This window comes from Dermacentor albipictus, chromosome 6, assembly GCF_038994185.2.
Source record: "Dermacentor albipictus isolate Rhodes 1998 colony chromosome 6, USDA_Dalb.pri_finalv2, whole genome shotgun sequence".
NCBI classification, from domain to species: domain Eukaryota; kingdom Metazoa; phylum Arthropoda; class Arachnida; order Ixodida; family Ixodidae; genus Dermacentor; species Dermacentor albipictus.
In genome coordinates, this window is record NC_091826.1 from 40,706,534 (window position 1) to 40,767,481 (window position 60,948).

At 47.0% G+C, this 60,948-nt stretch overlaps 4 protein-coding genes across 4 annotated transcripts; 3 read left to right on the top strand and 1 right to left on the bottom strand.

Annotated features, from left to right (window-relative positions):
• Nucleotides 1-2,952: 2,952 nt before the first annotated feature.
• LOC139046856 (uncharacterized) lies at nt 2,953-9,685 on the top strand. Its single transcript, XM_070520775.1, has 2 exons — nt 2,953-3,413; nt 7,880-9,685. Exons 1-2 carry the CDS (start codon nt 3,117-3,119, stop codon nt 8,972-8,974), a joined length of 1,392 nt encoding a protein of 463 aa, XP_070376876.1. The 5' UTR covers nt 2,953-3,116; the 3' UTR covers nt 8,975-9,685.
• Nucleotides 9,686-19,729: 10,044 nt separating this feature from the next.
• Nucleotides 19,730-25,837, top strand: LOC139046857 (uncharacterized). Its single transcript, XM_070520776.1, has 2 exons — nt 19,730-20,161; nt 24,077-25,837. The coding sequence occupies exons 1-2, from the start codon at nt 19,817-19,819 to the stop codon at nt 25,160-25,162; spliced, it is 1,431 nt and encodes a 476-aa protein (XP_070376877.1). The 5' UTR covers nt 19,730-19,816; the 3' UTR covers nt 25,163-25,837.
• An 8,700-nt stretch (nt 25,838-34,537) lies between these two features.
• Nucleotides 34,538-50,244, bottom strand: LOC139046858 (uncharacterized). Its single transcript, XM_070520777.1, has 4 exons — nt 49,962-50,244; nt 46,831-47,055; nt 42,644-42,848; nt 34,538-34,968 (listed from the first exon to the last, which is right to left on the bottom strand). The coding sequence occupies exons 1-4, from the start codon at nt 50,105-50,107 to the stop codon at nt 34,750-34,752; spliced, it is 795 nt and encodes a 264-aa protein (XP_070376878.1). The 5' UTR covers nt 50,108-50,244; the 3' UTR covers nt 34,538-34,749.
• A 1,572-nt stretch (nt 50,245-51,816) lies between these two features.
• On the top strand, nt 51,817-60,245 carry LOC139061002 (uncharacterized). The gene is made up of 3 exons (XM_070540384.1): nt 51,817-53,632; nt 57,235-57,507; nt 59,434-60,245. Exons 1-3 carry the CDS (start codon nt 52,068-52,070, stop codon nt 59,897-59,899), a joined length of 2,304 nt encoding a protein of 767 aa, XP_070396485.1. The 5' UTR covers nt 51,817-52,067; the 3' UTR covers nt 59,900-60,245.
• The last annotated feature ends 703 nt before the right edge of the window (nt 60,246-60,948 follow it).

The window sequence follows — 60,948 nt, forward strand, 5'->3', positions numbered from 1 at the left end:
TGTGTTGTCGACACAGAAGGTTGTCACGTTGTAGGAGAGCATCACGACGTTTTCGGCATTTTTGGCCACGTCACTGCTGCATCAGCCACGCTTCCCATGTCCCACTTGTCTAGGCACAACGTTTACTTCTTTGGGCGTAATAGTTGCACCATTGTCTTAAATCTAAAAAGCATGCACACAGCGTCGCGAGAATGTTTCACTACGTTCGACGCTGTCAGGAGACGTGTTTTAGGATCGCGTTGATTTGTTTCTGATTCAGACACTTAACAACTGAGATACGGTTATCTATGGTAACATACATCCTACTTCATGAAGCCGTACCTCACCTTCCCCTGCATCAGTGTTCAGGGATCATTTTTTCTAACTTTATCGATTCTTCCAGCTCGCAAGATATAACGCCTGTGTCTGTTTTTCTTGCACTTTCTCAAGCGACCAAGTTAGGTCTCATTTAGATAGACGCTCACATTCAGGCATCCGTGCAAAATATCTATGTTCGGCGAAAATGCGATGACATAATCGTACACTCACTTGACATCTTCGACTTTGATTCACATACAGGGTGTCCCAGCTAACTTTAGCCAGAGTTAGCTAGACAGCTAGCTAGCTAGATGCCACATAGCTGGACAAAGCCAAGGTAATGTTGCTTGCCGTCGTTTGGAGAAGCACGCATTTTTTTCCATTCCGCCTAATTAGATATGTAGTCCTAATTATTGAACTTCTCATATATTATACTTAGCTAAAAGTGCCAGTGAAAAAATTGTAGAGCGACGTGAAAAACTCCCGATACAGCTTTCTGTTGCTCGATGCGTGCTACATAAGAGTTTTTCCGAGCGTGAAAGAATCCAGCAAATGCAAGCAAAATTGCCGCGCGACTGGCCGCTCGAGGCGCATTGCGTGTATTCGCTGGCTTTTTTCACCCTCGGAAAAACACTTTTATGTACCACGTATTGAGCAGCAGAGAGCTGTATGGGGTGTTTTTAATGTCGCTATACAATTTTACATTGACACTTTTCATCTAACTATGATATTTGAGAATGCGATGGATTATTTAAGGCAAATTAAGTAATTATGTGGAATGAAAAACAAATAATTTAAGTATCTAGCGACGGACTATGGTGGACAACGGTATGTTATCCTGCTACAAAGACTGTTTGCTAAGGGTGACCTGACACAAAGGCCTATGACATCGCTGTGCGAACACAAAAGCGCTGGCCAACAGCAACGAGGCATCCGCAAAAACATCGACTCGGTTCACCAGGTGACTCTCCAAGTTCGTCGCGATCAGGCAAGTGCCGACCGATCTTCGAAGCCGCAACTCTGCTGGCGTTGCGATGAGCAGCACAGCCCCCAGCCATGCAAGCACCGAGCTGCTACGTGCAATTCCAGTCACAAGTGCGGCCGCACTGAGAAGGCCTGCATCACGACGAAAAAAAAAAAAACAGGTGAAAGGGCCGCGTAACAATCGCAAAAGCTCGTGGGCGCGCGATAGACCGTCACCGCAAGTGCGCCGCGCGGCGAGAACGTGAGATCAAAAGAAAAAGGAGGCGGGGACTGTGACGGGCACTTGAGGCGATCCTCCGGCTCAGGTATGGGAGAACGAAGGGAACTTTGCAAGAGAACGAACTTTGTTTGCGCACTTCAACTTTACGAGCGCGTGTTTCTGCACCCTGCAAAAGCTGCGTTTCATTTGAATTGATAGCAATTAAGGTGAGCCTTTTTCATAGCGGGCGCTGCAAAAAGTTGTCTATTTTGTTAATGATAAAGTGATATGGAGTTGTATTTTTTTCCTCATGACATTACATATAAAATTTATCAGGAATTATATTTTCGTTGAATGAAAACAAGTTGTCTCTTGGTTTTAATAATAAAAAAAATTATTCTGCGATGTTTGTTTCCTCCTCACGTAGTCACGCTTCAATCGCTGCTTCGTACCCGCGCTCACTAATTTCGGGCTCTGGAACCGTTTTCGACAGAAACTTCACAACCCATTTGAATCGACCCTGGGTACCATTTCAAGGACGCGGACGGCTTTCGTTCGCCGCTATGGCGTAGCATGTATTTCCGGCCAAGTGCAGCGAAGCGACTCGTTTCGAAGCGCGGGGATAGGAGCTTATGTAAATACAGCTTTAGCTGCCCCAGACCGATGAATAATGACAGTTTCTCATTGCGTATTGGCAGTGTTGCATGCTTCTTCATTACAGAACTCTGTCTTGGCTGACGTAATCCCGTAACAACGGAAATTCAGAACGGGTTCTCCCGTAGTGCGCATTTCCGTCGGCCACGTACGAACGTACTAAAGGGTAACAAGGCTTGCCGCAAGGCTAATTGGTGCGTGTTATAGAGTAAAATTAAGAGAGCGCGAACAAGGACACATACAGGACTGAACTAGGCGTAGTACCTAGGCGTAGTTTCCGTATTTCATTCTCCCAACTCACACAACCGCACAAGCGTCGCGAAACGGAGGCGCAGACAAGCGAGAGCTGCGCCGTTGAAAAGCCGGGAATACGTGGTGCGCTAGCACCATTCCGCGTCCCTTATAGCTCCATGGGGGTTCCATTCTTCAGCTTAGCAAGTGTTTCGTGACCACATCATCTGGCGCCTGTAGGGCAGGCCAGTGCTAAGCATGCCCACCTGTTTGCCACTGACAGACAACAGTCACCGAACTGTTCCTATGTGCGCGAAAGATCTGTATCAGATGCAGTTTTCCGCTCTGATGTCAAATAAATAAGGAGGCAAGGACTACCGCAGGCAATTGAATGAAGTAATTCCGTGACTCCGAGGTGTGCTCATAGGCGAAGTCGCAATGACATCTCGCAAAAACGTCGCTTGAGGACTCATGACCGATGCAACATATAAGCGTAAAGTTTGCTTTCGTGATATGTTGCCGTCAGAGCGCGCGCAACTTGAAACGTGGGTGTGCGAGAGGGAGAGGCCATATATTCTGTGCGCCGGCGTCATTCCCCAAGGTCGCCGCAATCGGCGGCGCCTCTCTTGTGGCTGCGTAACCCGAGTAAGTTATCGCGAGTCACGTGACAGTGCGGAAACGGAAGAATGCAGTAACGGAAGAAGCGCCCACCTCCTGTCTGGGGCCCCCGCATTCTTTATCCGCTTTTGACATGTCTGATCACGGACGGCGAGCTCTGCACCGAGTGCGCGACTCGGTAAGCGGCGTCAACTGGCGCCCGACGCGGTTCGTCGACGAGTCGGTGATGGCTCGTTACGCCTGCAGCGTGTGCCACGTGATTCCGAGCACGACGGTTGTACTGCCCTGTGGTCACGCCCTGTGCGAGCAGTGCCAGCGAGGCTCCGTCGTTCAAGATGGCGGATGCGTCTGCCCCCTGGACGGAGAACCCTTCTGCGAGGACGAATGCCAGAAGCAGCAGCTCCCAGAAAGGAAGAAGCAGAACCTGAAGGTATGTACCGAACATGTGCCGCACTCCAACAGCGAGGAAAGTCGTAACGTTAGGTTGAAAATATCCTTGCCTTCTCGTTCTTCATCTCCCTTTGATATGACGCTTTTAGTTGGCGTTGTATTCAAGAGAACTGTCTGTGAGTGCCGCTGCAATCCGACAGAAGTTAAAAAAACATTGTGCAGGAACTCCTCTGGTAGTTGCCTAGATATGCGTGAGCATCGTGCCACCTGCTCATCAGCACGCAGCCTGGTGTTATTCTCTGTGTTATGGAACTTGATCCGACCAGTATAAACCCTTATCAGCCCTCATCGGTCGTTCGCTTATGTTCGATAGCGAACGTCGTAAGGCGGGTTTAATTAAGATAGTTCATTACGGCACTCGAACCCACTACCATTCGTGTTAATTAATGTGGCGTTAGTTAGGCAGGTAATTGAGATCGACGTAAAGCATTCGAAGACTCCAACTTTGGTGGGAATTGAACGCACCACCTTTGGTATTAAAGGGAATTAGGGTTAATTTAGCGAAGATTTTCCGAAACTACTACTACATTTGCTGAGTGGGGTGTGCAATATTCTTTTTTGTGCCGTCGGCGCGTTGTTCTTGTTGACGCTGGTTATTGCGCGCTTCTATTTCCTGCGCTTGTTCTGCGTTGCGGTCTTCCGTGTTTCCTCTTGTTGACTGTGCTCGTGAACGTCTTCCTGTAGTTACCCGATCTGCGCAGAGTTGTTGAGTTGTTGCTGGTGTTTTCTGTATTGACACTGCTATTCTGCATTTCAGCATTTCTGTTCTTCATTGAGCGGCTCGGCCATCTTGGCGCCATTTGGGTAAATGCGAAGGCTTCGTGGGGATATGAAGCATGAAGTGCTGCAGCCCGACACTTGTGCATGTCCATGTAGCCCGGTGCCATTATCAACCTTATTGTGCATGATCCGACTCTTAATACATTATGCAATGCTTCACTTATGGTTCGGATGCTATTTAGAGATTGTATGCTGTTCCGTGCGTTGTACGGTTGATTTAAATGAACATGCCTGCTTACGGGGGTATGAGCCATTGCACTCGTCTTACGTGACGTGCAGGTTCTTCGGTGGGTAAGCATAAAAATGCTTCCACATTGAAAGTTCACGTAGAACCGGAAATAGACCATCTGTCGGCAATACGTGGAGCAAAAATTCGTCTTTGTTTGGCTTACTTTTCGTATTTCACAGTTACGTTTTCACTGTGAAGGTATCAATTTGGCCTCGGCACTGCTGCTGCGGGTCGCATGAAGTCAATTTCGAAACTATGTATAGCAACGCATAATAGCGTTTGACGGTAATCACTTTTGTACACACGCTCCATGCACATGCAGAAACCCGAAAATCGGCTACGCTATGCGTGTGGCTACCCCTCTCTTGGCGGTGCTCGGAACCACTGTTGAGCGCTACGGAGTCTGCCAAGCTGCTATCGTTGTTAGTAATAGAAACGGTTGTAGTTTCGTTTGTTTGCTGAGAAGTGAAGCAATATCTCGCTCAATATTTTGCGCAGTAAGTCCAGCACTCCTTCCTGCTATATGGACAGCATAAAACATTAGCAAATGTGCGGGGCCAATCTATCTCTTGAGAAGAAGCAAGGCTTATTAAAAGACAGATCAATTGCTAGTCGTCTTAGATTGTCTGTTGAAACGGCGCTCGTGGATAGTGAAGTGGAGAGACGACTCTTGCCTCCTTCCTCTACCTTACCCCTCCTTTTGTTATTACCGCCTTGTTTCATTTAATTTAGTTCTCTTTCCGTGCTACATTGTGGATAATTGGCATAGTGGGGTGTTTGCCACTGACTTCCGTCAGCCAATCGTAGCGACTGGGGGTGAAGCCCTGCTCTCCACGCGAAGCTTTCTTACTTGCAATTACTTGCAACCGCGCATAGAAAAGCAGCGTTGCAATTTCCCTAGATATTACGCTATATACAGCCTATTTATGGCTTAGGGCTGCAAGTGGTACTTTTTGCGAATATCTGTCTTTCAAGGAATTTCAGTACATCTAGTGGTTGTAGAAACTCACTCAGCTACCACTGGTGTAGATGTTAAAACTTGGTATGATAAAGCGGTAAGGTACATTTCAGCAAATCTGCAGCTACTAAACACCCCATTTCATTATTGAAATTCAACAGGACTGGGCTGTTAGAATTTCAAAGGAGGAAGTACAGATTCCAGCTCATTTCGCACTTACTTGATAATAAGCTGGCCTCTTATGTCTATATATACGTGTCTCCCGTTATAACCTCACATACTAAGCAGCACAACCCTGATTCGTTTAGGCGATATTTTCCAAGAAGTGATATGTGTAAGTTTTCTTTTTCGCGATACATAGTGGAATGGAATTAACCGATGTGTTGCTTCATCACCGGTGGCAAAGTTGTATTCATTTTTATTTATTGCAGTTATGCAGTTTTTGTAAATACCCATGCTGCCTCCCTTGCGAGCGCGAAAAGACTGGGCGCGCCCTCTCCGCTTTCCTTCCTTGGGAGCGCAAGAAGTCCCGCGCAAGCCTTCGCTCGCTCCAAAGCACGCAGCGCGTGGCCGCGTTGTTATCGCACCAGGACTTCAGAAAGCACGTGACGGTGACGCCGACGGAGGAAATCCGCCTGGAGTGTCCATATAATTAGTCATCATCTTCATCAGGCTGGTTACGCCCACTGCAGGGCAAAGGCCTCTCCCATGCTTCTCCAACTACCCCGGTCATGTACTGATTGTGGCCATGTTGTCCCTACAAACTTCATAATCTCGTCCGCCCGTCTAACTTTCTGCCGCTCCCTGCTACGCTTCCCTTCCCTTGGAATACAGTCCGTAACCCTTAATGACCATCGGTTATGTTCCCTCCTCATTACATGTCCTGCCCACGCCCATTACCACTGAGATGTCATTAACTATTGTATGTTAGCTCACCCAATATGCTCTTTAATTGTCCCTGTTTTATTGTCCCCTATTAGTTACACCCATCGTTCTTCTTTCCATAGCTCGTTGCGTCGTCCTCAATTTCAGAAGCAGGTTTCTGCCCTGTACGTGAGTACTGGTGAGACACAGCTGTTATACACTTTTCTCTTCAGGGATAACGGCAACCTACTGTTCATGATCTGAGAATGCCTACCAAACGCACCCCAACCACTTCTTATTCTTCTGATTATTTCAGTCTCATAACCCGGATCCGCGGCCACTAGTTGTCCTAAGTAGATGTATTGCCTTACCACTTCCACTGCCTCGCTACCTATTGTAAACTGTTGTTCTCTTCCGAGACTCTTAAACATTACTTTAGTTTTCTGCAGCCAGAAGGGTGGGTCTGCAGCCTGCACACCCACCCTTCTGCATTGCCTCTCGAGGTCACTGAGCATGCATTGCAATTGGTCCCCTGAGTTACTAAGCAAGGCAATATCATCAGCGAATCGCCAATTACTAAGGTATACTCCATTACTTCTTATCCCCAATTCTTCCCAATCCAAGTTTCTGAATGGCTCTTGTAAATACGCCGTGAATAGCATTGGAGAGATCGTATGTCCCTGCCTGACGCCTTTCTTTATTGGGATTTCGTTGCTTTGTTTTTGTAAAACTACGGTGGCTGTAGAGCCGCTATAGATATCTTTCAGTTTTTTTTTACATACGGCTCGTCTACACCCTGACTCCGTAATGCCTCCATCACTGCTGCTCCTATATAAATACAACCGCCTATAATTTATATCGCAATAATAATCAAACAAAGGCACATATGTATGTGAAACAAAAGTATTGCCGTATAATTAGATACCGCGGTGGTCCTGCCTATAGTGCAACAAACGGCAGCTAACTGTATCAGGTATTACGGATGAGCTTTAAACAATAAATGGCTAATTTGTCATTAAAATAAAACTGCCCAAAGTTATCTCCTCAACAACTTTTAAAGCCTGTTTGCAAACAAGCTTCTCAAACACGTATGGGTACTCTAGGATTAGCTTCCCAAACACGCCGAATAAATGGTTTCCGAAGAGATTAGAAGTCGTGGGGGAAGAGAAAACTTTTGAAATGGACTTGTGTGGCATGTACACATTTAAATGGGCTCTTTGCCAGAAAAACAACGCTGGCTTTAACGTGAAATATAATACTGCGACGTGACTACACTATTAAAAACACTAAATGAGGCAATGCGAGAAAAATCAGAAATTACCATGCAGGCTTTCGCCGCAACATTACAGTGATTGTAGGGCCGTTACCTTTACATGCACGGCTTATAACTCACTTTTCATCGATCATAGCGCCCGTGTCATGTGGACAAAATCACACGTCTTTCCTGTAATCCGACGATTATCCTGAGATGCTTGCGATACGAAGCTCTTCTTATCCCTAATTTCGCTCACAATGTATGTGAGACAGCTCAGCATAATTACCGTAACAGTATGCCAGAGAATGGAGTTTAACATCAGGTTGCCCTTTCTGTTTTTTATTTTCTTGTTCGTTCAAGGCTTACTGCTGGAACGAAGCCCAAGGCTGCAATTTCGTCGGCCCCCTGGCGGACCTTTTGCGACACTTCGAGGCAGAGTGCACCTTCCACTCGTTCCCGTGTCAAAGGTGCGACGAGAACGTCCCGAATGCTCAGCTGGCAGCCCACTGCATCGGCGGGTGCAGCAACGGTTCCTCGCCTGGTGGCGCCACCGTCGTTACCGATGACGTAGCTGCGGCTCGACGAGACGTCGAGCAGCCACGGAAGAACACCTACGAAGACGACATCTCGACGCTTCAGAGCCAGGTGAACGAGCTCACGCAAGCTGCCAGAATCCAAGGCGCTCCTCCGCTGGAGGAGTTGAACGCCGCACTGGCGGCAAGCCTCCAGTCTCTGAATGCCAGTGTTGCGCTGGCCGCCGAGAAATTGTCCGAGACAATTCGCGACGCCTCGCAGGCACATCAGCGCATGCTATCTCGGAACGCAGAGGATAGCTCATTGGCAAGAGAAAGTGAGGCGATCCGTAGAGCAAGGCGTTCTGATGCAGAGACAGCATGGCGGGAGGAAACGAGAGACATCCTTCGAAATTTGGAAATATGTGCCAGAGAATCAGTGTCCTGTCTTCAACGCATGTATCGTGCGCTAAGAAAAAATGCATGCGACCTTTTTCCAACAGTTCAGGTGTTTCCAGTGCCACCGAGAATCGAAGACTCGACTGCAGGAATGGGGGACTCATCCTCGCCAAGCTGCGCAGAAGTAAAAGAAGCAGCTTATCTCGTGTTCGTATCAAACCCCGAAAAATTGCGTAACCTTCAAGGGCCTTCTTATGCAGAGGCTAGCTTCCACCGACGAGGCGCGTGGTGCAGAGTTCTTTTTGGTGCATCGTTTGATAGTCATTGCAGATGGGGACTCGAATTCTATTGGAGTAGTGAGCAGATAACTATCGGCAATGTACCGCGCGTCGTTAGGGTGTCAATATTACACAAGGGTAGTTCCTTTGATTTACCGGTGGTGGAAGAACTTAACCCCTTACGACAGACTGCGTACCCCGAAAAGGGATGGGATATGTACGAACTTGAACAGCAACTGAGACTTGAAATCGTCGTACGTGACTGACAATAGCGCGCGACTCATTTCGTCACTCATGAAACGTTTTACAGCTTTGTCCATTCCAGGACTCCAAGCCAACAAGCACCAACATCGTGTTGCATGCTGAAGCAGGTGCTTACACTCATTTTCGGGAGTAAAAGCCCTTGGTCATCTCTTTATTCTTGTACGCAAATACGAAGAGCAAACTTCACGAAGGGGGTGGGAGGGTAAGTGTCCACTCTGTGAACTGTTCATTTCGGCGGCTGCTGATTTTGTGGAGCTGTATTAGTGCGGAGGAGAGTGACTGCGGGCGTCTGCGTCGTTCATGCTTCTGCCCCATTTCAGCCAATCACCACTTGAGCAGCAGACGACACTAAGTGGACATTTACTGAATAGCCCCCAGATTATTAGTAAGTATTGGGCTACACATCTACATCTGCTACATGTACTTACACTGGCTAACCTCCCTGTCTTTTCCCTCCTTTGTCTCCTCCTCCTCTCCTGCTACATGTACATGTTTAGCGTTCGAATAACATGAGTTAGACTTGAATTAAGGAAGCTTGTAATACACTACAAGGGTGGCTGTTCCAGATTGCGTTCTTGAATGACATTTGTGGCACTTAATGAACTTGGTATCAACTCATTGTAAAGAATGATGCAAAAATAATGTAACTTCAGGAAACCTACTGCGATGGTGGCAGGGGAACTTGGCCAATAAATTTTTGTGAATAAATTGTACCTGTAGTGTGATTGTATTATGTATTGACGACACACTTCTCTGCTGTTTTTTCAGAAAGTCATTCTATTCTTCTAATCTTGGACTCCATTATATCTAGTGCGCGTAGAACTAGCTGTCGGAATCAAAACGCCTGTGGTCGTTGGCGGAAAGCAAGCGGCAGGCCTTGCTTTTCGATTACATTTGAAAGGATTGGTACAATTGGCAAAGCCAGGTTTCAAAGCGAAGCATCAATGGCGTGAACTATATGAAATCCAAGGTGGATTCACCGGCTTCACAGGTTACAGCGTTTGAGTGAGTGAGTGAGTGAGTGAGTGAGTGAGTGAGTGAGTGAGTGAGTGAGTGAGTGAGTGAGTGAGTGAGTGAGTGAGTGAGTGAGTGAGTGAGTGAGTGAGTGAGTGAGTGAGTGAGTGAGTGAGTGAGTGAGTGAGTGAGTGAGTGAGTGAGTGAGTGAGTGAATAAACTTTTATTTGGTCCAGCAAAGCGCGATAAAACGCGCACCCGGCTAATCCCACGACGATACTGACAGATCAAGTCTGCCGGCCCGATGGCGGGCGCGTTGGACGGCCAGGATTTGGTCCTCAACGACGGGACTTCACAAGGGCGCGTCCCACTCTTTGGTGAACTTCGGGCCCAGTCACCCGCACTCCCAGAGCATATGAGGCAACGTAGCTACTTCACAGGCCACGCAAGAACAATTCGGATAAATCTCGGGATATATGCTGTTAAGGGACGCCGGATTTGGGTACGAGTTTGTTTGCAGAAGTCTTAGTGTGACCGCCTGCGGCCTGCTTAGCTTGGAATGAGGCGGGGGGAAAACCGCTCTCTCTAAGTAAAAGAATTTAGTGATTTCCTTGTGTGTGAGAGGAGCGTCTCTGTGTCCGGGGAGAGAGTCGCCCGATCCGATGGCAGCGCGGTCGGTAAAGCCACGCGCAGCCTCATGGGCAGACTCACTGAGGTTCAGAGAAACCCCCTCAATCGCCCCGACGTGTGCAGGGAACCAAATGATCGAGTGCATGGAGGTGTTGCCGTGTTTGGCGCCTTTCAGAATTTGAACTACCTGCCGGGCATGTCCTTTCTGGAATGCCCTGATGGCGGCTTTCGAATCGCTATACACCCTGTCTCTCCGACCGTCTTGCATGGCGAGTGCAATGGCCACTCGCTCGGCCACCTCTGGGTTCGTCGTCCGGACGGAAGCACAGTTGATGACTTTGCCCAGCGTGTCAAGGACGGAAACCGCAAAAGCCTTGCCGTCTCGGTATGCAGCTGCGTCCACGAAGCTTGCTGCGATTTTGTCCTTGTTTATTTGCTTTAGTATATTCAATGCTCTTGCCTTGCGACGACCTGCGTTGTGAACGGGATGAACGTTGCGGGGCAACGGGGCGACCATGATCTTCTCCCCTATTTCTCTGGGGATTTGGGTGTCTTCAGCCAAGTTCTTGGTTGGTGCGAGGCTGATCTCCTCGAGGATACGCCTGCCGGCCGCCGTGGTGGACAGCCGAGTTAGCTGGGCCCATTCCTGAGCCTCGGCTATCTCCTCCATGGCGTTGTGTATGCCGAGCCGAAGGAGGTCCTCTCTATGCGTTCTGACGGGCAGCCCGAGGGCTCTTTTGAAGAATTTTCTGATGAGGGCATTAAGCTTTTCCCGCTCGGCTCTGAGCCAGTTGTGCATGGCCACCGTGTAGGTGAAGTGACACAGCACAAATGCGTTGATGAGCCGAAGCAGGTTGTCTTCCTTGAGGCCACGATGTCTGTTCGTGACCCTTCGGACGAGGCGAAAAGCATTGTTGGTTTTCGCAATTATCTTTCTAGCTTTCGCTGTGCCGTTGCCGCCGCGTGATTCTATGAACATACCCAAGACTCTGATGGTGTCGACCCTGGGTATCGGGTCACCGCCCCGAATGAACAGGTGAATGTCACTTTCCGAGACCGGTTTCCAGCCCTTGGGTCTGCGGCCTTTTTTCTTTTCTATAAAGCAGAAGCTCAGATTTGGTCGGGGAGCATCTGAGTCCGGTGAGTAGCAGGTACTGCTGCGTGACGTCTACCGCCTCTTGCATGGCGCTTTCCACTTGCCCTTCGCTACCGCCGGTGCACCAGATGGTGATGTAGTCTGCGTAGATGGTGTGTTTGATACCTTCAACTTGGGCCAGATTCCTCGAGACGCCGATCATGCAAATGTTGAAGAGAGCAGGCGAAATGACTGAGCCTTGCGGCGTGCCCCGTGGGCACAGGAGCACCTCGTCGGAGACAAAGTCGCCGATCCGCAGCTTCGCTTTCCTCCCCGTCAGGAACGAACGGACGTAGTTATATAGTCTGGGGCCTAGCTCGAGGTCTGCCACGGAGGCCAGAATGTATTCGTGGAGGACGTTGTCAAACGCTTTCGCTAGGTCCAGTCTGAGCAGGGCGCTGGTGTCTCTGGTGCTGCCGTCGATGATTTGATGTTTGATCATCTTCATGGCGTCCTGCGACGAGAGGCCGGCACGAAAGCCAATCATGTTGTGAATATAGATGTTGTTCTCTTCGAGATATCTGTTTAGTCTGTTCAGGACGACGTGCTCCGCCACATTCCCAACTCAGGAGGTGAGAAAGATCGGTCGGAGGTTGTCCACGTTCGGAGCCTTGCCGGGTTTGGGGATCAGGACGACGTTGGCGGTCTTCCATTGCTCTGGGACGCTGCCGTTTTTCCACGTCTCGTTGATCTTCTCGGTGAGGTATGCGATCGAACCGTCGTCAAAGTACCGCAGCATCGTGTTGGTGATTCTGTCGGCACCTGCCGCACACTTCGCCTTGAGCGCGAAAATGGCTTGCCTAATTTCCCCCACGGTGAAGTCTTCGTCCAATTCCGGACGGGCTGGGCCGAGGGAGTCGGGAAACCGGTCTTCCTCGTCTCCGTGCTGTCACACGGCATTGTGTCAATTGAGTCATGCGGTAGGGAGTACTTTTTCTTAATGTCAACGAAGAGTTCGCGTAAAAAGGGCGCATATGTACCGCACAGTCGTGAGCTCCGAATTCGCACTGTGTACAAAAAAATTTGTGCATAATTCTGACGGAATAGCCATATATTATATATATATAAAGCACTGCGTATGAGCACCTCACCATGTGATATGTTTTCAGTTCAGCGATGGTATCTTTAAAGCACCCAAGGTTTTCAACGACGGCAGCTATCTTCATGGAAAGAAACCATTTGGATACTCCTCTCTGAGCTCCATAATTTCTGCATAAGATTACTCCATTTCTCTGCGAGTTTGTCAGTACAATAAATGGATTTCGCCAACTAACAACTTATGGTAATTCGCTGCAAAAATACTTCAAATTGGTTAAAGAAAATACTCTAGATAACTCTTGCTAGGTTGTTGCAACCCTTGCAGAGAAGTCGGCTTCGTCATTATTGCAGCCGAAGGCACTGCGAGCCTCTAGATAGCTTCTAACTATTCACACGCAGGAAGCGGATGAGTGTCGGAACCACGACAATGGAAAGGCTGCTGATAAGAGCATAGTGTCGTGAGTGACCATTGCAGTAATAAGAGCAAATTACGGCTTATAACGGATTCCAAACAAACGAAACGAGGCCAGGCGGTAGCAACGATATACGCAAGCGTGAAACTGCATAAAAGTGAACATTCTGACGCGAAAACGAAGCCTATGCTTTGACAAACCAACTATCTCAGAGTCGAACACATGCGCGCAAGATCCGCCCGCGCTGTTTTGGATCCATTCAGTAAGACAAGCTAGCCTTCCCTTGCACGAGAAACCCGAATGCCTCGCCGCTAGTGCGCTTCACTAGTTTCTAACTGTAAAGAAATAAAAACAATTCAGTGCCTTTCCACTCTTCCGACCCCTAATGGCGAAGCGCACCTCTGCCGCGGGTCGCCCCGGCATTGCACTGTCCTCGGAATCTGTCCACGTATGTGGAGTGCTTAACGCCTGCTTCACCTCGGCCGCGGGTCGGACCGGTATTGCATTACCTTCGGGATCGGCCCATGTATGCGGAGTGTTAAAGCCTGCTTCATCTTCACCGTGCGTCGGCCCGGGATTGCACTGTCTTCGGGATCGGCCAACGTATGGGGAGTGCTTAAGGCATGTTTCACCTCCGCCGCGGGTCGGCCCAGTATTTTTATGCGAAGCATATTACTAGAGCTCAACCCAGCTCCTCAGGCGCGGCGGTGTCGCATTCAATACCACATGATACCGTGACGTCACGACAGAGGAGAAACGGGGCTCCAACTCGCGCCGTCGCTCGCGGCGTCGCGGCGGTATATATAAGCAGCTGCGCTTGCCTCTGCTAGACACTCACGAGGTAAGATGCCTCCTGGAGACAGAGCTGCTCGTTGGAATGAGAAGCGAAGGATGCGGCGTGCTACAGAGACTGTTTCTAGGTGGCTTTGGCTCAACTCTTGCAAGATGGGCTGGGTGGGAATCGAACCAGGGTCTACGGAGTGTGAGACGGAGACGCTACCACTGAGCCACGAGTACGATGCTTCAAAGCGGTACAAAAGGGCCTCTAGTGAATGCGGTGTTGCCTTAGAAACGAGCTGTTTCTAAGGCTCAGGCGTGCGTCGCTTGCTCAGGCGCACATTTCGTTGCCGCGCCGAACGCTGCGTTGCTCGACGCTCACCGCGTCCAGTGCGGGGCGCGTAGTCGCTGCGCCGTAGCCCATTGTCTTACACCCCTTGGCGGGTCGACGGGAACGCTGTCGTGTTCCACTCTTGAAGGCGAAGCAGAGTAACGCATGAGTTGTTTCTTCGTCTAGCCGAACCAAATATAGCTAAGCAACAGCAGTTCACCAGGCTAAACAGTGGTTCAACAACTAAAACAAAGGCTAGTATGCTTCGCATCCTGGGCTTAACCTTAGCTAAGCCACAGCCATTTTTTTTTCATTTTTCAATTTCATTTTCATTTTATTTCCTTCAAGACACCCTAGTAGGGGTATTACATAAGGGGTGGAAATACAACTTATACAAACAAGTGTTATAATGCATTCAATTCTGTAGAGAAAAAGTTGTTACATCTTGAACAAATTGTGAAGAGCAGGTGATGGCAGCCATTTGATGAGGAAGGCCATTCCAGTCTTTAGATGCTCGGTAGAAAAATGAGGCTGAAAATGTATTTGTGCGTGAATGTGGTTGTGCTACCTGCTGGGGATGGCCAATGCGTCGTGACCGGCGCGTTGGAAGAGCAATGTATGGTGGTCGATTAAGCGTCGAATAGTAGAACCTGTGGAAGAGGGAAAGGGTGGCAATACGGCGACGAAGGGATAGAAGCGATAAGGAAGATTATTTTTTTTAAAGATGACATGCTGACGTTGTAAGAGTATGTGGAATGAATATACCTGGTGGCGCAATTTTGAACTGCCTCTAGGGCATTATCGAGATATGCGTGATGCGGATCCCAGATGGCAGATGCGTATTCGAGTTTCGTTCTTACCAATGATATATATGCCAACAGTTTTGCATGAAATGGAGCGAGGCGAAAGTGACGTCTTAGAAATCCCAATGTTTTGTTAGCCGATAAAATAACATTAGTAACATGCGCATTCCAGGTTAGATCATTAGTCAAGGTTATACCTAGGCACTTGTAGGATTCCACTGATTCCACGGTGACGTCACAAATCCGATAAGAAAACTGAAGAGGATGATGACGACGGGTAAATGAGACAAGTTTACATTTATGAGAGTTGAGTGTCATCAGCTAAACATCACACCATTCTTGTACACGGTTAAGGTCAGATTGAAAAGTGATTTGGTCAGTGATGGTATTGACTGCGCGGTAAATAACGCAGTCATTGGCAAACATACAGATATGGCAGGACACATGCAAGGGTAAGTCGTTAATGTAAATTAAGAAAAGAAAGGGGCCAAGGACTGACCCTTGTGGTACGCCTGATGTGACGAGTGTAATGTTTGAAGCACGGTTATTAAATGAGGCATACGGTGGGCGGTTAGTTAAAAATTGCTCAAGCCATTTTAGGATATCAGAATGCAAATTCAAACGAGAAAGCTTCAGTAATAGGCATTGGTGAGCTATTTTGTCAAACGCTTTTGCGTAATCCAAAAATATGGTGTCTGTTTGTATGTTACGGTCAAGATTAGCATGAACGTCATGAAGAAATAGTGCAAGCTGGGTCTCGCAAGAACGGCCCCTAAGGAAGCCGTGCTGTGAAGGATGAAAGAACTTGTTAGCGTCTAGAAAGTTCATAATATGAGAGTAGATCATATGCTCCATGATCTTGCAGGGAACACTTGTCAATGAGATGGGGAAAATTTAGGGGAGAATTTTTGTTGCCCGATTTCTAGACTTGAGCAACCTTCCCTATCTTCCACTCGTCTGGCATAGTGCCTGTGGGAAGCGACTGTGAAAATACTAAATAGAGAAACTCTGCAGAAATGTACTTCGTGTTTTTTAGTAGTTTAGAGTTCATGTCATCGGTGCCAGATGATGAAGACGACTTGATATTTTCTATCACAAATAAGAGTCCGCGTACTGTGATTGTTGACATGTTGCATTGTATATTTGTGGTTGGGGGGGGGAGGAAGTGTGTCCATTTTATTAGCAAAGACTGAAGAAAGTGCGTTGTTGAACATATTAGCCCATGTTAAAGCTGTCATCGATTCACCGAGCTCGTTAGTAAGATTATTTATACGCGCTTCCTTGGGGTTTATCACCTGTCAGAATTTGCTTGGATTAGTAAGTAAAATGTTTGTCAGGCCATAGTGAAAAAAGGCTTGTTTGGCATCGCGAATTCCGATTAAGTACGCAGCTTCAGCAGCGTAATATTTCTCCCACGCAACTGAGCTTGCCTTATCTTTAGCGTGGCGATAAAGGCGTTTTTTATTTTCTAGTCGTTTTATGGATCTAGTAAACGATGGTTGTTGTCGATTGGATCGAATGGTTATCTTGGTAATGAATTCGTTCTTTAGTTCATATTGTTTGTTCTTAAACAACAGCCAGTTATCATAAATCGAATGGTTGTTAAATGCATCTGCAAAGGCAGAAAAGAATGCGTTTAATTCAGTATTTATAGCCTCATAGTTACCTTTGTCATTTAGACAAATTGTCTTCTCGTGCATGTCGCGGGGTGGGGGAGCGTAAGTGAAGGCAGCATGAGTAACTTTGTGATCACTAATCTCACGAAGATATGTAAGGGATGTTAATCTTTCAGGATGACTGGTTAGTATAATATCTAAAATATTGGCAGATGTCCCCGACTCACGGGTTGGCTACAGTGCTAGCTATGTTTAATTGTAATTTAAACACACTTCTATAATGTCGCTCGCTTCAGTTTGATTTGTTAGTAACGCAGTGCCATTGTGCCAGTTAATGTCGGGAAAATGTATCCAAAATGGAGAATAATAGCATTGGGATGCATTGAAGTAAATTTCATTTAATATGTTATTTAAGAGATTAAAAAGTCCGGTTGATGGTGAGGGGGTATATAACCAACGCCTAGCAGTACCGTTTGTGAGGAACATGGACATTTTAACCACAGTGTTTCCAAGTGGCTGTCAATGTTAATTCGTGTGCACGGCAATTGTTGGTTCACGGCAATCAGAACACCCCCGCCACGTATGTCTCTCCGATCGCATCGATAAACGTCGAAGTTGGGAAGGTCGGCCAGGATTTCTGCGTCACTGATTTCTCTTGTAAGCCACGTTTCTGTTAGTATCAGTAAGTTACTGGTGGATGATGTCATCAGATTTGATACGTGTTCACGCTTTGACAGGAATCTACGAGTGTTCGTGAAAATTACTGAAATAGACAGATTATTAGGTGGGATGGGAGGGCGAGTTTTTATATTCGTGGGAGAATGCGATTGCTATGCTGTTTCTTTGACCGTCTGTGATGTCTCGTTAAATATGTAGCGTTTAGTACCTATGTGCAATGTTTTGTAACACAATGAAAAGCGAGCAGATTTTGCTTTCGCAAAAGCAACAAGGTGCCTGCGGGCGTTCTGTACAGCCTTAGAAAAATCTTCGCCGACACTGTGTTCAGTGCCTTTGAACTTACGGCCATTTGATAGGACAGTCTCTTCTGTCTTAATGTACGCAAATTTAACAATTATAGGGCGACCGCACCCGGCGGTATGCCTCCCGAGACGATGTGCTCGTTCAGTTTCTTTAGTATCTATGTTAATGTGCTGAGAACACAGCTGAGTTATGGCTTTTCAGACTGGGCGAATGGTTCCGAGGGATTAGTATCAGGAACACGATAAAAGATTAGGTTATTTCTACGTGATCGGTTTTCAGCGTAACCCATACGCCGTTCCAAGCAAGTGGCCAGGTCAGTAATTTTAGCAGTTTCTGCTTTTACGGCTTCAATTTCATTTCGCAACGGCATGATTCGATGCGATGATGATGTTAATGAGTATTGCATTAACATGGGATCGGCCCACGCTTGCAGAGTTCTTAACGCCTGCTTCACCTTCGCCGCGGGTCGGCCCAGTATTGCATTAACTTCGGGATCGGCCCACGTTTGCGGAGTGCTTAACGCCTGCTTCATATCGGCAGCGGGTCGGCCCGGAATTCCACTGTCTTTGGGATCGGCCCACGTTTGCGGAGCGCTTAACGCCTGCTTCATCTCGGCTGCGTGTCGGCCTGCGATTGCACTGTCTTCGCCATCGGCCCACATATGGGGAGTGCTTAACGTCTGTGTCACCTTGGCCACGGGTCGGCCCGGAATTGCACTGTCTTCGGGATAGGCCCACACATGGAGAGTGTTTTACGCCTGCTTTCCCTCGGCCGCGGCTCGGCGCGTAATGGCACTGTCTTCGGGATAGGCCTACATATGGGGAGTGCTTAACGCCTGCTTCACCTCGGATGCGGAGTCAGTGCACGTATGGGAAGTGCTTAACGCCTGCTTTACCTCCGCCGCTGGTCCGTCTGGCATTGCACTATCTTCGGGATTGGCCCACGTATGAGTATTACTGGTCTAAGTTCACGGACACGAGATCCGCAAGAACTTCGACATAAACAGCTCCACTGTAAAAAATACTCAATGCGCGAATGATCCCTCTGACTTTCTCCAAGAATAACAAGCGTAGTGGAGTGCTGCGGATTTGATTTTGACCAGTGCAATGGGAGGCCATTTTAGGTGAGTGAAGTTCGACTAGCCGTGCATTTAACCGTAACAGATAAAGAGCACGTGAGCTAGCTCCCATGCTCATTATTTTTGTGGTTAAATAAATGTTTGTATTGCTACGACGACTACCACTACTACTAATACTACTACTAATACTCACTGCGCTGAAGCAAAACAATGTCCTCGCCATATGAAGTCTTTCTCCTAATGTTATAGGGCGGGGAAATGTGACGGCTGGAAGCAATGTTGTAATCGGGAGTGTTCTGTGTACAGGTGTTGGCGTTCATTATCAAAGGGCCCCCAAAAGCTTAAAGGATGCGTTTTTCAAATAAAGTATTCCGCGTGTTACTGTTCACATGAAGCTGTATAGAGTAAAATTAAGAGAGTGCGAACAAGGACATGTACAGGACCGCACTCCTCGGTTTAGTACTTGGGAGCAGTCTTCAGATTTCATTCTCGCAATTAACACAACCGCACTGGCATCGGAAAACGGAGGCGCAGACAAGGGACAGCTGCGCCATTGACAAGACGGGAATACGCGGTCAGATGAGCGCTAGCGACATTCCGCGTCCCTTATAGGTCCATGGGGGTTTCCATTGCTCAGCCAAGTAAGTGTTTCGTGACCACGTGATCCGACGCCTGTAGGGCAGGTGGGTGCAAGACACGTCCACCTGTTTGCGACAGACAGACAATAGGCGTCGAACTGCTTCGTTGCTCGCGAAAGATTTGCATCAGGTGCAGTTTTCCACTCTGACGCCAAATAAGGAGGCGAGGACTACCGCATGCGATAGAATTGTTATTCCCTGACTGTACTGCGTGCTGATAGGCAAAGTCGGAATGACATCTCGCAAAGGACATCGCTTGAGCACCCGTGTCCGATGCAACAAATAAGTGTAAAGTTTGCATTCGTGATATGTTCCAGGCAAAGCCTGCGACACTTGAAACGTGGATGTGCAGGAGGGAGAGGGCGCCTATTCTGTACGGCGGCGTCGTTCGCCACTATCGGCGGCACCATTGTTGCGGCCGAGTCACGTGACAGCAGAGAAACGTAATAAATGCCCACCTCCTGTGTATGGCCCCGCCATTCTCTCTCCGCTGTTGCCATGCCTGATCACGGCCGGCGAGCTCTGCACCGAGTGTGCGACTCGGTCAGCGGCGTCAACTGGCGCCCGACGCGGTTCGTCGACGAGCTAGTGGTGGCTCGTTACGCCTGCTGCGTGTGCCACGTGATTCCGAGCACGACGGTTGTACTGCCCTGTGGTCACGCCCTGTGCGAGCAGTGCCAGCGAGGCTCCGTCATTCAAGATGGCGGAAGCGTCTGCCCCCTGGACCGAGAGCCGTTCGGCGAGGACGGGTGCCAGAAGCAGCATTTCCCAGAAAGGAAGAAGCAGAACCTGAAGGTCTGTACCGAATATGTGTCGCAATCTAACAGCGAGAAAAGTCGTGACGTTAGGTATGCTGGTCTTCTCATGTTTCCTTTCCCTCTGATATGAGGCTTTTCGCTAGCGTTGCATTCAAGAGAGCTGTCTGTGGGTGCCGCTGCAACCCGACCGAGGCTTTAACAAATCCGTGCAGAAACGTCTATCGTAGTTGCCTATATATACATACATATGCGTGAGCATTGTGCAACATGCTCACCAACACGCAGCCCGGTGTTTTTTTGTGTTATGGAACTTGATCCGACCAGAATAAACCCTTATTAGCACTCACCGGGCGTTCGCTAATGTTCGCTAGTGAACGTCGTAAGGTGGGTTTAATTAACATAGTTCATTACGGCACTCGAACCCACTACCATTCGTGTTAATTAATGTGGCGTTAGTTCGGCAGGTAATTAAGATCGACTTAAAGCATTCGAACACTCGAACTTTGGTGGGGATTGAACCCACAACCTTTGGTGTTTAGGGGAATCAGCGTTAATTTAGCGAAGCTGTTGCTAAACCGCTACTGCATTTGCTGAGTTGCATAAGCGATATTCTGATCTGTGCCGTCGGAGCGTTGTTCTCGGTAACGCTGGTTATTGCGCACTTCTGTTTCACGCGCTTGTTGTGCGTTTGCGGCCTTCCATGTTTCCTCTTGTTGGTTATGCTCGTGAACGTCTCGCTGTAGTTACCCGATGTGCGCAGAGTTGTTGAGCTGTTTCTGGCGTTTTCTGTATTGACACTGTTACTCTGCATTTGAGCGTTTCTGTTATTTATTAAGCGGCATTGGTCATCTTGGCGCCATATGGGTAAATGCGACGGCGTCGTGTCGATATAGAGTACGAAGTGCTGCGGCCCGACACTTGCTGATGTCCATGTAGCCCGGTGTCATTATCAACCTTATTGAACATGATCCGACTCTTATTACATTATGCAGTGCTTCACTTATGGTTCGGATGCTTGTTTAGAGCTTGTATGCTGTTCCCTGCGTTGTACGGTTGATTTCAATGAGCATGCCTGCTTAAGGGGGTATGAGCCATTGCGTTCGTCTTGTGTGATGTGCAGGTACCTCGTTGGGTAAGCATAAACATGCTTCCACATTCACAAGTTCACCTAGAACTGAGAATCGACCATCTGTCGGCAATACATGAAGCAAAAATTCGTGCTTGCTTGGCTTACTTTTTGTATTTTTCAGCCTTGTTTTCTCCGCCAAAATATCAATTTCGCCTCGGCACTGTTGTTGCGGGTCGGCGTTGGCCACCCGAATCGCAGACGCCGTGGGGACGCGTTGCCGGCGCTCGCGTTACTTGATAGCAATCTGCGACGTGGCTAAAGTGCGCGCCCGCGCTGGACTAATCTTCAAAGCGATCTGCGATGTTTGCAGAGTGCGCGCAGTGCAGGCAGCTTCCTATGCGCTGTGCTTTTGACACTTCGTTCGCTTCGAAGCGAGATGCGCGGGCGTCAATTGGCTCGCGGTTGCTGCCGCGATTCCTAGCTCCAGCGTCTGTTTCCTAGCTGCAGCGTCTCCACCGACTGTTTCCGCTGTCATCGAGCGAGATGTGTTTGTTTACTTTTGTGCGCGTGACTCCATGCTGGTTAATTTAGTCAAAACACATTGACGGGCTAGTTGGTCGGCATCCATGATAGAATGGGTAAGCGCGATTGGACAAGTACGTAGAAAGAAGCAGAAACGCAAAAACAGCGCTGTCCCTGTGTGTGTTTCTTTTCTTTCAATGTCCTCATTGAGTGACGCTTACCGATGTTATCATTGTTAATGTCGTTAGCCAGGGAATGTAGTACTATCGCAATCGGTGCTTTGCTTTACGGGCGGAACTGCGAACTTTTTACACTTACCGCCATCTGTCCTTTCGCCGATTTCATCCCAATGTGTTGCATTTAAAACCTACGTCACAATATTCTACCGTTACCTACGCACAGTACTCACCGGTTCTATCAATTTCTTCCCTGCTTTTTTTCTTCTCACCAATAGTCTAAACGTCTCACACTTATCTCGACTGCTGAACAGTTAATCCTTCTATATATCTGAATCGCAATGCCTCTGGAATGTGCACACTCCATAGGGGTCTCTCTGTGTGTATAGCGGCGTTCGATTACGATTTATAGAGCCGTTTACATGCTGCCTTTTTTTTAACGCCCACGTGCAGTATCCCACAGTTCTCCAGCTACCCCAGTCATGTACAAATTGTCGCCATGTTGTCCCTACGAACTTAACCTCATCCACCCACCTAACTTTTTGCCGCTTCCTGCTACGCTTCCCTTCCCTTGGAATCCAGTCCGTAACCTTTAATGACCATCGGTCATCTTCCGTTCTCATTAGATGTCCTGCCCATTTCTTTTTCTTGATTACAACTAAGATCTCATTAATTCGCGTTTGTTCCCTCGCCAAATCTGCTCTTTTCTTATCCCTAAACGTTACACCCATCATCTTTCTTTCCATAGCTCATTGCGTCGCTCTCAATTTAAGTAGAACCGTTTTCATAAGCCTCCAGGTTTCTGCCCTAAACGTGAGTAGTGGTGAGACACAGCTGTTATACGCTCTTCCCTTGAGGGATAACGACAACCTACTCATCACGATCTGAGAATGCCTGCCAAACGCACCCCAGCCCATTCTTATTCTTCTGGTTATTTCAGACTCGTGATCCGGATCCGCGGTGAGTAGCTGCCATAAGTAATGTATTCGCTTACCACTTCCAGTGCCTCGCTACCCATCGTAAACTGCTGTTCTCTTTCGAGACTGTTCAACATTACTTTTGTTTTATGCAGGTTAATTTTTAGACCCACCCTCCTTCATTGCCTCTCCAGGTCAGTGAGCATGCATTGCAATTGGTCCCCTGAATTACTGAGATAAGCAATATCATCAGTGAATCGCAAGTTACTAAGGTATTCTTCATTAACGCTTATCCCCAATTCTTCCCAATCCAGGTTTCTGAATACCTCCTGTAAACACGCTGTGAATAGCATTGGACAGATCATATCTCCCTGCCTGACGCCTTTCTTTATTGGGATTTTGTTTTCTTTATGTAGGACTACGGTGGTTGTGGAGCCGCTATAGATATCTTTCAGTATTTTTACATACGGCTCGTCTACACCCTCATTCCGTGATGCCTCCATGCGTGCCGCTCCTATATGAATACAACCGGCTACAATTTATATCACAGTAATAATGAAACAAAGGCGCATATGTATGCAAAACAAGAGTATTGCCGTAAAATTAGGTGCCCCGGTTATCCTGGCTATAGTGCAAAAAAAAGGCAGGTAACTATATCAGGTGTAATGGATCAGCTTTAAACAATAGATGACTAATTTGTCATTAAAAGAACTGCCCAAAGAAGCTCCTCAAAAACGAATGGGTACACTATGATTATCTTCCCAAACAAGCCGAATAAATGGTTTCCGAAAAGATCAGAAGTCGTCGGGGAGAGAAAGCTTTTGAATAGGACTTCAGTGCCATATAAACATATAAATTGGCTTTTTGCAAGGTAACTAACGCTGGCTTTAACGTAAAATATAATACTGCGACGTGACTACACTATTAAAAACACTAAATGAGGCAATACAAGGAAAAATCGCACATGGTCCTGTAGGGTTTCACCGCAACATTACAGTGATTGCAGGGCCGTTACCTTTACATGCACGCCTTATAACTCACTTTTCATCGGTCATAGTGCCCGAGTCGTATGCCCACGGTTAATCACATGTCCTTCCGGTAACACGACGATTATCGTGAACATGCTTGCGATACGAAGAACTTCTTATCCTTAAATTCGCTCACATTGAATGCGAGACACCCGCGCTTCATTGCCAAAACAGTATACCAGAGAAGAGAGTTTAACTTCAGTTTGCCCTTTCTGTTTTCCGTTTTCTTTTTCGTTGAAGGCTTACTGCTGGAATGAGGCCCAAGGCTGCAATTTCGTCGGCCCCCTGGCGGATCTTTTGCGGCACTTTGAGGCAGAATGCGCCTTCCACTCGTTACCGTGTCAAGGGTGCGGCAAGAACATCCCAAACGCTCATCTGGCAGCCCACTACATCGGCGGGTGCAGCAACGGTTCTTTGCCTGGTGGCGCCACCGTCGTTACCGATGACATAGCTGCGGCTCGGCAAGACGTCGAGGAGCCACGAAAGAACACCTACGAAGACGACATCTCGACGCTTCAGAGCCAGGTCAACGAGCTTACGCAAGCTGCAAGAATCCAAGGTGTTCCGCCGCTGGAGGAGTTGAACGCCACACTGGTGGCAAGCTTCATGTCCCTCAATGCCAATGTTGCGCTGGCCGCCGAGAAATTCTCCGACATAATTGGCGACATCTCGCAGGCGCATCTGCGCTTGCTGTCTGGGAACGCAGAGGAAAGCTCATTGGCAAGAGAAAATGAGGCGATCCGTAGAGCAAGTCATTCTGATGCAAAGACGGCATGGCGGGAGGAAACGAGAGACATCCTTCGAAATTTGGAAATATGTGCCAGAGAATCAGTGTCCTCTATTCAATGCGTTTATCGAACGGTAAATACAGCAGACGAGCCTTTTCCAACAGTCGAGGTGTATCCAGTGTCACCGACAACCGAAGAGTCGACTGCAAGAATGGGTGACTCATCCTCGCCAAGCTGCGCAGAAGTGAAAGAAACAGTTTACCTAATGTTCGTATCAAACCCCGAACGAAGTGATCAACTTTGTTTCGTTCCTGCACAGGCTAGCTTCCGTCGACGAGGCGCGTGGTGCAAAGTTATTTTTGGCACAAAGTATGGCAGGCATTCAAGTGCGCTCGAATTCCGTTGGTGTAGTGAGCAGAGGACGATCGGCAATATGCCGCGCGTCGTTAGGGTGTCAATATTGCACAAGGGTAGTTACATTGCTTTACCGCTAGTGGAAGAATGCAATCCCCTACAGCAGGTGACGTACTCCGAGAAGGAATGGTCTGTGTATAAAGATATAAACCAAGTGAGATTTGAAATCGTCGTACGTGACTGACAATAGCGTGCGACTCATTTCGTCACTCGTCAAACGTTTTACAGCTTTGGCCATTCAGGGACTCCAAGCCAGCAAGCACCAACATCGTGGTGTATGCTGAAGCAGCTGCTTACACTCATTTTCGTGTGTAAAAGCCGCGGCTCTTTATTCTTGTACGGAAATACGAAGAGCAAACTTCGCAAAGGGGGTGGGAGGGAGAGGGTAGGTTCTCTAAGTGTCCCCTCTGTGGACTGTTCATTTCGGCGGCTTCTGATTGAGTGGAGCTGTATTAGTGCGGAAAAGAGTGACTGCGGGCGTCTGCCTCGTTCTTGCTTGTACCCCATTCCAGCCAATCACCACTTGAGCAGCAGACGAAATGGACATGTCCACTAGGAGGACATTTACTGAATAGCCCCCACATGATTAGTAAGTACCGGGCTCCACATCTACATCTGCTACATGTGCAAGTTTAGCGTTCGAATACCAGGCGTTCGACATGAATTAAGGAAGCTTGCAATACACTACAAGGGTGGCTGTTCCATGTTGGGTTCTTGAATGACATTTGTGGCACTTAATGAGCTTACAAACTGTACAAGTTGGTATCAACTCATTGTAAAGAATGGCGCAAAAATAATGTAACTTCAGGAAACCTACTGCGATGGTGGCAGGGGAACTTGGCCAATAAACTTCTGTGAATAATTCGTACGCGTCGTGCGATTGTATTATTTATTGACGACACACTTCTCTCCAGTTTTTTTCAGAAAGTCATTCTATTCTTCTAATCTTAGACTCCATTATATATAGTGCGCGTAGAACTAGCTATTGGAATCAAAACGCTTGTGATCGTTGGCGGAAAGCAAGCGGCAAGCCTTGCTTTTCGATAACTTTGGAAAAGTTGGGTAGATTTGGACAACGGAGGTTTCAAAGCGAAGCATCAATGGCGTGAACTTCATGAAAGCCAAGTGGGCGACGCCGACTTCCCACGTTACAGCGTTTCAGTGGCACGGCATCGAGTCAATTGAGTCACACAGAAGCCAGTAGAAAGATACGAGGTTTTCCTTAACGTAACCGAAGACTACGCGCTATATGTGCATATATGAACCACAGAATCATGAGCTCCTAATCGCACTGCGTACACACAGGTTGCCAAGAAATTCGTGCATTATATATAGATACATATAAATATATAAGGATATATATAAAGTGATATATATATAAATATATATCGCTTTCGTGGAGCCTCGAGAACTCGTAATTATGTGTGTCTAATCTCGCAGCCTATGAGCGCCTAACCATGTGATACGTTTTCAGATCAGCAATGGTATCTTTAAAGTGCCCAAGGTGTTCAACGACGGCAGCTAACTTCATGGAAAGAAACCATGTGGATACTCGTCCCTGAGCTCCACAATTTCTCCATTCAGAGTACTCCATTCCTCTGCGGGTTTGTCAGTACGATAAATGAATTTTGCCAACTAACAACTCATGGTAATTCGCTGCAAAAATACTTTAAATTGGTTGAAGAATATACTCTAGATAACTTTTGCTAGGTTGTTGCAACCCTTGCAGTCAAGGCGGCTTTGTCATTTTTGCAGCCAAGCCCACTGTGAGCCTCTAGATACATTCCAACTTACACATGTAGGAAGTGGATGCGTGTCGGAACCACGACAGTGATAAGGCTGCTGATAATAGTCTAGTGTCATGAGCGACCATTGCAATAACAAGAGCAAATTGCGGTTTATAGTCGATTTCAAACACTTTAACGAAACGAGGCCAGGCTGCAGCAACGATATACGCAAGCGTGAAACTACAGAAAAGTGAACATTATCACGCGATAACGAAGGCTATGCTTTGACAAACCAAGTATCTTAGAGTCGGAACACATGTGCGCAAGCTCCACCCGCGCTGCTTTGTATCCATTTTCTAAGACAAGCTAGCCTTCCATAGTATGAAAAACCTGTAAGTTTCGTCAGGTACCCCTTCTGTTGAAACGTCGCAAGCAGCTCACGTTTGCTGCACTAGTTTCTAACTGCAATGAAACAAAAAAAAATTCAGTGCCTTTCCACTCTTCCGACCACTAATGGCGAAGTGCACCTCTGCCGCGGGTCACCCCGGCATTGCACTGTCTTCGGAATCTGCCCACGTATGGGGAGGGCTTAACGCATGCTTCGCCTCGGTCGCGGGTCAGCCCGGAATCGCACTGTCTGCAGGGTCAGCTCACATATGGAGAGCGCTTAACGCGTGCTTCACCTTCACCTTCGCCGTGCGTTGGCCCGGGATCGCACTGTCTTCGCGATAGGCCCAAATATGGGGAGTGCTTAACCTCTGCTTCACCTCTGCCGCGGGTAGGCCCGGAATTTCACTGTCTTCGGGATAGGCGCACATATGGGGAGTGCTTAACACCTGTTTCACGTGGTCGGTGGGTCGGTCTTGTATTGAATTAACTTCGGGATCGGCCCAACGTTTGCGGAGTGCCCAATGCCTGCTTCACGTTCGCCGCGGGTGGGCCCTGTATAGCATTAACTTCGGTATCGGCCTACGTATGCGGGGTGCTTAAGCCTGATTCACCTTGGCATTGGATCGGCCCGCAATTGCACTGTCTTCGGGATCGGCCCACATATGGGGAGTGCTTAACGTCTGTTTCACCTCGGCCGCGGGTCGCCCCGGAATTGCACTGTATACCTTCTGGATAGGCCTACATATGGAAAGTGCTTAACGCCTGCTTCACCTCGGATGCCGATTCACTGCACGCATGGGGAATGCTTAACGCCTCCTTTGCCTCCGTTGCTGGTCCGTCCGGCATTGCACTAACTTCGGGATTTGTCCACGTATGCAGCATCATTGGTCTATGTTCACGGAGAAGAGATCCGCCAGAACTACAGAAACAGCTCCGCTTAAAAAAATACAAAATGCGCGATTGAACTCTTTCACTGACTACAATAACAGGAGGCGTAGTCGAGTGCTGTGGATTTGATTCTGACCTGCGCTATGGGGAAACATTTCAGGTGAGTGAAGTTCGACTAGCTGTACATTTAAGCGTAATAGATAAAGAGCATGCAAGCTAGCTCCCGTGCTCTTTATTTTTTATGGTTCCCCCGCAGGGGCGTCTGCGTCAGCAGGCGTTTGGTGTGTTGCGACACCACGGACCCGAGCACACGAGGGTTGGACCCTCCCGCGTGTAGCCGTGCGCGGCTTAGCCGTGTCCGGGGAAAAGGGGATCCTGGGGGTTGAGCCAATGCCGGGTGTTTGGACCTTTAAGGCCCCTCGGCGGCGGCAACACACCCCTTTGGCCTCGGCTTCACGTAGACGGCACCCCCGGACTGACCCACCCGGGGGAAATCGGTAGTTGCCTTTTCCTGTCCTCCTCTCCATCCTGCGTCTTTTTCTCTTCCTTTCAATCTTTCCTGTCTTCTCGTCTCTTCTATTTACTTCCAACTTTCCTGGCAGCGAGGGTTAACCTTGTGTGGGTGGCCAACCTTGGGTACTCCAGATTGGGTTATAGTGGCACCGTACAACTGGCGAGGGCTTGTCTTACTCGTAAGACTTGCTCCGTCCCCATGTTGGGCTCGGTGGTGGGCGGTTGGCGCTGCTGCCGAACTCAAGACTTCTATATGGCTTCTAGCAAACCACTTTCCCTTGATCGCCCTCTAAAAAGAGGGCGCACCGATGCAACGTTTCAATTCTTTTTGAAGAACAATCAAGAACACTTCCCTAAATACCAAGTAATCCACAGCGAAGGCAACAAGAGCGTGCGTAAATTCTCCCCCTTCTTGGTGGCGAAATGCCTCGCAAACACTATAGGATCTGGCTACAAAGCTACAAAGATGTCGAATGGAGACCTGCTCCTTGAATTGAAGGATAAAACACAACATGATAAAATTAATGACTTGAAATGCATTGGCGATGTAGCAGTCACTGTGTCGGCACATCGAACCATGAACACGAGCCGTGGAGTAATCTCTGAAGACGACTTCTTAGACCTTAGTAACGATGAGCTGCTTGAAGGTTTCCAGGACCAAAATGTGATCAAAGTAGAAAGAATCCAAATCCGGAGGAACAATGAACAACTTCCTACAAAGCACATAGTATTAACCTTTGGTACCAGTCTACTGCCTAGCACATTGGATGCAGGCTATATCAAAGTACGTGTTAGGCCGTACATCCCAAATCCTCGACGGTGCTTTAAGTGCCAGAGGTATGGGCATGGATCCCAGACGTGCCGAGGAAGGCAGACCTGCGCAAAATGCAGCTCGAACGATCACCCATCAGACACTTGCGACTCATCTCCACATTGTGTGAACTGTGATGGAAGCCATCCAGCCTACTCTAGAACATGCCCTAAATGGAAGAAAGAGAAAGAAATCATTGCATTGAAGGTCAAAGAAAATATAACATTTCACGAAGCAAGAAAACGTCTGTCGTACTTGAATCACACGAACTTTTCCGAGGTGGCGCGACGGGGGGCAGCGTCACAAATCCCTCGGGAGTCTACCGCGGTCACTGACAGTGGCCCGGTAATCACTCCGCCTGCCCCCCTGGTGGCAGCAGCAGATGCTGCTCCATCAACATCGAAGGTGGGCCTGCAGACTTCGGTTCCGCAGGCTCTAAAGCTAAACCGAACTCCACGGCCTGGGACGCGAGTTTCAGCGCCTAATTCACGATCCTCCAGCACCTCCGAGAAGGTTATGGAGGTCGATCAGAAATCCTTGGCGTCATCGACGCCGAAAGATCAGCGCTCCCAAGAGCGCGCTAAAAGAGATAAAATACCTATAACTGCACAAAGAAAGGGACCGGTAACCTAAACGGTTACCGCTCTTGTATACATATCCATCTATCTTTACCACGTTCTCTTGAACACAGTCAACAAAAATCTTCCTCAAAATGGCTACACAAATAATTCAGTGGAATTCCAGGGGCCTCCTTCGCAATCTAGATGATGTCAAAGATCTACTAGAGGAATACCAGCCACGACTGTTCGGTGTTCAAGAAACACATTTAAAGTCTACACACCAGAACTTTTTAAAACAGTACATAATTTTCCGTAAAGATAGAAATAATGGCAATTCTTCTTCAGGTGGTGTGGCAATCATAGCCCAAAAGTCAGTAGCATGCCAGCATGTATCACTCCAGAGTTCATTTGAAGCAGTGGCTGTTCGGGCTATATTGTTCAATCATCTTATAACGATTTGCTCCCTATATATATCGCCTGATGAGCGGTTAGACATTGCAGAATTTGAAAAGCTGATTGACCAGCTTCCTGAACCCTATATAGTAATTGGAGATTTTAATGCTCACAGCCCATTTTGGGGTGATTCAAGATGTGATGCGAGAGGACGGGCAATAGAGAACTTCCTTCTTTCTTCTGGAGCCTGTCTCTTTAACAAGACAGAGCCAACTTTCTACAGTCCTACACACAACACGTATTCATGTATAGATTTAGCCATAGGGTCAGCATCACTTCTCCCACACCTGGTATGGAGAGTTGTCACTAATCCATATGGGAGCGATCATTTCCCGACACTCCTAGAAACAACAAACTGGCACGATGGACCAGCTTACCCCCCAAAATGGAGACTTCATTCAGCAGACTGGTCAAAATTTAGAAACATAAGTAAACTGTGCCTAGAAGAAGTGGACCATTTAGGTGTAGAAGAACTGGCTAGCTACATCACTGAACACATCCTCTGTTCCGCTCGAAACTGCATACCTCAATCCTGCACAGATAGAGTAAATGCAAAACCGTGGTGGAACAAGGACTGCGAAACTGCTAAGAAACGTCAGAACAAAGCGTGGAGTAAACTTTCACGCTACCCAACCACAGAAAATCTAATAGAATTTAAGCGCTGCAAAGCAAATGGACGCCGTATCCGCCGAATATCCAAAAGAGAAAGCTGGACGTGCTACATATCCTCAATAAACTCATACACGGATGTTAGCAAAGTATATAACAGAGTACGCAAACTGAAAGGACAACGTCCAAATCCTTTTCCTCTCGTCACTGGTTCTGGTGATTCAGTAGAAGATCAAGCAAACACTCTTGGCGAGCACTTTCAGAGAGTATCAGGTTCAGAAAATTATTCCGAAAATTTCTTAAACCATAAAAGAATAGCTGAAAATATTCCTCTGCGTCCAAAAAAGTCATCAGAAGGGTACAATAGACCATTAACGTTCCATGAACTCAAGCTTGCCCTAGGCTCTTGTGGTAGCTCGGCTCCAGGTTCTGACGCAATAACTTATGAAATAATCAACAATCTGCCTTATGAGACCCTAAACTGCCTTTTAGGCCTTTACAATAAGATATTTGCTACTGGTCATATACCTTCATCTTGGAAAGAAGCAATAGTTCTACCAATACTAAAACATGGCAAAGACCCTTCCTTAGTTAACAGTTACAGACCAATTGCACTCACTAGCTGCTTACTCAAAGTATTTGAAAAGATGATTAACCGACGCCTTGTCTTCTTTTTGGAATATAATGGTATACTGGACCCTCGCCAATCTGGCTTCCGAAGAGCGAGGTCTACTACCGATAATCTAGTTCTCCTTGAATCATATATACGTGATGCATTTGTACATAGCCAATACTGTCTGTCTGTATTCTTTGACCTTGAGAAGGCATATGATACTGCCTGGCGATATGGTATTCTGCAAGACCTCTCTTCCTATGGAATTTGTGGTAGTATGCTAAATATTCTTCAAAATTACTTATTTGAAAGAAAGTTACGCGTTAGAATTGGCAATGTACTATCGCGCACTTTTATTCAAGAAAATGGTGTACCACAGGGAGTAGTGCTAAGTTGCACACTTTTTATAATCAAAATGAACTCTCTCCGCTCTGTTATACCATCAATGGTGTCTTATTCTGTCTATGTGGACGACATCCAAATCAGCTTTAAATCTTGCAACCTGTCCATATGTGAACGCCAGATACAGTTGAGTGTTAACCGCCTCACGAAATGGGCAGACGAAAACGGGTTTACATTCAATGCAGAAAAGACTTCCTGTGTGCTGTTTTCCAGACGTAGAGGGGTATCTCCTGACCCTTGCATTACGATGCATGGGAGAAACCTGGTAAATAAAAAAGAACAAAAATTTCTTGGTATAACATTCGATAGTAAGCTAACCTTCACGCAGCATATAAAACAGTTGAAGCTGAAATGTCTTAAAACCATGAACCTTTTAAAGATTTTATCCCATCAGTCGTGGGGAACAGATAGGTATTGCCTCCTATCTCTTTTTAAAAGCCTTGTGTTGTCACGCATAGACTACGGATGTATTGTTTACCAGTCTGCTTCAAACACAACACTTAAGCAACTCGATCCTGTCTATCACTTAGGTATCCGCCTAGCTCTGGGTGCCTTTAGGACGAGCCCCGTCCAAAGTCTATACGCAGAATCGGATCAGTGGCCGCTGCATTATCAACGTACATATCTGGGAGTCACCTATGCAATAAGAATCATGTCACTAAAACACCACCCATGCAAAGCACTCATAAGTGATCAATCCACAAACCAGTTGTACTTAAACAGGCCTTCACACGCCCCACCGTTCCCGTTGGCAGTAATATCTGTTGCGGAAGAACTCGGAGTACTTTTCACAGATCTACAGGAAAGCGACAATGCTGAACCTATTCCACCCTGGGAACAATGTACAGTTACCTGTGACTTATCCTTTAGAGAACTGAACAAAAAGAGTTGTCCAAGTGCCCTCATCCAGCAACATTTCTTGGCCCTTGAAGACAAGTATAGATCAACGGCATTTTTCACTGATGCTTCGAAGTCGGCAACTTCAGTATCATGTGCAGCCCATGGCCCAAACTTCTCCAACGCTAAAACCTTACATAACCATAGCAGCATTTTTACAGCCGAAGCGTACGGTATCCTGATCACTGTTGAATACATAGTGCAGCACAATATACAAAAGTCCATAATATACACAGATTCCTTAAGTGTTGTCACAGCCCTGTCCTGTGGCAAAACAAGCCGAAACCCTGTATTAAACATGCTCATTAAACACATTCACCTAGCATATAAACAAAACCTAGCTCTTGTTGTATGCTGGGTGCCAGGACACTCTGGGATTGCAGGCAATGAAATGGCAGACAAGAATGCTGGACAAGCGGCTCATCGGGATATTATTGATGTAAGCTGGGTACCTGGTGTAGATATGAAACCGGCTGTACGAAAGGTGCTTCATGACCATTGGCAAGCTGAGTGGGACAAGCAAGTGGAAAATAAGCTGCATCTGCTTAAACCGCGATTAAGCAAACCTTTCCGACTGAAGCTTGATAGGCACACGGAAGTCACCCTAGCACGACTCAGAATAGGACACACTTATGGCACACACAAACACCTATTGACTGCAACTGACCCCCCGACGTGTACACGCTGCGGTGAGATCTTAACCGTCCTACATATCCTCATTCAATGTCCCGAACTTCACCGAGAGCGATTAGCTCATTTTAAGGAACTCTACACACACCATATACCATCCCATCCCTCGATGTTCTTATCAGAAGATGCACTTTTTAACTTTAAAAGAGTGCTTAATTATCTTGCTCAAGCTAACTTTCTAGATATCATCTCATTCCATGCTAACCATCAGACTGTGCCTCACAGGTGAAGTATAGTCTGATGCACATAAGTATGTCCGAGCTCTTGCACTTCTTGCGTAGGCAAGAATTGCACAGCGAGGGACTCGGGCAATCCGCAACAATTTACCATGTGTCCCTAAAACCAATAATTTTAGAATTCATCCACCAGTATTTATAGATTTCTCTTACGTGTAGGCCTCTATACAGCCTCCATTTTAAGTCACAGCACCAAACCCACAATTTTACTAAACAAAAACATATGTCCTGGCGCTCTTTGGCCTTAGATGCCCTTGCGCCATTAAACTCCAATCATCATCATCATCATCATCATCATTTTTTATGGTTCAAGAAATGTTTGTACTACTCCCACGACTACCACTACTATTATTACTACTAATACTAAGTGCGCTGGAGCAAAACATTGTACCAGCCATAAGAAGTCTTCCTCCTAATGTTATAGGGCGGGGAAGTGTGACGGTTAGAAGCATGTTGAACTCGGGTATGATCTGTGTACATGCGTTGGTTTTCATTATCAAAGGGTCCCCAAAAGCGTAAAGGATGCGTTTTTCAAATAAAGTATTCCGCGTGTTACTGTTCACATGAAGCTGTACCAAGGCTGGTCCGCATCTGTTTTCGTCTTGCCGGGGAAAGTGAGCTTTACGGCTTTTAAATTAACTGTAAGTAAAGGCTGCGGCACAATTGCTCTCGCCTTTAAAAACACTCACACTTGCGCTTATCTCGGCGATTTATATTTAATTACCGCGGGACTTGAGAATACTTTCGTTCTGTCGTATAAGAGTCAGTGATTCGACACATCTAATTTTTATTGCAAGACCTACGACAGAAACTGAATCAATACCTGCGACAGAAACAGGCCTTTGAAACAGTTTTTAAAGTTACTTACGAACATTTTCTAAAGACCGAAACAAGGAAATATACGCATGCCTTGATGGCGATAGATGCGCGTCCTGATAGTGTCCGAATAGAAGCCTTCTCGCTCTAAAAGCTTCTCCGCCTCCTAGTCTCCATTGGCAGCGACCATCGAGACTGCTGTCCCACAAGAGTCCTCCTGGTCGTGGGCAGTCCCGTCACACATGGTCGCACTCTGCCACGCGCTTTGAGCCGTCGTCACGTGTGTGGTATCCATGGCGGCAGTCGTAGGAGTGGTTTCTAGGCGGACTGTATACGCACGAACGTGAACCGCACGACGGCCGGAGGACTGCGTGAGCCTGAACGCCTGCAAAAGCGATGTGGGAACGAATGACAATTACGCAGAAAATTTTAGGTTGCTTGTAAATGTGAACGGCCGAGGGCTTCATCTGTGGTCGAGAACGAAAGATAAAGGGTGAAGAGCTTCATTCGAGCATACTGGTCATGAAGAAAGCGCCGCGTATTGCAGCGAATATTTTCATAGATAATAAAGCACCGTTGGAAAACGCAAGCGTAGAAAGGAGACTCGTAAACTGCTAGACACGAGGCAACGAGTGAGGCGTACGCAGTCGGGAACGTGCAGACATGTGTGTCTGGTAAAGCAACGGCGGCTAGCTCAACTAATTGGAATGTATTATGTAACCGCGCTAACGACAAAGGACAAAGAAGGAAACAGACAGAACAGGCGTGGTTGGGGCGGATGTCCGCGCCTGTCCTGCGCGTTTCCTTCGTTGTCCTTTGTCGGTTGCGCGGTTACATAATGCATCCCAATAAGGACCACCAAGTAGCCCACCTCTCCCTGTTAAAGAAAGCTCAACTACGTAGCACTCAGCAGAACGTTTTATAAAGAGCTATTACTAGCTATTACCTGAATTAGTCGCGCTTACATATTCTTACTAAATTTAGCTTTTGGTCTTCATGGTCACTGGAGGCGGCCGCCTTTTATGCGTAGTATGAGCGCCATGTTAAATAAACAACGATTGGGAGAGATCTAACGGGCTGTGGTTACGTCCTCAGAATTTAGTATGACGGCCACTCTAGATACCGTATGTACTCCTTCAAGACCCGCACTCTTCTGGTACTCGAGAATACTGGTGAGAGGCCTGCCCTAAACTGGCTAGCTAAACGTGCTGGCACAACTTGTATTACAGATGCCAAGGTTGTGACACAGAATATGCAGCTAATTACGACCTGTACATCCTAGTATACCTTTGTGGCTAGGCCATTGCCCTGCTGAGCTCTACGTCGCGGGTTGGATTCAAACCGTAGTGGCGGCATTTAAATGGCAGCTAAATGCAATAACGCTCGTTTACTTAAGTTTAGGTGCGCGTTTAAGAACGCCGGGTTGTGAAAATTATCCTGCAGACCTCAATCACATTGTGGCTCAGACAAGTAAAACACCAAAATTTTTATTGCTCTTGGAGCCGATTCTGTAACTCCAACAGAAGCAATATATGACTGCAATAAACCAAGAAATTGGACGCGTTACATGTCTATCGCAACTACGTTTTTTTTTCTGTTTATGTAAACTAGAATCGGGGAAACCCTCGTTCCTGCGGTACTGTACGCCGCTATCTTCTTCAGACTAGCGTGGTTCCTAAGTAATCACTCGTATTCGTTCCTTGTGCACGCACCGTATCGACGAACCGAGTGCCTGTACGAGCGCAGTGCAAACTACCAACTGATATTTGACAGCCAAGCTGTATACCTCTAACCCCGAATGCGTCTGTCGTTTCCGCAGAGAAAAAATATGGGTCGATCCCAGAGTTAGCGCAAGACTGGGCCAAACCGTGGAGGAGATTTGTCATGCTTGAAGGATTACGCGACTAATAAAGTTAGCATTAGGTAATTTTAAACGAAATCAACCGAAAAAAAAAGATTTGCATGTATTTTTCATGTTTGTGCGTCAACAATAAGAAAAGGCGAGCCTGGGCCGATCCTGGAGATTGCGCATTACGGGGCAAATCCGCAGCTCAGGTGAAGTAGGCTTAAAGCACTCCACCCCTAATAATGATAAAAATGTAATAAGCAATAAACTAAATAAATAAGGGCGCACTGTTTCAAGTCGATCGACATACTGTAATCGTCTGTGAACAGCACATGGACGTACGAGTATGAGGCATCCATATACGCAAAGGACAAAACGTATGCACTTACAGACATACGCCCTTGACTCGCACGAATACAATGCCACCAATTGTGGCATTGAAACCTTATGAAAGCATTTGACTGTGTTAACCATGACATTTTATTAGTTAAACTTCATGATTAGGGCATTCATGGCGTTGCCTTAGATCTTTAAAAAAATTATCTTTCCGACAGAAAACAGCGCATAAAAATCGGTAATATTATTTCCTTAACTACTACAGTAAAGCAAGGAGTACCTCAATGGTCGATTCTAGGGCCCTTGTTGTTTATACTTTACATAAACGATATATTTGATATACCTAACTCCCCAAAGTTAGTAATTTAAGCTGATGATACCAATATATTTTCTTCTGTGCGTACACTTGGTGACCTTCAGAACACGATTAACGACTACCTAATGCAGCTTGATAGCTGGCTTCATGCAAATAAATTAGCTTTGAACCTAAAAAAAAATTACCGACGATTACGTTACTTCCTAATGCGAAATTTGAGCGCAGCAAATAAGCCTGTAAACTATCGCCGGAAAGCATTTGTTGCACCCTGACTGTTTGCGACCCTTTGTTTGCGTTTGGCCTCGGCCTCGGCCGCGCGAACGGTAGAGTCTTCTCTGCGACGGCGATGAGCTTCTGCTTCAGCCTCGCTTACTGCTGGTTGCTCTCGACGGCGGCGATGAGCCTCCGCTTCGGCGGTGCGAACGGCAGGGTCTTCTCGGCGGCGGCGATGAGCTTCTGCTTCAGTCTCGCTTACTGCTGGTTGCTCTCGACGGCGGCGATGAGCCTCCGCTTCGGCGGCGCGAACGGCAGGGTCTTCTCGGCGGCGGCGCTTAGACTCTGCTTCGGCGACGCGTACTCCTGGATCATCTCGACGGCGGCGACGGTAAGCTTCTGCTTCGGCGGCACGCACCTCTGGATTCTGACGGCGACGGCGCTGGGCCTCTGCTCTGGCAGCTCGTTTAGCAGCAGCAGCAGCAGCAGCAGACGGAGGACTTCCATCGGTCGTCTCGCTCATGGCTCAGAAAGAACTGGCAGATAATTTCGCAGTGGCGAACGGCAGCGGCAATTTCGGCTCGGGCGGTGCACATATACAGATCCGCCGCCACCGATCTGGCTCTCTGATTGCCACCGCACAGGGCGAACGGCAGCGGCAATTTCGGCTCGGGCGGTGCACATATACAGATCCGCCGCCACCGATCTGGCTCTCTGATTGCCACCGCACAGGGGTTGCATTGGAGGAGGAGCGAAGAAAGGAATTAAGTTCGAGCCGGCGCTTTGACAACCGGAGACTCGCAGGAAGAGGGGGGAGGGGGGCGGCGTGTACACCCAGCGGCAAACGATGGGGGCAGAAGCGCGCGCAGCAAGCGGACAACACGATAAAGGGAGGAGGGAAGAGATAGCAGCGACTGACTGATGCCGCTGACGCCGATAGTGAGTCAACCCCAGCTGCGGAGTTGGTTTCAGGGACAACGCCGCCGATGCCGACACAAACAATATGATACCCTCGCTTCCGCAGCGCTAAGAACCAGGTCTAGCCGTGGGAAGGTGGTCACGTATTCGTCGACGTGCCGGGGCCTACGTGAAATAACCGGCGCGTCGGCAACTGAAGAGCACCCTATCCGCCACACAAGAACAGGGGGGGGGGACCCTTTCCTCCTCTTTCTGCATGGCAGCGACGGTGTTCTATGCAGTCACGTTATCTTGACTCTCTAGCGGCGTCAGCGGCATCCAGCGGTATCAGTCGGTCGCTGCTAGCGCTGGGGGGATGAAAGGGGGGCGGAGCTGGTTACGAGGCCGACGACAACGCCGACGACGACGCGAAACCCAGGAACGGACGCCAAAGAGCTGCGCTCTAAAGAACTAACTACGTCTTCTTCACACCCACCAACAATACATGTGACAGTGAACTCACGCTGACATTCCAGGACACCGTCATTGCACGCGTTAAATGTCAGAAATTTCTAGGTGTGTGGTTTGAAGAAGGTATGTCATGGAATACACACCTAAACAAACTGACCTCATAACTAAGCAGAACAGTTGGTTTAATATTCAAATTATCAGATCTTATTCCTCTGCAGCTAAAGAAAGCCATATATTATGCTCACTTCTACTCCCGTTTATCCTACTGCAGACTAGTTCGGGGCACTACAACGACTACGAATTATAACAAACTGGAGGTATTACAGAAGAAAGTGCTAAGGATTCTAGAGACTTATCATGGTGAACCTAAAGATCTACCAACTAATCCTTTGTTTATTAAACACAATTTGCCCAAAGCGAGTAAAATATATGACTACAAACTCCTGCTGCATATACATAAACATAACCTGTTACATTCAGCACACACAACGTCAGCTCGTTATGCACTGCGTAACGAATGGATAGCAACACCACGAACACGTACAAATTTTGGAAGGGCTGTGCTCGCTTATCAAATACCCGCATTAATAAAGCGTGTGAATTCCCAAATAAATTTCAGCATGAAACTCTACAAATTCAAGTCTCAAATAAGATGTTTTTTGTTGTATGAGTGATGAACCCTTTAACACAAGTGCATATTTTTTCATGTTTTTATGTTTTCATTGTATGTTTGTAGTAGCCATATCTGTATTTGATTTTTTTTGGATTGCATATTATTTTCACTATTTGAAAATACCGTGATGTAAAGTCTTTCAAACTCTTCTTTTGCAAATGTATCACTTTGCCTGCTGTCTGTATGGTTCCCAGGTGCCCTCAAGTTGTCTATGACATCTTTTTGCCTGGAGTACCCCCAACATTTTGTTGGAATAAACTGAACTGAACTGAACTGAACTATGCCGTACAAGACAAAGACGGAATCGTGATATTCATTGGTATATGTTTCCAGGCACACCTAAGTGAGACATCAAGAAGTTCGTAAACCACACACTTTGCATGAGTTACCCGGGATGACACTTGCCCTGCAACCATCATTGCAGACTTAAATTTGGACAGTTCAAAACCATAGAAAAAATGATTCACTCAGTTTGCGCTAGAAGTGTTTGGTTTAAGGTGCCTCGCCAATCCAAGTCACTCAACTACACAACAATTGTCAAGTATAGATTTAACTTTGGCCAAGATTCGGTCTAAGGTCGTAACCACACAAATCAGTATATATCACAGTAATCACAAGCTTATCTTCGCTATCATTACCAAATGATGAATATAAATACACGTACCCTATTCTAATCATGTGTAATGGGCTATAGCTTCACTGGTCATCCAAGTTCATAGAGTAAAATGGCTTGTAACTTTTTTTTATTGATTAAACTTTATTCGTACAAGGAATTTCGAAGCTGGGGTCTCCGGAAATCGCGAGTTCCTGGAATGACATTTACAGGGTTCCATGAGCGGCTAAAACCACTCCGACCACTTCCTCTCTTCGGCGAAATTGTATGTTAAAGTGTGAATTTAGCAATTAAAACCACCGGCCATGCACTCCGGTAGTCTTCGATAGAATGATTGTCGCGGCTCCGAAGACTCATTGCGGTGTGATTCGCCTGCCCCGGTGTCCACGCTGGATGGGTTTCATTTGAGTTCGCAGAACAGCCTGAAGGAGAACGTATACACGTACGTCATGCACGCTTAAAGCAACTTTCGAATCCAACAGCGGGTCGACGTACGACAACGTGCCGTCAGCCTGTTGTACGGATACGCAGGACGTATAGGCACCCTAATGCAATCAAGAATCAGTTTACATTGTACACATGCTGGTTTAATCCCGCACTGCGTCCGTCTGTACTTTGTCTCAAATAACAACGAGGAACAACCACGTCGACTCGCTCAACGGGCACCGAAATCCCACGTGGCCGGGAGGCGTGGGCTCTTATGCTATGTTCAGACTACGTTCGTAAGGCGCCGATTTTTCGTAACATGCGTAAGCGGAAGTGCAACAAGCGTATGCGTCTAGTTCAGACTGCGAACGTAAAGGTACCAACGTGCGCAATTCACGCAACAATTGTGGGTGAGAGTGTTAAAGGGTCGGCAACATTTACGACTGTGATAATACGACCATTGCGACACAGCCAATGACCGATAAGCTTTCAGTTTTCAACAACCGGTGACGACACTTCCGTTCTCCCGTTTGCAGACAACTCCGGGCGCGGGAAGTGCCATTCCGCCATTTCGTGCGCACGATTAGGTTGGCTGTGTTCGTGAAAATTTGTGCAGTGCGCCTTGCGAGACTGTTTTCAGTTGATCTGGTTTATCCGCCGAGGAAATCGATGGCCGCAGATGCGTGCTCCGAACTTCGATCGGTGGTCTCACTAAGTTTTCAAGGAAGCGGAACTGCTGGGGCGACATGCGCATGAAGTTATGAAACATCACAGCGTCACCAACTCGGAGCTTGGCAAAAAGGTTGTGAAAATCGCCGTCCACGGCCCTGTCGAGAAATACTTGCCGCTCCCAAACGCTTCTGCGTCGCCTTCGTCGTCTTTGTGCGATTGAATACATGACTATAAGTTTGTTTTGAGCGTGAATTCCTTCGATCTCGGCCAGTGCTTGCATGTTGACAGGAGCCATATTGGACCGCTCGTGACGTCGATTCTGCAGCTCCAAATATTATTGGCCTGTTGTAAAATCCGTAATTTACGTAGCAGTAAATGTGAACAAAGGTGCCGGCTTAACTGCCGTAACTTTTTTTGCAGCCGTTACGTTCGATACGCCGAAAGAGCTGTTACGCGCGTTACAACCGTAGTGTGAACACAGCTTTAGGGTTATGCCTTTGCGATAGTTATCTGTGTAGGTAATTCGATAGCGCAAGTAACTTGCAAAATTGGCGCGCAAGAACGAGAAATCTTTGTAAACTTTTCTTCGTCAAACTAGAGCCTAACCCCCGTATTCAGAAATGCAACTCAAGTTCGTCGTGAACGCGCCGAAGGAAACGCAGTGAGCGTCTTTGGGCCCGTCAACGCCAGGCGACATTTAAATCAAGTCAAGCATGGGCTTCGACTTAAGTTACATCTCTGAATACGGGGGTAAGACTCTGGTCAAGCACTTCGTTCGGCCCAGTACCCTGCATGCGGTAAGTAGAGTGGTAGCCGCATTGACGGCGAGCTGCATTACGGATGCGCGGAGCAGTGCATGCTGAAGAAAAAAAAAAACTAAATTGGTTCTTGTGTTATCGTGAGTTCACCGATGAAGCGCGATGGCCTTCAAAATCAAAAGATAGTGTGCTGAACCGCGAACATTGGAGACTTCAAGTTCACACGGAGTCAATTTGTTGATTTTCTTCTCGCTGGAGTGGCATTATGTCTGGACACACTGTCCGTGAATCTGGTGCCTCTATTTCCGGTGAGATTGTTTAAAGAACTTGATGAAAAACACGGTAAGCATCAAGACGGCTATGAGAGCATATAAGAATATTTTCACTTTACTACAATTTAAAAAAAAAAAATCTATATATCCATGCAGTCTCCAAGTGCGAGGACAATGATGTCAAAACAAGCAGCGTCGGGCTTTAAGCAGCACTTAGCAACATGCTGATTGCCCTCTTCAAAGGATTAAATAATTCAGTCAGTCTGCCACCAATTTAGCTGACGTAAAAAGAATTTGTGCATTTTTCCAGCCCGTGTCGCGGCACCAACTGATAGAAGAGGCCAGCTGGTGTATGTTTGCAGTGTTTATATTATTTCTTAATTGTTATTGTATTAGTTTCACTAATAGATAACGCTTGTAAAGTGTGTACAGGTAAATGTTGCTTCAATAAGAATACCAGTTGAGAGTTGGCGGTCGTCACATCCGGTCCTTGCGCTACTCGAGGTATGACTATGGATATACAGATACCGAATCACCCAGCTTTTCGCTCGTTCGCGCAGTGCTCACCTCGGAGTGGTGCCACTCTTTGACGCCCACAGCTTCTCTGTCGCCGGCGTGGCGGCAGAGTTGCAGGTACCCTTCAGGACGGGAAAACCAGGCGCTTTGCGCCGTTAAGCGCCGCCCACGCAGTCGTCCTGGTCCCGGCAGGGAGCAGAGTCGCTGCATGGGGTGTCCGCGGGACCTTATACGGTTCTCGGTGGTCTTGGAGAGACTGCCGATAACAAGACGGGGGGGGACAGCGATCTCAAATGTGGGGGCATGTACAATTACGACGAGCGAACACTTCCACAGATAGGGACACCGTTTTAGAGAGGTTTCGAGTCACTAAACAGAAGCAAGGCGGCAAGCTGGGCAAGTCGGCTAGGGTACCTTCCTTCGTACGAAATGATAATACAAGTAAATGTTTGACTGAGATAATATCAAGCCTTTCACACACACACACCTTTTTCGAAACATGTAACCTTTTTTGAATGTGCCTGTAGCCGTACAGAAAGTTTTACTCGCCGAGATGGATTGTTCAAACAGGCGGACATTACAAGCAGTACAATGTATTGGCGGGGCAACCGCATTCGTCGGGGATAGCGCCTAGGAACCGTGGTTTAGGCGGGAAGAGTGCTCTAGAAAGCATCGCTGAATGTTCGACTGCGATTTTACAAGGACGAGCAAGTCTACCGAATTATTGTGGTGACTTGTGAGCGCTATTTCCTGTCCATGTTCGCACAAAAATAAAGAAAAAGAAGAAAAAATTGACTAAGCAAATTTTAGCCGACGCTAATACTATCGCGACTAATACTAGCGGAATGAAGCTATTACTATCGCGGCTTGATAAAGACAGTCGGTCGATGCTAGCTCGACAGGGAGGCGCAACGACTCTTGGATGGTCAAGACGTCACTCATGGAGGGCCGTCTATTAATGGCGGGATAGATACGCCCTTCCGCTGTTTAGTTTCGCTTTTCCCTGTGAGGCTGGCCGGAATTACGCTGTGAAAATTAGAAACGTCAACATTATTAATCTATGGAAACATTTTTGGGCTAATGGGATGGCTCAACTTCCCCGCCTTTTAGCGTATACACATTGAAAAACCGGTATATGTAGGTATTGCAGGGGGCTGTCTTGATCGCTGTTACGAGGCCTATAAGAGACGTTAAACTGACCATCAATATCAAACAGTAGACAGCAGAGTACTCCAAAGGATAGTGCATCCTGCAAAAAAAAACCTACTAGAGGCAAATCAGATGCGTTTGCCTACGGGAGCTGCAGGCATGGTGCTTTAGCCAGCATAAAAACGATAGTGCACTGATATGAGTAAACAACAGACCTTAGGATTCAAAGTGACTTTATCACTTTGACAATTGATGGCATTCAAAGGAATGTTCCATTATGAGCGAAAGAAGCAGTGATGGATAAACATGCGTGCACAGACTTCTTGAATTCATGCTCTCAGCAAAAGTATGTCTGTTTAGAAATTCCGTCAATAGGCAGGTAAAGTGCCACAAATAAACAACCAAAAATGTCTCAATCAACGAAGGCGAATATTGGGGGAATTCATGGGGCACTTGGGAGTGGCCGCAAATGATCCAATCACTATGCCACAGTTCCTTCTACTTAGTAGGACACTTATGCCTGAATTATTCTACGAGAAATACCAGGATTAACCGCGATGTTAGTGTCGACAGGCAACATAGGAAGGGGATGGGGTATTAGATAGTATTCGGCCTAAACGTAACTCCAACTTCAAATAACCATATGGCTTCATATGCTGATAAATTTTAAAGCGAACTAGTGCTTTCTAAATGGAGCAAAATGCATTACCTATGTATGCTCGCTGACCCTTATTGTCACCAAACCTTGAAATAAAATACGAGTGCTTGAAATTTTAGAAAGATTAAGCCGCTTACGAAGAACACGACAGGAACTCCTGAAGCCAAAAAAAATGAATCTTTGAGAAAAACACCTGAGGCCACCACATCAAGAACTGCCGGACTATTCTTTACTAAAGTTTCTTCTTCTTCTTCTTGAGAAAACACCTTCTTCTTGAAAAACACCTGAGGCCACCACATCAAGAACTGCCGGACTATTCTTTACTAAAGTTTCTTCTTCTTCTTCTTGAGAAAAACATGCACAACTCATCGTGTCTGTGGCGGCTGAACCGTCACAGATCCAGGCATTCCTCGGAGGAACGGGGCTGACAGGTGGAATAGCACGGTATGGCATACAAGTTACATGAACTGGGATAAATTGACTCAGAATGGCTGGCCCACGTTTCAGTAGGCAGACCTACCATTGACGAAGATAAGTCCAGCTATGCAAACATTGGCCAGCCTTTGAGCCTAAAGTTTTTGAGAAACTTTATTCCTGTTTGTTTAACTTCTATACCAGGCACTCGTTTCAAAAGGGGGCCGCCGAATGGAATAGCACACTGTGATATAGAAGTTAAAAACAAACCGTGATAGAGTGCCTCAGAATGGCTGGCCAATTTTCTATAAGCGGACCGACCTTTGACTCAGATAAGTCGACAGCCTTTCTAAGGCACTTTATCCCTGTTTCTGTACCTTGTGCGCCAGGTATCCCTCTAGTCATATTTACAGGGAAATTTATGTTTTAAGGCATTTTTTTAAACGAAAACCAAGAAGAACGAGGATTCGCGGCTGACACGAAATGCAGTTTAGTTGACTGTCGTCGTGCCTTCCTTGGAGTCGCTGATGTTATCTGAGTTTATAACAGCGTTCGGCAAAGAAACGTAAATACTCTACCTACTTGAAGTAATAACGCTGTCGTCACCGTGCATACTCCGTACGCTGTCAGATCTCGAGGACGTACGTACGCAACGTTAACGTACGTTATTTGAGAAGGTCAACGTGCGTTATGCTTACGTACTCTAAAGAATAGTGCTGCAAATATGGAGGCACTCGTGGCCGCCACTTCAGTGTTAATTGCACCGATGGACGCACTCTCACTTGAATCTGAAAATGTGACCATAATCTCAGACCTTAAGAGCCAAAAATTAGCGGTTCTTTTGTCGATTCCGGTGACCATAAGCCTGGCCAGGTGCGTCACAGTGATAATGTCAGGGTTTGTCAAAACGAATTGATTTTTCTTGGATTGGTTCGACATGGCACCCAGCCCGCTAAGCTGGTGCAGCAAACAACTCAAACCTAAGTTCTAAAATTGTTTAGCACATCGTAACAGAATGCCAAGATGTTCTCCGAGATAGACCAATGTGAAACATTCATATTCCAGAAGCGCTAGATTTCAATGTCAACGGAGGCGTTAGCTGGTCTGTAGACGGCATAAGCAAGGAATGTTTGATGGATTTGAACTAAAACACAGGGAAGAGATTCATAAAACCAGAGCCGTTGCAGGCATAGGTAACTGCAAAGTATAGTGTATAGATCTTAATAAGTAAGAAATTATCAAGCATAGGCAGGCAACATACTAGAGTGCGATAGGCGTCGTAAAACTTGATTAGATCAAACAAGCTAGGTGACTGTCACCGCCGCATTTCAAACAGACGTAATTAATAATAATAATAATAATAATAATAATAATAATAATAATAATAATAATAATAATAATAATAATAATAATGGTAGGAGCGCGTTAACTGGTAAGCGTTCACGATGATTAAGCAGGATACGTTTATTGTATCGTTGGGCAGAAAACCAGGGAAGAGCTGGAGCCGGGGTCGTTAGAGACGTGTATATATATAGGTCTACAATATATACATGGAGCGTACAATGAAGAGGATGAATATAAAGTGAGATAGGCAAACTGATAGACTGTAATACATGTGGAAGTACTAATTATCTGAAGTGCACTAGGTGACTATTTCTTGCTTTGCCGTCTCTATGGGCATTCGTCTAGAAATGATCATTAATCGTTTTTTGTATATCGCCTAAACTTCCGTAATTTCTCCAGGGAACGCGCACTGCAACATTCCTCAAACTGCTTACATTTATTCTAGACACGTAAGCGCCCGCACGTTATTCCAAAACTGGGGTTAGTTGGACTACAGAAAGCAAGAGTCTTGAGTTCTGCTTCTGTTTGCAAGCAACTTACGTGCCTTAATGTAAATATATTTGCTGTTCATTGACAGATTTGAGGGACGTACTGCATGCATATCGAAAACTGTAGTTATATGTTACTTTTAGTTTACGATATAGCAGACCTACTGTGATGAAGGTGAACTCACAGTTCAGAGCGCCGTTTTAGATCGAAAATCTGGGACTCGTCCTTGAGGGTCGAGTACGCAGATGGTTGCTGGCAGCCGGGCAACTTGCTGATCTGCGAGGTGCTGGATGGGATGCCGGACTCTGCTCTGGACGCTATGCGGTGTGTCGTGCTACACATCGTGTTGGTTCGACTAAGGGTACCTGGAGTCCTGCGCTTGCGTCTATCCTGGGGGCTCGTGCTTGAACTGCATTCGAAGAAGAGTGCACTGGGATTACTAGCGAACGCTTTATACTTTGTAGTGAAGGGATGAAAAAGCTCATAAAGACTAATTCACTTGGTACTAAAAAAAATTATAAGAGGACTTCGAGTATTTAAAACTGCAAAGTGAATCAAACATCACTATTCAGAGCTGGTCCTTACGCGTCGCAGGCGCACCGTCGTCGATTGGTCCGTTGGTCGGGTGAAGCGTGGTGTGCCGGCAAAATTCTGTATATATATACATATATACATATTTATCCAACCAGCATCCATCTACTCAATTGCAGAACGCCGTACTCACCTTCCTTTTTCTGCCGATTACTTGAGTAACGGTTGAAATTGCGTTAACGGGCATCCATGCCATGACGGAGCACTGGCCATATGAGCACTGACCAGATGTAGCCCATATAAAAGTGCTTCATATAATATATGTCACTTTCATACAGACTACATCCTATGGTTCCGGATGCCAGTAATCCGCCATGGCATGTTTGCCTCATGGATGCCTCTTAACGCAATTTCAACCGTTAGTCCACGAATTGCCACGAAAAAGTGGGCCGTACGGCGTTCTGCATTGAGTGCATAGATGGTGGTTGGATTCGCAGACGGGGCACCGACACTCGAATGCAGGAGGAATTGAGCAACGTTCATTTATAGAGTCGACCACTGCGCTGCGGGTTGAGGAACTGCAGGCATGCGAAATTGATCAAGTGCATCCCCTACACCCGTGCCTTCGTTCATACTATGTGCGTTTGTTCAACTAGGGCAAAACAAAACAAAATCGCACTTCCGCCAGGAAGGCAAAGCACCAATTGCCACAGCAAATTAGTAGATAGCTGTACGAAGTAAGGATAGCACATTTATCGGCCGTGTAAACTTGTAAACATTCGATTACTATCTAAATTAACAATGGCAGAATGCGTAAGTGTGACTCAACGAGGATGTAGAAAGAAAAAGACCACAGAGACAGCGTTGCCTTCCTGTGTCTGCTTCTTTCTACGTCGTTGTTCAGTCGCGCTTGCACATTATATCATGGATTCAAACGAACTAGCCCGTCAACGTGTTTTAACTAAAGTAACTATCAAAGTGTCAAGTGCGCACAGGTAGGCATTAACACACATCGTTCGATGACAGGGGAAAGTGTCTTTGAAAACGCTGCAGTTAGGAATCGCGGCAGCAGCCGCGAGCCAATTGACCTTCTTCCATATGTCGCTTCAAGGCGTACGACAAGTCGAACGCACAACGCATACGAAGTTACCAGCACTATGCGCACTCTGTAAACATCGCTATTGCTTTAAAGATAAGGCCCACGCGGGCGCGCACTTTAGGCAAGTCGCAGGCCGCTTTCAAAAAACACGAGCGCCGGCAGCGCGTCCCTACGGCGTCCGCCAAAGGCGTCTACTACGGCGTCCGCGATTCGCGTGGCCAACACCATAGTAGACGCCGCGGTTGTGTCCATTCTGTACGGAGCGGTAGGTGAGGAGGACATCGATGCACCCTAGCAGCCGCCGGAGAAGAACGTCCCTCCTCCCTCGCCTGACTCTCCTTGCCTCTTGGGCCACATGAGAGAGCACGCCTCCGGGCCGCGTTACTCGCTCGTGCACGCGAGATTGAAACGCGTTCGCAGGCTCACCGTCACATGCTTTCGCTCATACGAAACCTCACGACGACGGCGACGGCGATGGCTATGGGAGAAATCCGCCTGGAGTGTCCATATAATTGCTATCGCAATGAAAAAGAAAAAGTTAGTTTCAATCTCTGGAAGGTGAAGCATTGAAAGCGACAGCAAGGTTTAGCGCAGTGCAGAAGGCGTGTGAGAAATCTGCGGTCGAGACAAGCACTGCCCGCGGCGTCGCAGGCGTCGCACAATCGATGTTGCACGAGCTGAGACAAACAAAAAACACAGCGGGCGTTTGTCAGCGTCTCAGAAAAAAGAGCGAGATCTCGTAGATTCAGCTTGATCCGTTCCGCTCTAACCAATGCGTGCCCCGCATTGCGGTACGCACTCAGCTGCTTAGCAGGGAACCCTAACATGTTCGAGTACAGCGTTAATGCGAGGAGTCGAAGCCAGCACGCCGCCTTGGTTTCGGCAGAGACGATTAAACGGGACGTTTAATCGTCCCGTTTCGCTGAGCCCACTTCGCTGCGTTTTCGGGGAAACCAAATGCGGTTTCACTGCATATCTTTTTAAAACGTTCACGCTTTGGTCACGCATGCGCGTAGATACCATGACAGCACGGCAACGGTTTCGCCTTGAGCGTCCGTATAATTGCGATCGCAATAAAGAAGCATACACAGGATACAGAGAGTACGCAGGACGACTGCTGGTCTCACTATTTCTTGACTTATTTTACTGGGGCGCAGACTTTCCCAGCACTCCGCTTTGTTGCAATTTTTTTGTGTCACACTTGGCTGCCTTTTTATACATGTGCACACTGCCAAGCGCCGCACCGAAGTACGCCAGCATTTATCCTGCATGCTACTTGTCAAGTGTGTTTGCTTGGTTAGCGAAGTATAAATCTCTCCTGAGCAATAGCCAACACAAGAATAAATTTTCAAACAAGTATTGCTCTGGCGACGCATGGATTGATATCCGACGTGTTCTCCGTACAACTAGTAGTTTTCTGGTTGAACTTTTCGTCTCATTGATCATTTTTACGCGGAACCCATATATTTAGCCGCAAAAATTTCTCTCTAGCAATTTGGTCGTTGCCTTTTGTACTGCTCAATGCAGTACAAAATGCAGTATTGCCGCGTACGTCCCACTTATCTAACTGTGTAAGACAAGGTAAACTAATTATATGCACGAGTAAGTAACGTACGCGGGAAGAACGGACATCCGAAAAACATGTTTATCACAATGCCGGCTGAAGCAATTGCTTCGCAACTTGCCTGAAGGTGACCCTGCTGGTTTTGGTGGCAGTCCCTGGCTCCACTATGATTGGAATTACGTGCTCTAGTGGAGCTGGACAGGACGCTGGTCTGGTGACTGCCCCGGGGTCCAAGAATAGAGTGAATATCGCCGGAATCGGTGGCATGCTGCAGAAGTCCAAGCCCGTCGACCCGCCGACTAATATCGTCCTTGCACACTCCGCAGTTGGAAATTTCTTCACGGCAGAGCTTTGGTTTCGAAAGGCGGACTCGATGGAGAGAACGAGCTGACTGTGCTTCTTTGTCGTCCTCTTCCCTCGAGTGTTCGAATGTGAGCGCGTGCTTTCGCCACCACCAAGATTTATGTTTATGTCCATTGCGCATTATTCTTTGGAGTATGATTAGTTATGTTCATTTAAATTTCGGTCAGTATGAACATGTTAAGGACAATATTGACCAAAGTAGTAGTTAACGAAATGCTTGCGTGTGTTTGAGCGCGCAAGGGTGCAGAAAAAAACAGTAGAAGGCAGTTTAATATTAGTACATTTTATTATGAATTCGAAAATTATATCCGGTAAGAAATAACAATTTCAATATTTAATTTCAGCATCAAGAGTTCAAAATTGGTATAACAATGCTTGGTGATTCTATACGTTAGGCACGTGGCACAACTTTCTCAAAAAAGAAGACGAAGAATGCAAAGATGTCAGAATCTGCCTGCGTGAGGCAACAACAACAATGTCGCCTAATATTTAGTTTGCATCAAGATCATCTATATATTTCATTTTCAGTCAATCTCGTTTACATGGACATGGAAAGCCAAGCGTGGGGGAGGGAGCGTAAAATTGGCACATTGGCTTACAGCACATTGGCTAACATTCCAATTACTGAATCTCTTACTGAAGCAGAAAGCGCAAAACTTATATATATCTATTGCTTTGGGTAAGGGGTATCCCAAACAGTAATAAAAACTTCAGTAATGAGATTGACAGAATCACCCTAACTACACTTAACATGCACGGAAAAAAATTCTTTTGGTTCAAAATAAGTTCATTCATTGCGTCACTGGCTGTTCAGGAGTAGTGCACAGAACGCCGACCATCGGCCGATAGCTTAGACGTCGTGTCGGGTTGAGGGCACATACAGATACAGGCACCACGATATTCTGTGATTTTCTGCATGTGTGTTGCCTTCCTATCCTGTTTATAACTTCATTTGTCGTGTGAAAGCTTATCTTTATTTACCATATCTACCTCGCATGACATTGTCTTCAACCGCGTGCGCAGGTATGTTGTTATGGACTTTCAATTTTAGTGTTTTTGTTTGTTTTTTTGGAAGCGAACATGGAGTCTTAAATGTGATAGGATTGTGCGTGGGTGAGTAGTGAAAGCACTGCATGGCCACTATAACACCTTGTAGATCGGCTGTCGCAAAACACAGCAACATCTACATCACGCGGTGGTGACAAGTTCGAGTCTTTTAGAGCCCCTGTTCTTGGTTTTGGCGACAGAAGTGTTTTCTTGGCAGTTAAAAATTTTTCTTATCGAATCCAATCGAGTACTAGGCTAAATTGGTTCACAAGCTTAAATTCTGCCTTTGGAGTTATTTTTCGTGATAGTTCCTACCGTACGCTACACTTGTTATCAATATTTGATAATTTCCATTTTTAGTTCTCTTTTTGTTCGTTTCTGTTAGCCAGCTGACCCAGGGCCAGTCCCACCACACTGTGGGTGTGCGCCAGAATTATTCAGGACAACAACAACATTTTGTGTAGTACTACAAGAGAAGAGAGAGAGAGGAAGGCGTAGGTAAGACAGGAGGAACGAAGAATGCCTATTCCAGAGTGCGTTTGTTCAATTGTGAATTAAGCATCGTTATCATCATCACCAGAAGGTGACGAAGAAGAAGAATAGAACCCCGGGATGAGGCAACGCACGACCGCTCCTACTTTCTCGTTAATAATTGGCAAATGAGGCTTGCGACAAACGCCTCGACAAATTACGTGCGATACAAGCGGCCATTAGTGTTCGCCAGGCAGCGTAAACCGGAGTCTAAATCTACAAGGTACGCCTTACTTCGGTCACCTCAACTTCTTTCCCACCATCGGCGTTAGCTCACAAGGGAAACATGTCGGAGAAGACGAGTGCCGATCATACTGATAGTGAGCAAACGGACAAGCAAGACACAATGTCTTCGTCTTCCGATTCGGCGGCTTCGGGCACGGACCGCGAAGGGCACTTACCGGTGGGCGGAGAAATCGCCGCCACGACCGCTGAGCTCAGTTCAAGTGTCAAAGCGGAGCCCGAGCATCATAGCTCGCAACACGTGGGCAGTGGAGCGTCCGACATGTCTGCAGACTCCCTCGTACGCAAATCCGGGCCGCCTTCGTCAAGCCCAGTACAATCGGAAGCGGCAGCCATGGCCGCAGAACAATCCGCACCGCTTTCGGACCACAAGTCGGAGGCGTGCCTAACTCCGGAGGCAGCGAACGCGGAGTACAGATCCCTACTTCTCCAGTCTTCGCCGGTGAGACAGCATCAAGAACACCGAAGTTCCAAGCCGTTCTCGACTCTCTCTCCTGTATGGACGGAGAATGACTGGCCTGACGGGCAGCATAGCCCCCTGAGCCCCAAGACCCCGCGAATATCGTCGCAGAGGCCAGAAAACTTGAGCATGCAGTGGAACAGCGTCACACCCCCGGACGTTGATACTGCTTCGACTTCGACAATGCAGTCATTCGCCCGCGCGAGTCAACCCGGCATACAGTCGCTGTCAAGGAAAACCGTTCTACAACAAGCGATAGAGGATATTGACATGGAGCCCATACCGCCTGCGGGTCTCAACGTGTCTGCTGCTCCACAGTCTCGTGCCCAACAAAGTGACGCAGATGATAAGGCATCTCATGAACTGAAGGCTCCGGGCAGTCCCCGATTATTGGCGCCTTGGAGGGAGACACCCCAGAACCTAGACAGAAAGCGTGGAACACTAGAAGTCTTCAGAGACACGTCACCTTCAGCGAGCGGCAGTGCCTCTGCCAGCGAACTCTCCAGCCCTCGAATAGGCTCGGCACTGCATTCACCCAAGCTGCGGTCGGTCGCGTCTGACACTACCCCTCGCATCCCTTGGGTAACGCTCGCAGTGATCTGGCTGCAATTGCAGTCTCACTGGAAGTACCTGCACAAGGACTACCCTGACCGGTGCGCAAGCGTCTGCACGATCCTGCACGAGAACCGGTGGGAGAGGGTTCTCTTCGCCGCCTTCCATCACGGTGACCTCAAGAACCTGGCCCTAAACTCTCTTTGCTTTTTCGCCAAGGGTGTCCTTCTTGAAGCTGGTCTAGGCACGGCCCACTTTGCCGCTCTATTCTCCTCTGCGGCCATCCTGGTGGGACTCGTGAACACTTTCATCCTGTTTTGCCTGTCTGAGTACACTAAGCTGTCCTCTTTCCAAACGGTGTGCTCACAGACCTTCGTCGGGATCATTATGACATTTGAAGCGCTTGCAAGCACGAAATTTGGCAAGGTGAGAATCCACTACGGCAAACGGAGGTTCCGGTTCAGGAGGAAGCCACTCGCTGTGCTTGAGACGGTTCTTCTACTGTCTTGCACAGAGAGTAACGTTTGCCCGATCATCAGTGGCATTTTGGTGGGTGCCTTCCTCGCCCATACGTCGCTGGGAAATTTTATTACGAGGTAAGTTTTTGTTTGTCCAGAAACACTACAGAAGCTTGTCGCATCACACGATTTCAGTGCACTTCTGTTGTCACCATTGGGTACATGTAGCGACGATAGGTTTCCGTTGTAGAACAACAGTTCTTTGTAGTACAACAGAAGTTTGTCGCATTACTTCAGGAACACTTCTGTTATGACAATTGGGGGCCTGTTGCAATGATAAATTTCTGTCGTACAACAACATTTTTCTGTAGTACAGCAGAAGTTGGTCGCATTACTTCAGGAACACTTCTGTTGTGACCATTGGGAGCCTGTCGCCAGAATAGGTTTCTGTAGTATTTCAACAGCTCTCTGTAGCGCTACAGAAGTTTGTCGGGTTACTTCAGGAACATTTCTGTTGGGACAACAGGGTGCCTGTAGTAATGACAAATTTTTCTGTAGTACTACAAAAATCTGTTGTAGAGCTTCAGCTTTCTGTTGTAACAACAGCCATACGACAGAGTGTACTTCTGTAGTCAAAACAAGAAATGTCTCTTGTACATCAGAAAAGTCTGTCGCTCCATCAGGAATCTGTAGCTACTACAGAAAAATCCTGTTCTAATACAGAAATTTCTGTAGTACTGAACACAACCTCTGTTGTCATTTTCAACTGAGTACAATCTCATAACGTTCTTCAATTCATTGCAGGGGCTGAAGTATACCATCTATGAACAAATGTATCTTTGCTTGCTTTTGGTTCAAACAGCAATGACTATCAACCCATGTGCACACGAAGTATAAAGAAGTAGAAGTTAAAAAAAATGTATGAAATTATTGCACACAGATTGCGTTCCCTTCCGCAATTTAGTACAGTGCTTTCTCTTCTGGTAAACAGCCTTAAACTGAAACACGATGAGCTTACTTTTTACGATGATCATAGTAGTGGTCATCGTCGACCTCATGATGATGCATTAAAGCGAAATTGCAAAAATTTCAGCGATGATTACGATACTCCCTAATGAGAAATTTGAGTGCAGTTCTATACGTGTTTTTATTTTCGATAAATTGATCGAAAATGTGACTTGCGGGCCCGGCGCGTCGGCTTTTATACACGACTCGTGGAAAATTCCAGTGTAATCCTGGTGCCGCCCGACTACCAAAAGGTACTACATAGTTCGCATCGCGCATGCAATCAGATTACAAAACAATCGTAAACCATGCCAATCGAAACAAGGGGGAACGAGGTCAAACCAAGCTAACCAAACATGCGCGAGTGATCGCTAACGCGAGCAGACGATAGTACGAAACGAGCAGTCCGACTGGGACCACATACGAGCACGTATCAAGTGGTCCTGCGGTCATAACGACACTACTTTGCCGCGTGTACTTCACTGAAGGGGCAGCTCTCATTGGTCTCCGCCATTCGCGGCTCGCGTCTTTCATATCCCGCTCCGCGTTTGCTCTTTCATCTTTCATTATGCCCGTTGGCACGGTTACGCCACCATCGCCGCCGACTCTCCTCGCCCAGGAACGGACACTTGAGAGCTGCACTCTAAAACAATTACAATAAATCTAAGTAAATAGATGCACATCTAAATATTGAATGTAATGTTGCGCAGTGTTTTTAGACCAGCCAGGATAACGGCGTTCTGTAGCTTTAATAACATTAGTTTCCGGGAGCAAATGTGGTGTATTACACCTTCAGGCTGTTGTACCTGGTAGCGGTTGATTTCGTGCGGGTACGTGTGAAACGTCAACGTCATAATCATCGCACTCTGTCTGCCCGTCGAGCGGCAAAATGAGCGGCCTCACAGTTATGAACGCGAAAATCAAAATCAGCCGTAAAAAATGTTTACAATGCGCGCCAAAATCAAAGTGATAGGCAATGCTCTTGAGTCCCTGTGTTCACCGTCATGGACACATATTTCCTGCGTAGTAAGTTACACAGTTGAGCTATCTTCCAAAGAAAATATTCACGCTTCGCTCATTCTCTTCAAGAACAGATTGCAATGGTTTAGTTGAGCAGGGACTCGTCTAAAGAATCTCTTGCAAATACTGACGTTGCCGACTGCCGCATAACGAATTCACGCTCCAAACTAATACTTCGTGGCGGCGTCAGGCCGCTCAATTACGGCCTTTCTTAGCCAAACTCAGCTGGATGGCAAAAAAGGTAATTCAATAAGCAATGGGTGCGCGTACAAGGCGCTTGCATTCTTAAAAATTTTTTTTTCTTACTATGTTCACACATGTGGACGCTCGATCTAGCGAAGATGTAAACGTGATATTTTGCAGCTCAGGAAACGTGATATTTTGCAGCTCTTACAAAGTCTGCAAGGTGTAAACCACACAATAGAATTTTTTTAGTTTTGAGTGTCAGTTCCATAGCACCACTGCCTTCAAACTTCCAGCAAGTTCTGATAACTCAGTTTTGCACTGCGAATTCTGCCGCGCATATTCTGTCGTACAAAATAGCGAGTTCTTAAAAGGCGTGGATAAACGTCGCAATCTGTGGGACCACGGCCTCAATTTTAGTTATCTTACTATTTGAGCTTTGACGGGGAATACATGGTGGCGTGGTTGGTGGTGCAGTGTTACGTTACTTCAGGACTGCAATGTTTTTGAACATTTCTCCTGGTGAACGGCATGGTCAGACTTTGTATTTACACGTACGAAACGAAATCTTTGAGGTTCCCTGATTTTATCAATGTAGGTCAATGCTTTTGTTATGAGCGATTTCCGCTTTAGACTCGTCGACGTGGAATCACCGGTATGAGGTAGCCAGTGAAGTCGTGTCTAACAAAATATTACGGGCTGCTTTCATTGACGCCTTTTATTTAGACGCTTGTGTTTTCTCTGCCATCGCTACACTAATTACCGTGAGTACGCGTGGGGATGCCCTGCTTTCTTACGCTATGACATAGCATTTGTTGCCATGCCCCGAGGCTTGAAATATGCGAAAGATATTCTAGTCCAATACAGCATCATATTCAAACGAAGTTTAACGATGCCAACTGTTTATTATTCCAGCTTCGCGACTGACGATTTCTCATAAATTTGATTATCCTGAGTAGCTTTCTGTCTGTGATCTCAAAAGTAGAGATTGCTTTATATTCGAATGCATTTTCGTAATACCATGGCGCTAGCTCAAAGCCTTCCAACCGTTTTGTCAGAGCTAGCTTTAAAGCAGCACAAGAAAATGTTTTCTTATGCTTTCAGCTTCGCTGCGCCTGTTTCAGGAATATAGAATCTGCCTGCCCCCAGCAAAACAATAGCAATTTCGAACTTACGATAACAAATGTAATGCGACTATGGAAGTTTACATGCAAAGCGACTAGAAGTTTCGTTTCCAGAGAACTGCTATGAACGCTCATACTGTTAATTGCTTTACCGTATTGGCCATCCAGAATCAATTTAGTAAATATTATAGACGCTGTGGTGCGGTTTCCAGAGGAGGTTTCAGCACCTGCGGTTTAATACCCAAATAACTCTAATTACTCGCGTGTTCTTGCGTTCAGAGTCCATGCAAAAGCAGCCATCTCGATCTCGTGCTCAGCAACACAGAATGATATTCGCTAATCTAAGCCACTACGACCCTGGTGTGCTAAACTGCGAGTTCAGGACATCGGATTCTTATGTCGTTACAGGATCCGGCGACCCCGACGTAGCATATACCTATGCGTTCTTCCGTACGCACCGGTTACGTTCCTATTCGTCGCTGCTGTCATCGCAGCCTTCTTGTTAGGACCCTTTCCTGACACTGTAGCCCTGGCTGAGACTGGGCTGTCGTTTAGCGTTCCGGTATGGCGTCCAATGCTGCTTCCGATGCTCTACCAGCCCGATGTTTACTGGTTGGCGTACGCCGTTTTGTCCGTATGGGACGTCGGCCAGGAGCTTGAGCAAGGCCTTGGGCATCTCAGGTTAGTGCTGTTTTCGTAACTTTCGTGGCAGACTTGAGCGGAAGTCAAGTTGTATTACACTAACACTCAGAAAACGTCTTTAGCAGTTTGATGGGTGGTCATATTGTTGTGATATTGCAGGCTTTATTTGTGATCTGGTAAATTTCTGCTTTGAATAACGACATCGTGTATTACTGCTCGTGACACCGGGGTCTTGTAGCAGAGCAGGGTAAAGCAGAAAACAGAATAATATGCCAGTGGATGACTGAGTATGGTACTAATATGGGCGAGTTTGTATCTGTATTCTATGAACCCAGGCTTCGGCAGAGAATAGGAAATAGTAAAACGTTGTGGAAAATTTTCCCTCTTGTGTTGTTTTCTCCTAGTTTGTGCGCAAAACTGGCCTTCGCGCAAGATTGCATGTTCTGAAATCTCTTCGCTTTGAAAGAAAGTAAGGCAAAGAAAGCAATTCGAGTCCATTTGCATCTTGCTAAATGGATGACAGGTAATGACAAATCAGAGACTAAATAAGAAACTACCATGATAGTCATTGCTACGACTAAGAAATCAAGGAGAAGTCACATGCGAGAGTTAGGAATGCGGGATAAGTCACGAAACGATAATAACCCGTAAAAATGTTTTGTTGCGTTACGCGTTCATTCTGTGCTTCGCACCCAGATGGCTTTGGAAACACAGCCAACGTCTGGAAGCTGATGTGGTACCATGCTTATGTTTTCCCTGCTTTCTGTACGCCTTAGTTGAACCCATTCGCATTATCTGCCAGGACAAGAAATAGAGAGTAGGGAAAATATTATACAGGGTGTTTCTACGGAAGCTTTAAGTAATATTTAAACAACTGTGGGTTAAGGATGAAACCGCGGTAATCAGTCGCGAATTAACAAAAACCATTATATTTCATGCTTTTCATTTCCGTGGGCTCATCATGATTGGCAAATTCAAGCGAACTCTTCGTACAAGGCATGTCAACTTTTGGATAGGAAAAAGCGCGAATACCTGCGGAACTGTGGCACAAGCAAATGCATCTATCACAGGGTACGAAGCCGACGATGGGAGGCTGCAGCGAATAAAGCCCCTTAAACTTCGTAAAGTAGTGCCGTGCTTTGAAGAATGCCGCCTCCTCCTCGCGTGCTCTGGCCGAAGCCGACACCGCGTCGGTATTGGCCTAATAGCATCCGTGGGCCCTTGCGCCGTGCATCAGCGCCATTTTTGCTCGAGAAGCATCTACGGAGTGGCGAGGAGCGCATGTTCGCGCCGTTGCTACAGTTGAGCAGTGTAGGCGGCGCCACGGTCGACGAGGGGGCGTGAAGGAGAGAAGAAGCGAGGAGGAGTGAAGGCGGAGGTGGAGAGTGTCGCTACTTTACGAAGTTTAAGGGGTTTTGGCAGCGAAGGCAAAGCGGCGCCCCTCGTGGCGACGTTCTGCTTACGTCACCCAGCAGTGGGGCGCCATTGCGCTATGACTGTGAGGAGAGTAAATCCACAGCGCGTGCGCGCTGCCCGCTGCTGGGTGAGCTTTTTCAGCGTAAATTCTCAAGCTAAAGAAAAGCTACTCGTTCGTCACTTGCTATTGCATACATGCAATGCCATATGAAGAACTGAGTTTTAATGCCAACGTTTCATCAATCATTGGCTGTGCATCTTAGTTACTTAGCATTGCGCAGCAAAGCGAATGGCAATATGACTTGACGAATTCGGTGGTATTTTTATTACCTCAAGCGTTTACAGTTTAAACAAACGCAAAGCGCGCATTACTGGTGGCACCTTAAAGTAAACAGCGTGCAAGGGAACGTACGCCAGATTATCAGTTTGCTAACTTCGAAAAAGTGGACGCGTTGATCAATTTACCACGGACGGCGGATGACTCACGCGATGTGCTTAGTTCAGCTAGGCCGTTGATAAAACGAACACATCGCATTGTTGTCCGCGCAGCTTTCTGCTCCTGGCCGTGCTGTTGGTGAATGCTCTGAACGTGCTGCTGGAGGGGTTGTGCGGCATCCTCTGGCGCCATCTGCTGGCGTTGGGAGCCAACTTGCCGACGCCCGTGCCGCATTCGAGCTCGTGCACGTGCACACTAGTCGCCGCCCTCATGGCGCTGAAGGTGATCCACCACGTGATGCATCCCGGCTGCGTCTATCGTATGGCGTCGGTGCCAGTCTACGTGCCCTTCTGGACCGGCGTGCTGCTCGAACTTGCGGTGCAGAACGTTGCGAGTGGTTCGGCGGCTTACGTCATCGGCCCCATCGTGGGCATTATCCTGGGCATTGTAGTAGCATACACCTGGATAGATTGCCTTAGCAGATTGACTGTCAGATTAGCGGGCCTCTCCGACATTGGCATACTCCTACGTGGCACTTACCTGTCACCTGAAAACCTCCTACTGAGGCTGAGACGCTAACGCACTCCCTTTGTGCGCTACAGCGCGCATATCATCCTGAAATTAAATACGAAGCAGTGACACAATCGAAAGTCTCTTTCTACAGAGAGTTGTGTTTAAGTAACATTTCTAACGTCAGCTAACCAGCCAATAGATTTGCGGGCTACGAAGATGGAGCGGGCTTCGGAGGGAAGAGAAAGTACGACTGGCAATATTATGTTTATAGAATATAACCGACTTAATGTGGAGAGAACTATACATTCATAGAATTAGCTTCTTATTCGTGATAAGCTCCTTTTTATGGGGGGTGATTATGGCGAACGATATTCACCTTTCTTGTGTGGTTATGAGGGTAGTATGGCTTATAGTAACTGACCTACAGAGTGGTATAAGTTAGTGCACCTCTGTTCTGTGCAATGAAGCAATAAAACCTTTGCATATACTGTCTCATTGCTATCTCCAAGTGACACGTACCTTTTAATCGAATGTGTGAGTGAATGGAATTGATCGTGAATGACATGAAAGGGAAAGTCGACCTACACTTGACTGTGGCAGGAAGCTAAAAAAAAGTCGGGTCGGCATAAAACTTTCCAGCTAAAGAAAAATTGCCCCTGCTGTGGGGATCGAACCCGAGTGCCAGGAGGCTCAGGAAAAGAAAGCACACGTTTGGTTTCTCGAAAAACATCATTGAGGCTCCTTTTTTGGCCATTTGATACAGTCAAATGGAGGATTGTTTTTTTTTCCTGGACCTTTTACTTTGCAGGCTTCCGCAGAATGGAGTTCTGAGACAATACACCATATATGAGCTAGTACCACCGTTTCTTCATTCAAGGGTTATTCCGCAACAAAAACAACTGCAACACGTTCTAAGCGGGAGCAGCACGTAGTTGTTTTGTTGTGTAGGCACGTATTCATGCTATACACATCAAAGCAGGGCTCTAATGGCGCCTCAGACAGGATGAGGCAAAATCGTGTCACGTGACTTCTCTCTATTGATACCTATGCGAGCTCTGATGGTGGAATAGATTGAATTGCGTAATATCGTCTTGCGATAGCCCATATAGCCGGAT

Excerpts from the sequence above, each read along its gene's own strand:
- LOC139046856 (XM_070520775.1), top strand. The coding sequence starts at position 3,117 with ATGTCTGATCACGGACGGCGAGCTCTGCACCGAGTGCGCGACTCGGTA. Across the intron at positions 3,414-7,879 it reads GGAAGAAGCAGAACCTGAAG|GCTTACTGCTGGAACGAAGC; the intron begins GTATGTACCGAA and ends TGTTCGTTCAAG.
- LOC139046857 (XM_070520776.1), top strand. The coding sequence starts at position 19,817 with ATGCCCACCTCCTGTGTATGGCCCCGCCATTCTCTCTCCGCTGTTGCC. Across the intron at positions 20,162-24,076 it reads GGAAGAAGCAGAACCTGAAG|GCTTACTGCTGGAATGAGGC; the intron begins GTCTGTACCGAA and ends TTTTCGTTGAAG.
- LOC139046858 (XM_070520777.1), bottom strand. The coding sequence starts at position 50,107 with ATGCCACCGATTCCGGCGATATTCACTCTATTCTTGGACCCCGGGGCA. Across the intron at positions 47,056-49,961 it reads ACCAGCAGGGTCACCTTCAG|TTCAAGCACGAGCCCCCAGG; the intron begins GCAAGTTGCGAA and ends CTTCGAATGCAG. Across the intron at positions 42,849-46,830 it reads CTAAAACGGCGCTCTGAACT|TCTCTCCAAGACCACCGAGA; the intron begins GTGAGTTCACCT and ends TGTTATCGGCAG.
- LOC139061002 (XM_070540384.1), top strand. The coding sequence starts at position 52,068 with ATGTCGGAGAAGACGAGTGCCGATCATACTGATAGTGAGCAAACGGAC. Across the intron at positions 53,633-57,234 it reads CTGGGAAATTTTATTACGAG|GATCCGGCGACCCCGACGTA; the intron begins GTAAGTTTTTGT and ends ATGTCGTTACAG. Across the intron at positions 57,508-59,433 it reads CAAGGCCTTGGGCATCTCAG|CTTTCTGCTCCTGGCCGTGC; the intron begins GTTAGTGCTGTT and ends TTGTCCGCGCAG.